The following is a 69,835-nucleotide window of genomic DNA, read 5'->3' on the forward strand; positions in this document are numbered from 1 at the left end:
AAAAAAGAAACCATTTCTAAAGATGACTTAATTATTAATAACTTCTTAAAATTTCACTAGGATAACACCAAGGTAAAGGATTCAGATCCCCTTACTGGCCAGCTGTCCCCCCCATTTTTTTTAAATCATTTATTTTCATTTGAACTTTTTCTGTTTTGAACATAGTTTGTTTATTTTACTTATGTAAATCCTCTGCTACTCCACTACTTAGGGCAGTCTTTCTTGACATTTTTTCCCCAATAAAGAAAGCGTGAGGTGAGGGGCTGGCCATCTTGCTCGATTGGTTAGAGTGTGGTGCTGCTAACATCAAAATCCAGGTTTTGGTCCCTGTACCAGCCAGCTGCTAAAAAAAAAGCATGAAGTTTCCTAGTTATATCTAAAGGAGCCAAGCAGTTGTTCCTCACCATCAAATTGTGTTGCTCAGGCTGCTATCCATCCTCCTATGGTGCTGTTTAGTCATATCCCAGGAAAGCCAGTTCCTATTGATAATGAGGTAACTGTGGGGAAAGAGTAGAGCAAAAGGAGCAGTAAATTAGCGGTTGTGTTTTGTTCTGATCCTTTAGTTGTGTTAAATAATTCAGTAAAGAGCTCGTTTAAAACTAAAATTTAGTTGATAGTGGTTATAAGGATTTTCAGAAACTATTTACACATTCTATTCTTAAGAAAAAGGCTGATGGGTTAGCTCAGTTGGTTAGATCATGGTGTTATAACACCAAGGACAAGGGTTCGGATCCCCGTACTGGCCAACTGCCAAAAAAAGAAGAAATGTTAACTCCATTGCTTCTGCAATCAGTTTAACAACTTTTATTTTTTATTCAAAGAAACCTTCTTATGCAGGTCCTGTTGCTGAAAAAAGAGCAATGCTTCTCTGCGATGGCAAACTAAAGCTCAGTACAGTTCAGCAGACTTTTGGCCTCTCTCTCATTGAAATGCTGCATGGTAGGTTAAATTCAGAAATTGACTCTACACAACACTCCCTCCTTCCACCATCTATTTTGTAACTTCCACTAGTAATGAAAATGAGGTGTAACAACAATTCAGTGGTTCACTAGATGGTTAACAAGTATTATTAATTGCCTACTGTATACCCAGGCCTATTATAGGTACCAAAACACATGAAAGATGGGTTCTGCCCTTAGGGAACTTGCAGCCTAGCTGGAAAAATTAAATGTACACATTAAAAAACTAAAAAAGAGTTATAAAGCAGTATATAACAACTGCAGGGAAATAACATAACCTCATATGTGCCTATAGCACTAAAACATAAAGATAGCACCATTGCAGAATGTTTTTTCGGTTTTTATTTTTAAGTTTAAAGATCTCAATTGCTCAATTGGCTTTATTGCAATTCTAGAATCAGGCAACTCTTCATTCTGTGTAATGGAGTAAGTGTTCCCTGCAGAATATTTCTTAAAGGAGTTGTCGTTCTAATGAGCAAACATGGGGATGTGAAGGATGGTAAGGGACTGAGTTGTCAGATGTAGAGCATGGTCGTTTTCTTAGACCTTAGTCTTATAACTGTAGCCACCACATTGAACATAATATATTGTTTCATTGTTTTTCCCCTTAATATTGCATCATTAGTATTTTTCTATTTTGACACATGCATTTATGGCTTCATACTTGCTCATTTTTAATGGGTGGGGCTAATATTCCATTCTGAGGTGTACCGTATTTCACTTTGTTATATTTTCTTTGACATTTAGCTTGTTTCCAATTTTTCTTCATTATAAATAACACTAAAAAAAAACCTCTGCATATTTTATGTGTTATTTTTGGGAGTGTAGATTTTCAGAAGGGAAATCACAGGATCAAAAGGTGAGACACATTAGACTTGAAAGAAACAGAGAAGGTCCAAGCATGTGTTGTGCTAGTGGCCCCTAGGTTACCTTGGAACAAATCATTCAGGATTATCTGGGCCATTCTAGTCTAGCTGTGGTCAGCTCAGCGTCCTTAGGTGTGTAGAGGTTGGTATAGATGTATACAATAAAGAATGTTTCTCCATAGACTGTTCTCAACTTCACATGGTTTCTGGAGAAACTGGTGAACAGCATGTAGATAAGGTAGCGTCCTTTCACACACAACCCCTAACACGTGCACATGTGTGCTCACAAAAGCTCAGATGCATAGCACTGAATGATAAGTGCCTAGCCTGGGTGAAGATGTATGTCTCTAGCTGTGCCTAAGTGACCAACTTTGGGTGGGTATGAGTCATCAACATCCTCTTCCTGCCATATAACCTGACCGTAAATAATGCTCAGTTCTTCCATATCCCTATTCTCTGTAAAATCTTATGAGGATCACATTAAATATCATCAACTACTTATTTCTGTACTTAAAAAAAACATTTATAGCATATTTTTCTTTACAGAACAAGATAAGAAATCATAAATTGCCCATGTGTTTATTTTACTTTGCAGACTCCCACTGGATTCTTCTGTCTGCTGACAGCGAGGGCTTCATCCCATTAATTTTCACAGCCACACAGGAAATAATCATAAGAGATGGCATCTTGTCCAGGTCAGATGTCTTCAGAGACTCCCCTTTTTGCAGTCTGGATCCTGTTCCTTGAAATCTTTAGAGACCGTACTGCCCAAAGTTTAGATACCACTGGCTATTCTAACTATTTAAGCAGTATTGTTTGGTATCTGCAGGGTATTTGCTGTGTAGCTTTTCAGATAAGACCATTACAAATAGTCTCTTTCCTCCACTGTGGACTCTCACCGGTGAGATCCGCCTTGTCACTCAGGGGAAGCACTTGCCATGGTTGGCCTTGCCTCTTTTCCCACTTTCCCCCTGGGCTGTGGCTCAGTGCTCTGTAGCAGAGCTCAGTCTTTGTTAGATGGCTCAGAAAGTGGTTGTTTATATATTCATGACTGTGTGGTTTTGTCTAAGGGCAGAATTCCCAGAACAAAACAGTATTTGGTGCCATATGGCTTGTGTTTTATGGCCTTTCTGAGGCCATGCCCAAAGCTGCATTATAGCAGCCTTAGGAGCACTTAAAAGATACCTCAGCATTGTTATGGGTCTTTTTCTTGACTTAAAGATGAGGGTGAGGAGTGCTGCTGGAAAGCATATGCTCCAGCATATCCTTTTAAACCTCAAACCGGCAGGAATCAGCCAAGCTTAAAGGAAGACCAAAAACCCACTGACTTCTGCTCCCAGGGCTACCTGGAACAGAAAGTACTTCTGATGTTGGCTGACGCTCCCAGGATTTAAACCCAATTCTCGCTTTCTTAAAAAATTCTGGCTGACAAAGGTTCAGATGCTCCTAAAAAGTGGCTCTGTGCATATTTTGAATGAAATTTCAAGTGATGTGACCCCTCTGGATTCCACTTGAGCTTGTGCTGATGCTACTAGTACAGTGGCAAGTACAGACAAGGCCTAAGGCATGATTTTGTGCTATTGCCACTCATAATTTTCTCTGTGAGATGGTTTTATTTTCTTTTTAGTTTGGGGATCAGAAAAATTTCCTGTTTTTCTCCCAGTCATCAGCTCTCGTAGTTAACTTGTCACTTTAATTTTGTTATTTTTCTTTTCCATCCTTTCAAATTTTAGAGACCAGCATAAAATCTGTGAAAATAAGTATTTCAGGAAGTTGGAAATTTCACTGAATCTGAGGAATTTAAAAGTACAGATTATTATACTTATGGGCTAAAGTGCCAGTGCCAATTTAGTATAGTGGAAAGAACCCTGATTCCCTTCAGATGGACACACCATTTCTCACTGCCTTTAGACAGAATCACCAATTTCAGTTATTGCAGCATAACAAATTGATCAGTGTGTGGCTAGACAGAGCATATCTGCAGATAAATTGTTTCAGCCATAGAAGGTCCATTAGCACATACACTTTTTTTCCCTCTTTCCTTTAAAATTATCTGGAAAAAAAATATTTTGTGCCCTTGGAGACTCCTGTCTGTCTATTGCAGTTTATGGAGAAAGAGCTGGACTAGGAAAGAAGTAAGGGTCCATTTTGTGGTTCAAATGCATTAGACAGCTGCTGGGATAATGGAAGTTGCGGCTGCTTGTCTGTAATCAGCTGCCTGAGAGTGGTGGCTCAGGACAGGTGGAGGCCTGGCTCCATTTGCCAAGGAAATATCTGGGGTACAATGAAGTCACAACTGTTGTGAAACCTAAAGGGGGGACTAGGAGACCCTCAAGTAAGATTAGTGTGGGTGCCTCAATGTGTATGTTATAAACACCATTTCTCAGGTCAAAATTCTGTGAGTGAGTCTTCAGTAAAATTACTAATGGCTATTGTTGCTGTTTTAATGTTTTGGTGGTATTTTCTTTGTGATTATTGCTGGTATAGAGAAATGTCCTTGATTATATATATGTATCTGTTGTCTTTGTATTTCTTCTTTTGGTGGACAGTCCAGAATATAAATTGTTGCTTCACAACAAATCTGATTCCATGACAATTCTCATATAAAAGATGTTTCCTTGGCCTCTGCTATTATTATAGTCATTGGAACAATAGAAAATAATTCAGTACTTGCTAGGTTTGGAGACAGGGAAAGGAGAACTAAATTCTTTAAATTTTTGTTTAATGTTATATTGAAAATATTTTGCATAAACAAAGATAATTATAAAGTCCATTTTGCACTCATGTTTTTCTGAAATTTGAATGGGTATTATTTGATACATGCAATATATATATAAAGTAGAGGAAGGCTTAAAAATGAACCACCCGCCACCTAAGAACCAGAACATCAGTAGACATCATTCAAACTCCCTGTATGTTCTTCCTTGACCCTGTCTCCATAGCTCCATCTCAGAGATAACTTAATGTCTTAATTGTTGTTTTTATCATTTATTCATTCCTTTCTTTGTTTATAAAAAGGAGTTTCACCACCACATATGTGGGCTCCAAATGGTTCCCTGCACTGTGGTCTGGAAACTCAAGGCAGTAAGCTAAGGCAGGCATAAAGCCTCATCTCATTTTTTTTTTTTTTTGTCTTTTGTCTTTTTCCGTGTCCGGCAACGGATCGCAACCCTCAGTGTCGCCCCCGTACCGGACCGGGGACCGGCAACGGGATTGCAACCCTCGGTGTTGCTCCCGTGTTGTTTTTATCATTTATTCATTCCTTTCTTTGTTTATAAAAAGGAGTTTCACCACCACATATGTGGGCTCCAAATGGTTCCCTGCACTGTGGTCTGGAAACTCAAGGCAGTAAGCTAAGGCAGGCATAAAGCCTCATCTCATTTTTTTTTTTTTTTGTCTTTTGTCTTTTTCCGTGTCCGGCAACGGATCGCAACCCTCAGTGTCGCCCCCGTACCGGACCGGGGACCGGCAACGGGATTGCAACCCTCGGTGTTGCCCCCACGCCTCGCTCAGCCAGTGAGCGGGAACCGGTCTGTATGTGGGATCCGAACCCTCAGGCGGGAGCGCCGCTGCGCTTCCCAAGCGGCGCACTTATCCAGTGCGCCACCGGGCCGGCCCCCTCATCTCATTTTTTATGACTCCTTTGTCACCTGATGCCTGTTGTCTTGAAAACTGGTTTCTTATATTTTGTCCATTTTTTTGTTGTTTCAGGCAGGAGGCTAGATCTGGTCTCTGTTAATCTATCCTGGCCAGAAGCAGGAGTCTTTCAATACCTTTTTTGATTTATTCCTAGGCACTTTATATTTTTGGTTGCTACAGTTAATAATATATTTTTTAAATTGTGTTTTATAACTTGCTGCTGTAAAAAAATCCAATTTTTGTTAATCTTATATCCAACTACCTTGCTTAAATATACTCTTATTAGTTCTAATAATTTATCTGTAGATTCTTTTTAGTTTTCTGTGTAGGCAATCATGTCATTTTATAAATAATGACAATTTTGTTTCTTTCTAATTCTTATACCATTATCTTATTGCACTGGCTAGATCCCCTGATGAAGTGTTGAATAGAAGCAGTGACAGAGGGCATCCTTGCCTTATTCCTGATTTTAGAGGGACTGTTTCGCCATTAAGAATGATGTTTGGTGGCTGGTTGGTGAGCTCACTTGGGAAAGCATAGTGCTGATAACACCAAGGTCAAGGGTTTGGATCCTCATATTGTCCAGCTGCCAGAAAAAAAAAAAATGAACAACCAGATGAAGAGGTATATAGGTCCAATTTGTCTGGAGTTTTAATGGAGGCTCCATTACATAGTCATGATTGATCAAATCATTGGCCACTGTTGATTAACTCAATCTCCAGTTCTTCTTTGCTCACCAGAGGTAGGGGAGTGGGCTGAAAGTTCTAACCTCTTAATCACCTGGATGGTTCCTCTGGCAGCCAGCCCACATCCTCCGAGAGTCACCTCATTAGCATGAACTCATATGTTGGAAAGGGGCTTATGAATAATAAAAGATGCTCCTCTCTCTTATCATTCAGGAAGTTACAAGGGTCTTAGAAGCTCTGTACCAGGAACTGGGGCAGAGACCAAATACATATTTCTTATTACATCACAGGGACCATTTAGGATTTTTATATATTTATACAGTCACACATATATACTCAGTTCTGTTATAATGCATGTTTTGAAAATCCATATTTGTTCCAGCGTTAATTGCTATATTAGGGAATGATTAGAGCTGTTAAATAAAAGTGATTGGAGGACATTGTTTTGGACTACCTTCCTGCACTAGGGCCCAGCAGACCAGACTAAAAATCAAAATGGAGTCACTCCTGCTAAGTTCCATGTCTCTTAGGTTATGGTGTGACCTTCTGAGAAGTCAAGAGAAAGAAATAACAGCCAATTTCCCAAACGGGCCAATTTTAATCTGCAATAAGTATGATAATGAAGTTTCCTCTGCTTTAATTCTTACACAAAAGAGATAGCCTGAAAAAATCTGATGTTAACTAGTCAGTTACATTATTTCTATGGTTTTGTCTTCCTGTCCCACATTACAAGGAGAGTAGCTTTGTAATCACCAATCTGCTTTTTGTTTTTTGTTTCTGCTTTCTTCAGACTTTTTCTGTCTATAAAATCAACTTCCTCTGCTAGACTTATTGGAACACTTTTTTATTCTATTCTGTATCTAGAATTGGGCAGGTTAATAAATCAGTTGGTTAAAGCATGGAGCTGATAACGCCAAGGTCCAGGGTTTGATCCCTGTACTGGCCAGCCACCAAAAACAAAAATTGGAATCACAATAAAGCCAATTGAGATCTTTAACTATATTTGTTGTAATTTTGTTCTTTGACAGAGCATAATGTGAATTTTCTATTGTTTATATACCAGTTTTGTCCTTACGAAACAGTAGGTTTCCTGTCAGATGAGGTTGACTGAAAAAAAAAAAAAACATGAAGACACCAGGTGAACACAGGAAACTACCCAGTTGAAGTGCGTCCTATAGGAATACACAAATGCACACACATACACGTCTCACACATCTAGCAGGCAGCTGTGACAGTACACCATGCGTTATGAGCCATGTCCATCCATACCTGGTGTTAGCAACTTTCCAGATTCAAATAACTTCCACCAGTTGATAATCACAAGCTACAACTCTTGCTTTCCGTTGTGCAAGCCACACTTTTCCATTGCACAATCCACTCAGTGTATTGGAGAGGGGGCAATGGAGTGAATGTGGGAGAAAAGAATCTTAAAAGACACCAAGTTTTTGGTTTTGGGAGACTGGATAGATGCTGATGTAATTTACCAGACATGCAGGAAGCAAAACAAGTGTGGAGAGGTGATGAGTCACATTTTAGATGTGTGCTGTTTTAACTGCCTGAATCACACTTAGGCAGTTGGATCTGGGGATCTGAAGCTCAGCAGAGCTCAGTGTTAGAGGCAGAGTCAATAGCAGTGTATAGGTGGAGATGTGAATGAAATCACACCGCCCTGGGAAGCCTCAGGTGATTAAGGAGCATCAAAGGAGAAAGAAGCAAATGAAAAGACAGAAAATGAATGGTCAGAGCTGGCTGGTTAGCTCAGTTGGTTAGGGCATGGTGTTATGACACCAAGGTCAAGAGTTAGGATCCCCTTACCAGCCAGCTGCCAAAAGAAAAAGAATGAAAAGGAGTGGTCTGCGTTAATTGACCAGTCATCGAGGGTTTTTTTGGTCTGGTACTTGGTCAGGTATTATCTCATTTAATCTTCATAGCCATCCTGAAGTGTATGTAATAGTGTGCACATTTGTTCAGAAAAGAAACGGAGGTTCAGACTTGTTAAATAAGACAACCAATCACATGTGGTAAAAGATAGAAGCGACCTACAAACTCCTATTTCCCTTTTTCTGATGCTGGAGTCCATCCTTTCAGGCTGCACTGTCTTCTCAGAGGTGGAGGCCAAGGCCAGGTTTAATGGGTTAAGGAGTGAACTGCAGGTGAGGAAGAGAAGACAAGAATGGCGGGGGTGGAGGGAGGACAGTGAAGCAGATGACTCGGAGAGGAGAAACCTAGGGGAACAAGAAAAGACTGTTTGGGGATGAGGGTGATGTGAACATTCACTCATTCATTCAGCAAATACTCATATTGAACACAACATCTGGGCACTGAGCATGTAGCAATAAATTAGTTAAAGCCCCTGCCCTTATAAAGATTATATTTTAGTGGGGGTGTTGAGCAATAAACAAGTAAACCACTGGTAAATACATAATTGTACGTGGAGGTAGATACTACTAAGTACAAGCAAAGCAGGGGGGAGCTCCGAGAGCACTGGGGTGGAGGAAGGGCTGTGGTGGGTGAGCTGGGAACAGGAAAGGGCTCTCTGAGGAAGTGACATTTGAACTGAGACCTGATCTTGTGACACCTTGAGGCCATTGTAGTGACTAAGTTGATGGGATGCCAGCTGGGACTGAGGGTATTGAGCCAAGTGAGTGACACAATTTGGATTTAAGTGGAGATTAAGGTAGTGTATGGAGAAGGGGCAAAGGGGGATGTCTTCTCTGCCAGCAATAGGCCCAGGGGTTGTCCTTGGTGGCAAGGAGAGATTCCTCTTCCTGTGAAACAGGCAGACCGGCTGTGAGGGTGAACGCCAGAAGAGGGATGTGATGGTGGGAGGCTCAGTGGGCATGTGTGAGCCGGAGGTGGGAGAGCGGGAAAATAAAGTGGAATCACCATACAGTCGGGGGTAGTCGTGGTGATACCAATGTCTGGAGGACGGCCATTCCACCAACACATTTTTTAAGCACTGGCTATCTCTACAAGCTTTGGAGTCAGCCTGTCTTGGGTTCAAGATCTGTTTCCACTACCAGCTGACCTTGGGCGAGTTGCCTAATCTCTGTCAGCCTGCTTCCTCATCTGGCCATGAGAATAATAATACCCACTTCATAGGGCTGCTTTGAGGAAGTAACACCTTTTGGGGTATCTGTTCAGCTCATCACAGCCCCTTTTCTCTGAGATCAAACCCTTGACCCCTGGAGGTGGACCTCCTGCAGCTGTCTCTGTACTGTATAGCTCTTCTTGCTGCATCTACACTCCCAGGAAATATAGATAACATAAAATTTGGCACAAGCTTCTGACCTACCCGCATTGCCCAGGTTTCCAAAGCATGACATAACTGGAACATGATAGAAATGTTACCTTGCCTCCTGTCTCACCAGGTACTGTTTCCACATGGCCAGTGACATCCCAGCGTTAAGAAACTATACTCTCCTGGGGCCGGCCCGCACAATACAGAGAAACCGAGCCCAGCTCTTTCTCTGTTGCTCCTTGACCTCAAGGACCCAAGCTACTCATGTCAGTGTCACAAGGGCCAGAGTTAAGGCATTGGACAGACCAGGTCAGACTCCACACACACACTGTGAGGTCAGATTCCTCCTTCTGCTGCAGTGTTTGTGGAGGAAACAAGATGCCGTAAGCTCTGAGGAGCACTTCATGTCTGTGTGTCTGAGCTCTGGGCCTCAAGGGTCTCAGAACTAAGAGGCAGCTGAAGATCTAAAGAGGAAATGGGCCGTGGGCTCAGGACAGCTGACCCATGGAGGGGACAAAGCTTGGGGGCTGGGGCTAACTGTGGATGGCAAGTCTGCACTTCTGGTCCCCCATTTAGGTGCCTGGACTTCTCCAGGCAGGAGTAGCTGGGGCATCGGGGCCCCCATGGGTTCCTCAACCCCCCCACCCCCCACAAGCCCCAACCCACATGAGCCATGGTGGCCTGCTGCCTTAGGTCACTCTAGAATCTCAACTTTGTGTTTCTTCTGAAGGAAAGGACCCCACCTCCCACGTGGTGTCCTTGGTCTGAGGAAATGCAAATCAGGGATGTATGGCTGGGGGACATGGCTAGGTTCAGTGACACTGGGCACCCTTCCCCTTCCCTTGTGGGAGGGATTCCAGGACGTGGATGAGAGGGCTGTCCACAGTCATATTTTATAGACTCAATAGAAGATAAACCTTCTCCTTTGTTTTTTTTTTTTTTTTTTGTCTTTTTTTCCGTGTCCGGCAACGGATCGCAACCCTTAGTGTTGCCCCCGTACCGGACCGGGACCGGCAACGGGATTGCAACCCTTGGTGTTTCTCCCGCGCCTCGCTCAGCCAGTGAGCGGGAACCGGTCTGTATGTGGGATCCGAACCCTCGGGCAGGAGCGCCGCCGCGCTTCCCAAGCGGCGCACTAGCGCAGTGCGCCACCGGGCCGGCCCTCAGAACTATTTTTTTTTTTTTTTTTGTCTTTTTTTCCGTGCCCGGCAACGGATCGCAACCCTTAGTGTTGCCCCCGTACTGGACCGGGACCGGCAACGGGATTGCAACCCTTGGTGTTTCTCCCGCGCCTCGCTCAGCCAGTGAGCGGGAACCGGTCTGTATGTGGGATCCGAACCCTCGGGCGGGAGCGCCGCTGCGCTTCCCAAGCGGCGCACTATCCAGTGCGCCACCGGGCTGGCCCCTTCTCCTTTGTTTTTGAAAAAATAAACCTCAGTGGATCTTTCTTCCCCCAAAGACATGGCCTCTAGAAATTGTAGTTCTTGTGCCGGCCCAGTGGCGCACTGCTACAATGCACCGCTTGGGAGCACGGCGGCGCTCCCGCCGAGGGTTCGGATCCCACATACAGACCGGTTCCCGCTCACTGGCTGAGCGAGGTGCAGGCGCAACACCGAGGGTTGCGATCCTGTTGCTGGTCCTGGTCCGGTACGGGCGCGACACTGAGGGTTGCGATCCGTTGCCAGACACGAAAAAAGACATAAAGGAAAAAAAAAAAAGAAATTGTAGTTCTTGTGCTTTTATAAGATAAAATTTCAGAGAAGTATTTCCACACAAATAGCTTTTGTTTATAAAATGATTGACCTTTGGTGGCTCGATAGCAGTCTCTGTCCACAGATGGAAACGTGTCACCAATTCCTACGAACAGAGAGAAGGGCTTGAGAAGCGCCTCCAGCGCCCGGCCCTACTCAGTCTCCTCATCTGCACGGCTGTCCCCATTCTCTCCAGGGTATGTCATTCTCACTGGATCTTGTCTGTGTCTCTCTGATTGTTATCTGCAGCATGTCCATCTGTCCCCATGCTGCGCATTCAGGTGGTGTCTCTCAGCCAACTCTGTCTTCAGCAGTTGTCCACTGGAGCGTCAGCACAAACAAGAGGTCTGCATTTGTCAGGGGAGCATTCCCGTCTAAGCAGGTGGCTGGGCCTGGTGCTCTCACAGGAAGTCTACTGGCCAGGCTGCATAAGGGCTTCCTTCTCCCTGAAATAGTTGCTAGTGGGATGCTTTCCAGGTCAAAGGAGGCCTAGAGCTGGGGTAGTCAGGGGCACAGGCCTGTCTGAGATGGTCTGCGGTCAATAGGCCAGAAATGTCAGCTAGGAGTCCTGGAGCCCAGGCCAGGCCCTTAAGGAGATGTCACTGAAGACTTTACATCCCAGGGGAAAAGGTCGTGTGCTAAACTGCATGGTAGGGGTGCTGAAGGGCTGAGGAGAAAGAGACTTCAGGCCCAGAAGACACTGGCTCCTGCCATTCCGGCTCACAGAAGTCATCTCAGACTTTAAGCAAGGCTGTAGCTGGTCCTCCTGTAGGGAAACGAAGCAGCCAAGGAGAAGGATGGGGGGGGGGGGTCTCTGTTCTGCGCAGTGTGCCATGGAAGTTTCAGTGGCTCTTGTCTAACCAGCAACCCCTCCCCTTCACAGCCCCGTTTACTAAAGCTACAACCCTGCTTCTCCAAGTCCCATCCAGCAGTTCCCCATCCGCTTGTCACTCCCTGAAGTGTAAAGCATGACCTCAGTATTACTCTGCTGCAGTGTGTGGAGCCACCACCACTGAGAAGTGAGGGGCTGATGATGATGCCACCTACTGTCTGTCCTGGGTGGTCCTATGTGTGTGCATGTCACCATGTCTTTGTAAGTGCATGAACATCTGCATGGTTGTGAATGTCTGCTGGGCCAGGCTTGTCAATACTGCCACATGTACTCTCTGCCTACTTGGTCTCAGGCTCTGTGCCGGGCTCTTGGGATGCAAAAATGAATAAAACACAGCCCCAGCCTTCATGGTCCCCACAGACTACTAGGAAAGCCAGGCAGCAAGCTGATCCTCCCCATGCAGTGGGACCGGTGCTCTTGTAGGGGGAAGGACAGAGAGCTACTCAGCACAGCCTGTGGGAGGGAAGAGTGGAAGACTCTCAGGTTTCGGCTTCAGGGTGGACGATGGTGCCATTCGCTGTGACAGGGACACAGAAGGAGGGTCGATTGCGGGAAGAAGATGAGTTCAGTTTGGGGCTTGATGAGACTGACTGACATGCTTGTGGGAGCTCAGGTAGAGATGCCTAAATGAAAGCGAGACCTGTGCATCTGGAACTTGAAGGAAGTCCAGCATGGAGGGGCAGCTTTAGGAGTCACCAGGCATAAGAGGTACCTGAGGGCAAGCAAGTAGATAAGGTACCCGAGGGGCTATGAAGAGCAAAATGAACAGGGGTCACTGTGGGAGCCCTCATATGTCACCATCCACGAGGTAATCAAAGGAAGAAGAATGAGAAGGGTGGCCAGAGTAGTAGAAGAAAATCCAGGAGAATATAGTGTCAGTGAAGCTGAGGCAGGACTGTTGAGCTGAGTGACACAGCAGGGAGACCTGCAGGCTGGTGCCAGTCATTCACGTGCCAGTGTACGTCCCTGTGCCTCCCGGGTGTCGGTAGCCCTGCCTGCTTGTCCCCTGTACAGGGGGTGCCCACCTCTGAAGGCTCAGCTGGCAGGAGGTGTCCTGGCTTGGCACCTTTGGGCCAACCATGAGGATGCACAGACCAGTAAGGATCATGCAGGTGGGCACAGCACCGATGAGCACCTTGAGGGTAACCACCACCTCCTCTACCTGCTGGCAGCCTCCAGCCTTGTACCCTGCAAACCTGCAAAAACACCACCGTCTGTCCAGGTCAGGGCCTGCCAGACACCCTGCCCCCACACTCTCCTGAAACTTGGACTTCATTTTCTGGCCAGATCAGCCTATTTATGGAGGAAGGGAGCATCAGGAGGATGGGCTGATCAGGGCGGAGTTCAGAGAGAACTGAGAATGTGGGGAGCTGGGGCTTCAGAAGGGGTGCAGTGCCCAAGAATGGCTCCTCTCAGTCATGTGCACAGAGAAACTTGGGATAAGTGGTTCCCCACACACTCCACAGAGCACAGCTTGGGCCCCAGGCTCATGGGTGGCTCCTGGCTGGGTACAGTGGGAGGCTATGCCCTCCTCTTCCCACCCCACTGGTCTTTTGTGCTCTGGTACACCCCCCTGGGGCTTACTCCAGACTGAGGGTGGAGATGCCCAGGGCGCCTGCGCCTGCAAGCTTGGTGAAGAAGACGTAGGATGAGTAGAAGATGGTCTCCAGGCCTGGGCCGAGCTGGTGCTGCCGCTGGAAGTCATCCACCAAGTCTGGCAGCATGGACCTGGGGTGGGGGGGCATGGAGTTATCCTTTTATCCACTTAACAGCCAGCAGCCTGTGAGCTCTCTGAGGACAGAGAGCAAGTCAGATTATCCCTGGGTTCCTACTGCCAAGGACCAGGACTGGCCCACAGAGAGCCAGGCAATGTATGTGCTGGCATTCCCCCCGACCCCCACCATTCCTGCTGTCCGGTGCCCTTGTAGGAGGCCTTCATCTCCTGCACAGGCTAGGCACGGGGGGGGGCCTGGGACAGCAAGTTGCTGTGAAGTAGGAGATAGCCAATTGGAAGCACAGGAGGCCCCCCACCATTCCTGCTGTCCGGTGCCCTTGTAGGAGGCCTTCATCTCCTGCACAGGCTAGGCACGGGGGGGCCTGGGACAGCAAGTTGCTGTGAAGTAGGAGATAGCCAATTGGAAGCACAGGAGGCTCCCATACCCCTTTCCCCTCACCCTGCCTACCAGGGCAGCAGCAAGGACACAGCAGTGCTCACACCAGAAACAAAGGCCACGACATAAGCCACAGGGGCCGTGGGCACAGCAGCCAGCAAGATCGCAAAAGGCACCATCACCTGGGGAGACAAACACACTCGCTGGCCCCTCCACCTGCTCCCCTGGGCTTGCTTTTTCATTCAGTTGTCCCCCACACTTTTGATAGGCCCCAAAGATACAGGGAACACAGATCTCTCCCTGCTGACCCCAGGAGGCTCAGACTCCATGGTCATATCCCTTGCCCTTTCCATACTCCCAGATCTTGCTTCCTGCCTCACTCACACAGATCCCAAAGGCTGACGTCCTCTTCCCAAATCTCTGGAGAATGCACTCCCACAGCGGGGTGCTTAGCACAGCTGAGACCTGTGGGCAGACAACATCATCACACCAGGGGTGTGCAGCCAGCAGCTCTACCCAGGATCTCAAAGTCCAGGCTTTTAGATGGGATGCCCAACCTCAACCTTGCCCCTGGTTTGAACCAGTGGCTACTGCCTTTATGGCTCTGGCCCCAAATCCACCCTCTGCTGGAATGCAGGTGACTAAGACCAAAGCAGGGTCCAGAATGTTGACCACCAGACTCTGGCCACAAATGTTTCACATCAAGAACCACACACGTCCCCATCTCAGGCCCCCAGGTGACCTGGTCTCTACCACCCCAGGTCCCCTCACCAGGATGGTCAGCACCAGGCCCTGGACGTGGTCATGTAGCCGGGAGGCATGCGTACAGAACAGGACCAGGTAGCTCTGCTCCACCTGAGGAGGTGGACAGGAAGTGGGCATGTGCAGGGAATGGCAGAAGCTCAGAAGTCAAGAGCAAGGACAGGGTCTCAAGTCTGTCCTCCCCTTTGGGACCCTGAAGTTGGGTTGCTGTTGCCATCATGCAGTCCTCTCCCCTACAAAGAACACTTATCCCCAACACAGATCTAAATACCATTCCTAGTCCACCCTTACCACTTGCACAGCTAAGATCAATTTACTAAATTGCCGGTAACAGGAGAGGAAAGCACCCCAGACAGTCAGCTTCCTAGTGCCTAGGCCCTGACTCACTCACCCCACGAGCCCTACCCAAGTCACTCTCCTCCCAGCACCAGCTTCTCTGGGCCCTGTGCCAGCTGCAGGTCTCTCCCTATAAAAGCCTAACTCTGGTGCAGTGGGGCCAAGAGACTGAACCCTGAACCTACACAGGGTCAGCATGGCCAGAGCCAAGCAAGTGGGGATCAGTGGCCAGAGGTACCTGAACAGCCGCTGAGATGAACAGGAAGGAGACCACCAGCTTCAAGTAGGGCGGGTGCCGGGCAGTGAGGCCCAGCCCAGCCAGGAAGCTCAAGCCTTGGCCTGAGTCTGGGTCAGAGGGGTCTGCAACACAGGAAGGTGACGCCTTGGCTGGGCACAGTTCAAAACCAAAACCCACCCCCGAGAGGAGCCCTGCCCCCAGCTACTGCTTCCCATGCCCTCACTTATACCCCCGTACCTGGCCGCTCCTTCACCCCTAGGCAGAGCAAAGTACTGCACACAGGATAAGTCACAGCAACCACGGCAGCTGCAATGGAGTAGAGACGAATCTGTGGGACAGGACAGAACTGGGATGGGATGTTGGCTCCAACCTGTGGAGGTAGCAACTCCCAGGGTCAGGCAAGAATACCTCCCAATGGGAGCAGAGGGACCTTCAGCTCAAACCCAAGGGTGCTGGGTCCCCCTCCTCCTGACCACCCCAGCAGGAGATCTCAGGGCCAAGAGTGGTCCTTCCATACACATCCCCTTCTGCTGACCCTGCGCCTCCTGCATGGGAAGGAAGACATCAATGCCACCAGGGCTCAGAGCGCATGCGCGCGTTCTCATTTCATCGTTTTTTTAAGCAAACGTTTATTGCTGCTGACTTCTCCATGCTAAACCCTGAGGTTACAATGATGAGTAAGTGATCCCTGTCCATCACAACAGGGCCTTAGAGTGTGGGAGGAAGACAGATCCATGAGCAGACAGTTCCAGCACAGCGTGATGCAAATGGCCCAGATGAATACGGAAAACAGACAGCACTACCCATCATTCAGGGGAAGATGTTTATGTAATAAAAATGCGTGTAAAGACATGCATGCGAGTGACAGCCAACTCAGGGTCGAGGTTGCCTCTGGGGAGGGCAGGAAAGAGAGGGAGATGGGTGGGTTTCACAGGTGCCCTCAGTGCTGTTGCCCCGGGCCTCAGCTTGGCAGGGCGCTGAGCTTGGGGTTTAATGTTCTGCTGTTGCTGTCTTAACATTCTTGATAATTTTATCTATGAATTTATATTTTGTAAGCGAAGTTTGATGGGACAACTAGGCATGAGCCTCCGAGGGCTTTCAGGCTCAGCTCAGATGAGGCTTCGCCCCCAGGGGGTGGGTTTTCAGCCTCCTGCTCCCCAAACCAAGGCCACTGCCACCCTCCGCTCCACCCCGACCTGTCAGTGACTGGGTAGCTGCTGGGGAGGGGACGGGGACAGGCCTAAGTGGGGGCCTAGACATGGGTGCAGGGAGGATTGGTCCAGGAGGGGCAAGGCCCGTGGCCTTCTGGCCCTAGGCTGGCAGTGCTATGGTGGTTTTAGAGGGCACTAGGCAGGGCCTCTTCCCATCCCGATCCAGGTACCTAGTGGTCCCATTGCTGGAGGTTGCATCCCTGGGTTGGGGTGGTGGGTCCAGTGGGAAGGGGAGATTGGCTTCCTCACTCTCATCGAGGCCCCGCATTTTCATGTTGCACTTTACATAGGCAAGTTATATAGCTGGCCCTGCAAGCAGTTAGGGGATGGGTTACATAACAAGGACAACATTGTAATGTTTTCTTAAGTGGGTGGTGGGCCATGGGTGTTTGCGGTGTCATTCATGTCCCATTGATTCTGAAACATTGGCAGGGCTCAGAATCCCCTGGAGGGCTTAGTAAAATATAGGTTGCTAGGCCCCGTCCCCAGAATTTGTGAATCAGTAGGTCTGGGGTGGCGCCCCAGAATTTGCCTGTCTAACAAGTTCCCAGGCGATGCTGATGCTACTTGTCTGGGAACCACACTGAGAATCACAGCTTTATACCTTTTTGTAAGTCTGAAATATTTATCAATTTAAAAGCAGGGAAACAAACAAACACGCCTGTTGGCACATAGAAGGGTGCAGAACACAGAGCAGGGGAAGGGTGGCCTGGGCCAAGTCCTGAAGGCCAGGGCCACCCATGCTCAAACTCCTTCCAAACGTCACCTGCCTGTACTGGAGAAATGGCTGGAGTCAGGGATACCAGGGAGGAGGCTGATGAAGTAATTGGGGGGTGTGTGGGGGAGAGGATGATGGTGGCATGCAGAGTAATTGAACACATGCCAGGAGATTTTGATCTAAAAAATGGACACGATTTGGTCATAGGTTGGAGGATTGAGAGAGAGAGGGAGGGGTAAAGGAGGACTCCCAGGTTCTGAAGGATAAAGATGTCATTTGCTTAAGGAAAAAGGAGAAAACTGGAGACAGACTTGGTGGCTAAAGCAGATGTGTATCTGCTAATTGCTGAAGAGGGACCTGCTCTGAGGGGAGAGAAACGGGGCTGCTCCCAGGTTTCCTCTCCGCATCCCACTGGCTCACACTGGGGTGTGGGCCCCCTGTTCAGCTCATGGGAGGGGCCTTGCCCAGAGCTCCCAAGGACGCCAAATCCTTCTGCTGCCCTCTCCCTGCCCCTGGCAGTCTCCTTCCTGCCCCTACCAGGGGCCCCTCCCCACCTCTGTCCCTCCTCTGGGGACAGCCTCCTCCCCTCCAAATGAACTGCAATCTGTTTTATTTTATATCTAGAAGGAACCCAGAAGGAGAGGCAGGTTTGGCGGAGGAGGATGGTCAGGGATTTGAGGGTCATGTGCTCAGCTAGAGGAACAGGGAAGGAATGAGAGGGCGCAGTGGCCCCCCCAAAAGATGACGAAGAGACGGGAGAAGCTGCCCTAGAGGAGAGAGGTGGCCCCGGGTGGGGGACAGCGCGGCCGCCTCGGGCACTCACCGCGTCGGCGGAGACGGCCTCCAGCCGGGGGAACGTGGCCTCCTCGCATCTGTGGGGCCGGTGGGCGCCGGACACAATGAGCCCGTGGACTGTGGCTCCCATCAGCGTCCCCGCCATCTCCATGGTCATCCCTGGAGACAGAAAGATGCGCAAGGTGACCAAGCCAAGCCGGGTGCAGGGTCCCCGAGGCAGTGCCCTCCACCTGTGTCCCCAAGCCCGCACTCACGGTAGGCCGTGGCCGAGTCGCGCTCCCTCGCGCTGGGGGTCAGGAGCATGGTGAGCGCCGTGTAGGGCACCTGGAGGAACTGGGAGGCCCGGCAGGGCTTAGGACGGCCCCCACCTCCCAGACCGCCAGACGACAGCCACGGCTGTCCTGTCCCATCCTGGCACCCTGGCCAGACCGACACATCCCGACTGGTCACCTGAAGCCCTGAGCTAGGGGCTAAAGGCAGTGGGGGCATCCAGCCCAGAGCAGGGCCAGCTGAGCTACTGTAGATTTCCAGGCACTGGTGGGCAGGTGAGAGCAGTGGGTCCCCCGACACACACCTATCCCCGCCACACACACACACGCACGCACGCACGCAGGTAAGAGCAGTGGGTCCCCCCCACACACTTCAGAGCGGCCACCAGCCAGCAACAGAGTTCTCCAGAGTCCAGGCCCAGGAAGGGGCCACCTGCTTACCGTGGCCAGGGCCTGGAACAGGCAGTAGAAGGCGGTGTACCAGAGGCCCCGCAGGCTGCTGAATGGGGGCAGGAACCAGAGGAAGAAGTAGGCCAAGGCGATGAAGGGCACGCAGCCCAGCACCCTGCAGAAGCAGAGCAGAGGTGGAGCGCCCCCCAGCATGAGGACAGGGGGATGCAAAGGCCCAGTTGGGAACAACCTCACCCCTTCTCTGCCCCCAGAAACCCTGGGAAAGTGGGGAGAAGTGGTTAACTGCCTGTAGGGGGAGAGGGGAGCTGGCGCCACTCATTGCCAGGACTGGCTGGGGCACTTGGGTGCTCGATGGTGCCATTCCCTGTAAAAAGGACACTGGAGCACAGGCAAGTTGAACTTCCTCTGAGACCTTCCATAGCCTCCAGCCCAACCTGATCATACTTAGAGCCGCAGGCCAGGCCTAGGAGGCTTTGTCTGGCCCTGTGCCATCTGGTGAGGGAGAGACCCCCAGAATGTCTCTGAACTACTGCATGACTCACACAGTCTATCCCAGTCCAGTCCCCAGTGTACCTATTACACTGTCCATCTTGTCCTCTAACCATCCACAGGATTTCAACTAAGAAAATGGGCCTGTGACAAACACAGTGACCTCAGGGCTAGGGGTGGGTACTTGGATGTTAAAGACCACTGGGCTGCTCACCAGGGCATGAGCCGTCCAGACCCTGTCCTCCTGCTTCTGTTGATGAAGAATCCAGCCACAGGGTCAGCAGCTGCCCCAGACACCTTCCCTCCAACCAGGACAAGTGACACCTGAGCAGCAGGGATCTGAAATAGGGAAGGGGATAGGTAGGCAAGGCCTGGCAGAGTCAGAGAGGGCCTGCCTGCCTGCCCACCCGGAGGGAGACCTGGGAACCCTGCTAGGGCTAGAGCCACGGTGTAAAGGGCTACTCAGCTCCCTCCCCAGGATCTAATCCAGACAATTCTCAGGGCTCATCTGCATTAGTGAAGAAGGGGGTGTCAGCTGCACATTGGCACTTTCCCATTATTATTCATGCACAGTCACTTTCAGAGAAGACTTGAGGGACCCTCATCTGGGGGCGGCTCAGAACAAGAAGGGTGCACCGAGGCTGACAGTCAGAGGTAGATGTTTTGTTTCACAATGAAAATGTTTTACTGGTTTTTCTGATTACATAAATGATACAGTCATTAGAAAAACATTCAAATAATACAGAAAAGTATTACGTGAAACTCCTCTGAAATCCCACCATCCTGAGACAATTGCCAAAACTATGTGATGATCATCCTTTTATGCATTTTTTTTGTGTGTGTGTGGCTGGCTGGTACAGGGATCCAAACCCTTTCATGTGTTTCTTTATGTGCATTTGAAATTTATAATCTTATATAAATGGGATCATATCAGAGTGTCATTTTTTAAAAATCATGGATACCTCCTTTAAAAAATTTGGTTTTGCTTACCCTCTATCCTCCACCATTCCCCCCTGTAGCCAACATTAACAGCTTGGTGTATATATATCCTTCTATACTTTTCTCCACGCTCATATTTTAATCTCATACAAACACATACATACATGTACCCATGCGTACACACGATATGGAGCGTGTCTTTTGCTAAAATGGGGTCATTTTATATACTCATCTCTAAAACTAGCTTTTCTTTCCTCCCTCCCTCCCTCCCTCCCTCCCTCCCTCCCTCCTTCCTTCCATCCCTTTTTCCTCCCTCCCTCCCTTCCTTGCTTCTGGATTCTGGAGTCGGACGAATTGCAAACTCCACCGCCAGCCTAGTGTCTCTGGCAGGGTGTTAACGTGTCTGCGTCGCCCTTTCGGCAAAGGAGACCAGGCCCAGCCTCACAGGGCTGCTGCGGGTGAGTGCATCATGGAAATCCCTCCAAGTCAACTTGCATAGATCATTCTTTTGAACGGCTGCACGATAGTCCATTTTGTGGATATCGTACAACTTACTTAGCTAACTGCTTCTGTAGTGTCAGGCATTCACAGTGTTTCTCCCACTGCAAACAGGTTGCGGTAAACATCCTTGAGGAGGTTGCCGTAAATAGCATTTGGCTATTGGGTAGGCTTGGGTCAGAAGGATGGTGAGAGTAGAAATCCAGGTGGGAGGAACGACCAGACACCAGGGAAGATGTAAGCAAGGGGCCCTGGGCTGCTGCCCACACTCACCTGTGCCACATCAAGCAGGAAGAGTTGCAGGTAAAAGGCTGTGGCGCTGGAGGCCACCTGGTTGGGGACCCCACCAATACCATAGCACACTTTTGTACAGAATGAGAGGCGATCAGCTCTGCTGTCCTGGAGAAGACACAGGAACTAAGCCTTTACCCCACAGACACAGAACAGCTCCCCGTACCCCCATGACTTCCATAAGCATCCTGAGGTCCCTATGATGTCTTCAGGGCTTTTCCAGTAACCTCTCACCTCTCAGCCACATTTTGCCCCCAAATCATCCTAAGGGGAAGTGAGACTACAAAAAAAAAAAAAAAAAAAAAAGATCCTAAACCATGACCTGTAAACGTTTCCAGGGGAAGAAGGTCTTCCTCACATTTCCCCGCATGCTCCCTGCTGCTGCCTGAATTTACTGAGTCAGCAAGCCAAAGTGAACTGCAAGTCAGGAGACCTGGGCTCGAGCCCTTTCCTTGCCATCTACTCCCTGTGTGACCTTGAATAAATCACTTTATTTCTCTAAGCCTTATTTTCCTCATCCACCAAATGCAGTATCTTGGCCAACTTCACAAGATTGTTTTGATGAGTAAAGGAGGCAGAGGGGATTGTTAGATGTTCAGGACTTTTGTAAGCCATTTGAACCACCCGCAGCCTGAAATCGGTGATGGTAACAGTATTTACAACACAAAACTCAGCAAACATACCAAATCAGAGCTTTTTTTTTTTTTTTTAACCCCCTGTAAAGACTGTTTACCAGCCCACCATTAAAACAAAGTAACATTTATGAGCCCGACTTTACATAATACCACAAGCCCTAAGCCATCCAGGGAACTCCAGACTCGGATTCCATTGCCTACTCACAGCTGCACATGGATTACTGACAGGCCTCTCGACTCAGCACCGTCAAAACAGAGCTCCTGATTTCCATCGCATTGTCTAAACCAGCTCCTAACCCTGTTATCCCCATTGCACTAAATGGCACCACTGTCTGCTCAGTGACTCGGGCCACAAACCTAGGAGTCACCCTTGATTCCTTTTTCTCATCTATCAGTGAGAGCCTCCTAAGTGGCTTCTCTGCTTCTGCTCTTGTTCTCTACAATCCACTGTCCACCCAGCAGCCAGTGATCTTTTAATAATATAAATCAGATCATGTCTCTTCTCTGCTTAAAATCTTCCAACAGCTTGCCACTACAGTCTGAATAAAACTTCAGGTCCTTACCACAGCTTACAGGAGCCCACCCAATGAACCCCCAGTCCTTACCCACCTCACTGCAAAGAGCTCTCTGTCAGCCATGGTGACCTCCTATTCTTCAAAATGGCTAAGCCTGTTGCTGTCCCAGGGCCTTTGCATTTCCTGTTTCTTCTGCTTGGAAGGCTCTTCTATGTCTTTGAAGAACTGACCTTAAATGTCACCTCCTCAGAAAGGCATTCCCTGACCACCCCCAGTCTCTCTCAATTGTACTTACTGCCTGGTATATTCTCATTCATGTCCTGCTTCTCCCCCGGGAATGTAAGCTCTCTGAGAGCATGAACTATAACTTTTATTCACCATAGTGTCTCCAGTACCTAGAACAACGCTTGGGATACAGTAGGTGCTCAATATATATTAGCTGAAGCAATAAATGGCCATGAAGACACTGTGTAAAGTGCTCTTTCTTCAAGAGATGCTGGGAATCTTTCTTTCTCGTCCTTTGCTTGGGGTTGGGAGGGGTGGTGGGAAGGACTATGGCTTTACTACTTTGTTATCTTGCCAGACACCACGAGCAGGCTCCTCTGAAGGGAAGGTCTTCCCAGATAAGGGTTTATCATATCCTCTGCACGACCTTCCTACCCACAGGAGCAAACCACACTCAAGGCAGTATGTGTTCTCTTTCTCTGACATTTGTGTGAATATTATTTCAACTTCCAGAAAACTTTAAGAAACAGGCAGAATCCAACATGACAGCCCTCCCCCAAATGGGACTCTTGTTTCCCTCAAAATGGGGAAAAAATGCAAGCTTCTAGAACACAGAAGGCACTCGAAAGAAAGTCCAGCTGAAACTAGGGATACAATACAATCTTGGAGTCTTGAGGATGACAGTTTTACTTAAGTCAAAAGCCTTTCATAGTCAACTGAGTACAAGTTTCACAGTTAAACAAATTAGACTCAAATTCTGCATTTGTCATTTCTAGCTGTGTGACCTAGGGCAAGTTACTCACCCTTGCTGAGCCTGAGTTTCCTCACATGTAAAATGGGGATAACACATCTCATAGGGTTGTCATAGAATTAAATGCTGGCATTTCACTGGCAATGTTAGTTTTCCCTTTTGCCCTTAATCCCACTCCAAATTTTTGAATTTCGCTAGGAAATGAGAGTCCCCAGAGGGCCTCCTTATCTCACTTTCTTTCTTGGGTGACACAATCCTTCTTTGCTCTGAGGTGCCTGACAAGAAGCACTGAGTCAAGGTAGGGGGTTGGGATGGTGATCAAGTGGTCAAGTGACACCCCAGCATGCCTTGACTATGGAGCAGGAGCGGGTGTTGCATTCAGTATTGCTCAGAAAGCCCAAGGGAACCCCTAACTCCTCTCCAGCACAGCCACCTCTCCAGCCTGTGCCCCAGCCCCTCTCCACGCAGGGGATGCAGAAGGAGTGAGAACATCTCTGGATTTCCACCTGCCCTCTACCCTCACCCTGGAGCCCGACTGCCAGCAAGGTCATCCCTGGAGGCAGTCTCCCCCAGGAGAGCCTCATGCTTGGGCGATGCCAGGGTTTGAGAGGAGGCTAAGCCTACACCGCAGCCTGGAGATTGGGAAGGGTGGCAGCCTCCTCACGCACAACCCAGAGCGCTACCTGCCCAGGGCTCAGGAGGCCTCTGCAAGGACCTGCAGTAGCCTGGACAAGAGCCCTAGTCTGGAAATCAGGAGACCAGAGACCCGCCTGGTCCTGCCTATGAATGAATCCAGAAAGTTACTTCACTTGTCTAGGACTCTGTTTTCCATCCTATTCTCCTTGGGGCGTCCCAGTATCCTCAGCCTCCCCGCTCTCATAGACTAAACTGTCGAACCTGGTGATGCAGAGGCCAAGCCCCCTGCAGGGCTGTTGGCAGCTCCGGGGGGCGGCCTTCCCCGGCCTGGCTCAGCCCCCGCTCCCCTCTCGCCCTCGCTTTGCGCTCACCGAGCTGGGCTCCACGGTGTGCGCTTCCGGCTGCGGTGCAGGCGCCTCTGCGGCCGGGGCCGGTCCAGGGGGCCCCCCCATCGCGCGCAGCGGCTCCGACCTCCGCTGCGACTGTCGCCCTCGGCGTGTGGCCCCGCGGGAGGGCGGCTCCAGGCCCAGAGGGCGTGGCGCGGCGCGGCGGGGGAAACCCAGGAACCGCGAGGCGCACGGATTCCCTTCCACACGGGGAAACACGCCAAGACCCAAAATTCGCTGGGGGAAAGGCCAAGTCCCTCTGGACTGTCCCTGATAAACTGGATATCGGAAGCCTGAAATGCACATCTTCCAGCCTCTCATACACACGATGGGTACGGCCATGGAACCAAGCTCTGGCCGGTGAATGAAAGCAGTGGTGCATGCAATGTCCCGGAAAGGTCCCTAAAAAGGAAGGCGCCACGCCACATACGAATACAAAAATTAACTGAAAATGCATCAAAGAACTGAATGTGAACGCTATAACTCTTCTAAGAAAACAGGAGCAAATCTTCCTAATATTGGGTTAGACGAAAGTTTCTTAGGACACCGCAAGCCTGAGCTGGATTGTATCGAAATGAAAAATTTGTGCTGCAAACGATTCCAACAAGTAAGCGAAAAGACAACCCACAGAATGGGAGGAAACAGTTGCAAATCATACGGGGTTGTATTAGAATACGTAAAGAACTCTCACAACTCAGTAAAAGCAATCCAATTTAAAAGAGGCAGTGGATTTGAACAGATATTTCTCTAAAGATATACAAATGGAAAATAAGCATATATAAAGGTGCTCACATCATTTGAAATACAAATCAAAATAGAAGATACCACTTCAGATCCACTAGGGTGGCTATAATTAGAGAGACAGACATAAGTGTTGGGGAGAACGTGGAGAAATCAGAGCCCTCAGATATTGCTAGTGGGAATGTAAACTAATGCAGGCCCTTTGGAAGTCTGGCAGTTTGTCAAAATGTTAAATGTGGAATTACCATACGATCCAGCAATTTCATTCCTAGATATATAGCCTAAAAAAATGAAAACATGTTCACATAAAAACTTGAACACAAATGTTAGCAGCATCATTTAATATATGTAATAGCCAAAAAATAGAAACAACCCAAATATCCACCAGGTTATGAATGAATAAATAAAATGGACCATTATTGGACAATAACAAGGATTTGAGGGAGGCCGGCCCATTAGCTCAGTTGGTTACAGGGTGGTGCTGGTAACACCAAGGTCAAGAGGACTGTGCCCTTGTGAATGGGTTAATCCATTCATGGTGTAATGAGTTGTCATGGGTGTGGACTGGTCACTTCGTAAGTAGCACATAAGAGTGCTCTTGCCACTCTCACCACGAAAAGCCCTGTGTTGCCACAGGACTTTATATAGCGCTCCCCCACCAAGAAGGCAGTGCTCGCCAGATGTGCCCCATGGACTGTGGACTTCCCAACCTCCAAAACTGTAAAATAAATTTAATTTCTTTATAAATTACCCAGTTTTAGGCATTATGTTATAAGCAACAGAAAACGAACTAATATGACATGCTACAACACAGATAAACCTTGAAGACATTATGCTAAGTGAAAGAAGCCAGCCACAAAAGATCACATATTGTATGATTCCATTTATATGCAATGTCTAGAAAAGGCAATATATAGAGGCAGAATGTAGATTTGTGGTTGCCTAGGACTGGGTAGGAAGTTACTGCTAAAGAGTATGGGGTTTCTTTTAGAGGAGATAAAATTTTTCTAAAATTAGACTGTGGTGATGGTTGCGAAACAGTTGAATTGTATACTTTAAATAGGTGAATTGCATGATCTGTGAATTACATCTCATTCATTAAAGCTATGCTATTGCAGCTATCTTGAGACCTGAGTACCATGTGCTGAGATTGGCAGATCAAAAATACAGGAGTCTGATGATTTCATGAAGTTGATCTACTGGCCTTGAACTGCTTCCCTTTGGACTTTTGTATGGGAAATAAATAAAATTTTATTTTGTAAGCAACTATAATTTTGTATTTCCTGTCATAGCTAAAGCTAATCCTAGAAAATATAATAGCAGGTCTAGAGCAAGTCATTCCATTTTCTATGCCTCAATTTCTTAAATCTACAAAATGGGTAACTTTTGTTTCCTTGATTCAGTGGAACAATTGATAGATAATACATGTGCTAAATATTTAATTCCTTGGAAATTAAACATAAACTAAAGCCAAAATTTATTTAGATTACTTTTAAATACATAACTTTTATATGCATTTTTAGCAGGTTTGATAACGTTTCATTCCCAATACTTGTACTTTGTTGTGTACACTACCACAGTTTTAATTTTGTAAGGAAGCAGGTTAAAAAAAAAAATTTTTTTTTGGGGGGGGGGCAAAGAAATGTAACTAAAATTAAAGGCATTCCCCCCCCTCCCCACAGGTTTTATTTTACTTTAAAGTCATGGCATGTTCCTAATGCAATTTTTAATGAAAAAGGCAAATAAAATAGATTTCAATAGATGAAACAGCAGGATTAAAATAATCAAGGCAGTTGCCCTTTACTTAAAATAAAAGACTGATACCTAGAAAATATCTGAAAGAATGCACATCAAAATGTTAGCGGTTAGAGCTGGCTGGTTTAGCTCAGTTGGTTAGAGCACAGCCTTGTGACACCAAGGTCACGGGTTCGAGTCCCCACACCAGCCAGCTGCCAGAAAATGTTAGTGGTTATTTTTGAATGGTGGAATATAGGTGATTTAAAGATCATTTTAGCATATCTTCATTTTATAATTTTCTATAATGAATATGAATTAACTGCAAAAAAATATTTTTTTGAAAAATAGAATCATGATTGTACATATTTTTGGGATTTAGTGTCGACATGTTATCAAATCAATATTACTAGTATGTATATTGTAACAAATTGTACTTATTCTTTATGCCCTTTGTCCAATCTCTCCCTATCCCCCTCTCCTTCCCCGCTCCCACTACTGATAATCCTAGATTTCTTCTCTCCTTCTGAAAGAGTAATGGTTACTCTGTTGATTTGTTGCCTAGATGATCTGTCCAATGCTGAAAGGTGTGTTCAGTTGCCCCAATATTATCATAGAGCAGATGCTTCTTCTGTCACTCTGGAAGGGCTTTATTGGAGAGAGACATCCTATTCTTTGGTCTCTGCTGGTGACTCCCCTTGTGTCATTTTATAATTTTCTATAATGAATGTGAATTACCTGTGCAAAAAAAAAAATACATTTAAAACAAGTGACAGTCAAAGGTTCAGATCCCCACACTGGCCAGCCACAGAAAAAGTTAAAAATAAAAAGATAAATAAAACAAATGACAAAGAGCCAAATATTAGTGTACTGAATAAGCCACTTCTATTTGAGCATTTAGTGTGATGAGCAATATTTTAATTACATGATTTTGTATTAAGGAAGAAAAAGAACAAAGGAGTAAACCCTATTAAAGAGTCGTCATGCTAGTTCAACTCAGGACACAAAAGATGGTTTAAAAAATAAACACAACTATTGAGTTGGTATTAAAAATATCTCATTTCCACATTTCTGAGTATTAAAGTAACATCGGTTAAAGTGAAGGCACCTAATAAATGTTTGTTGATTATTAAAACTGAATGACTTTGCCAAATGAAAATGACAAATGTATCTATATGTAACTATTTTATAACAAGTGTAAATTATTTCACAGATCCTTTTAACAAACAGTATTTCATCCTTAAGAGAACAGTTCTTTAGCCATTAGCAAAAGATTGCTTTCAAAATACTTTAAGGCACTGAAATAAATGCATACATACCATGTTATCAACACACTGAAACATCATGAAAAGTATACTGAATGAGAGAAGTATATAAAATAAATAAGATTACTTTTTAACTTGGATAATGCATAGTAATTTAACCATTAAACAGAATCTGTAAAATTACAAATGTATTTCTATACATCAGTCCTAGCAATTATTTTCCAGAAACCAATTGATAACAGTTTTGAAACTTAGGTCAAATTGTATTCCATACCTAAGATGCTTATTTTCAACTTTTCCTTCCCTTGGCAAATTCAGTTTATGTTTTCCAAAGTCAACTGTTTTGAGTATTCTACACATTTAATTAACAACTTCACAACTTTTAAACTTTCAGGTAAAAAAGCTCTGTCAGATGATTCTCATTTTAGAAAACTTTGAGAATATTATTCACAGTAATGAAAATTTTCAGTTACAAAAATGAAGGTTTTATTGCTGATGACAGGTCTTTCTCTACAATGAACTTTCACTGGGGTGTATTCTATATTTACACACAAGAAAACTCCTCTGTCTTCTGGCTAAATAACTATTAACTGGAAAATCCACAAAGGAGGCTTTTCTATAGGTACACAAGAAAGATTCTCAATGACAGGCCCTTTATAGAAATAGAGAATGATATATTGATTAGGTATATTCGTAATCATCCTAAGTTATTTTCTATATCTGAAAGATAAGTTCTTTGATTCTACCATCCCCTCATTTTATAAGAATGACAAACAGACAAGACTCTCCTTTGTCCTCCTCCTCTTCTTAATATAAAGACAGACTTCGCCTTTTGAAAGGATGGGAACTGGGAAAGGAAGCATTCTTAAAATAGAGCACAAACAGAAGATATATCTTATAAGCTATAAATCTAGTTACACATATACTTCCCTTCTGTTATTATTGAATCTTTAGTAAAAATGGTTAAAAATGGTTAAATATCCCAACCTTGACTCAGCTGTGCTATAGGATAAAGCACAGATTTATATCATGATTAGTCTGGGGTTAAAGGACTAACAGACTTTCTAAGAGCAAACTCAGGGGAGGAAGATAAAACTTAGAGGTCTAGCAGCCCTATTTCAGTGGAGTCTTCCACTGTTCGTGGTGAAGCATGTAGGTTTTATTTTCTTAGGGTGAAAGCTTAGCGCAGGATTTCCTGAAGAGTGATACTTGTACCATATGCCTAAGAATCACTCGAGATTAAAAATGCAGAGATCTGGCACCCATCCCAGATAAAGTGAATCATAATATTTGTGGTAGGTGACTGGAACAGCCATTTTTGAAGAGCGCCCCAGGTGGTTTTTGGTTTTTGGTGGCTGGCCAGTATGAAAATCTGAACCCTTGACCCTGGTGTTATAACACCGTGGTCTAACCAACTGAGCTAACAACTGGTCAGCCCACAGTTTATTATTACACTGAAAACTGAGAGTCATTGAGAACCATTTCTTTATAGGATTGGTTCTCAAAGTGTGGTTGAGGGACACCTTGGGATTCCTGAGATCCATTCAGGGGGTCTGTGATGTCAAAACTTTTTTCATATCATACAAAGGCGTTATTTGCTTTTTCATTCTCTCATGAGTGCACTGTGGTGTTTTCCAGTGGCTACATAATGTGTGATATCACAACAGATTGAATGTAGAATTAGATATGAGAAACCACCTGTTTTCTTTAATCATATAAAGATATTTGCAAAAAACAGAATGCAGTGCCACTTTTCTCACTAAATCTTTTTATGCTTTGTAATTATTTTTATTTTTTTATTTTTTATTTTTTTTGTCTTTTTCGTGACCGGTAAGGGGATCGCCCCGCACCGGCCATTCCTATATAGGATCCAAACCCGCGGCGGGAGCGGCACTGCGCTCCCAGCGCTCCACTCTCCCGAGTGCGCCACGGAGTCAGCCCGGAAGTTATTATTTTTAAATGAATAAAACTTTTGAGTAAATATATATATGCATATCCTACATAAACAAAAGGTATTGAGACCAAAAGGTTTGAGAACTGCTGCTTTACAGTATACATCCAGCACCCTATGAACATTACTACTGATATGGGCCACTTAGTTCCCTGGTGCACTCAATATATACTTCACTTTAAATCTGTTTCAATAGGACATTTGTGAAAAAGCTTCTTAAACTTATTTTCAAGCAATTGAATTTTTTTTTTTTTTTTTTTTTTTTTTTTTTTTCCGTGTCCGGCAACGGATCGCAACCCTCAGTGTCGCCCCCACACCGGACCGGGACCAGCAATGGGACCGCAACCCTCGGCGTTGCTCCCGTGCCTCGCTCAGCCAGTGAGCGGGAACCGGTCTGTACGTGGGATCCGAACCCTCGGGCGGGAGCGCCGCCGCGCTTCCCAAGTGGCGCACCATCCAGTGCGCCACCAGGCCGGCCCTCAAGCAATTGAATTTAATCTGACAGTGAAATATCGAGGTCTGATTTTAGTTGAACATCTAAGATACAAAACATGATTTCTTGGTGACATCAGAATGTAATAAATATGTTATAACAACAAAGTCAAGAGTTCAGATCGCCTTACTGGCCAGCTGACAAAAAAAAAAAAAAAAAAGTAATAAATAATCTTTTAATGTATACACAGGTTGACTCTGACGTATGAAATGGAAAACCATACTTTAACGAGGAGCATTTAAAAAATATTCATTAATTAGTAAAGTGACAACACAGGCATTAGATTCTAAGTGAGTGGTGGCAAATGAATGGCTAATCCCAAATGTTAGCTAAAAAAAAAAATCCCTAATATTTGAAAGAAATTATAGAAAGGAGATAAACTGGGGTTCCTGGACAGAAAATTTTTCTTTAAAATTACATTTTTTGAAAGTATAGAAATGTCATTAATACTGACATTACACTAAGCTACACAATTTTATTCTTAAAAGAAAATACATCTTAGATACTGTTTCCCAAATGATATTTGAATATATCTTGCCATTACAGAATGAAAACTGAGAACACTTTGAGGTTCAGGCATAGCCGTGGTGAAAACAGGTCCTTCCAGCCTTTTGATTATATCTGAATTATAAAATTATTACACTGATGCTTTTAACCTGCCATGTATGGTTTTTTTTAACATATTGCCATTTAAAAACTCTGAGACAAATAACATTTAAATAAATCCCTACTGTTTAGGAATAATGTTTGAATGACTGATGCTGTAAACATATTTGCTAATTTATACCATATTAAGATTCAAAATGATACAGCTATTTAAAATATCTTTTTGGGGGGCTGGCCATTTAGCTCAGTTGGTTACAGCATGGTGTTAAAACACTGTTGAAGTTTCCGATCCCTGTGTAGGCCAGCTCCCACTGCCCCCCCCAAAATGCATAAAATATGTTGATTAATCAGTATTTGACAATAAGTATATTCAAAAGTGCATCAAATATAGTTTCCAGTCATATGTTACTTTCCTACTGTGTACTTATTTAAAAATCATTGGGAGAGTTAAATAATACTCGAACTACAAGTCCAGCGAATATGACTTCTCTCCATTTTGGTTTGCATGTCCACTTTCAAACATCACTTCTCTGCAAATTTTCCACTTAGTCTATCAAAAACTAATGCTATGAAAGTTCTCTAAATGGTTCAGCAGTTTTTTGGAGTCTCTGAATGATTACAGCATTCTGTAAATCTGCTTCTTCCAGTGTGAGTGTTTCATCTAGTAATTTGAGAAAAGGAAGAGCTGTTGCCAGGAAAAAGGGAGGACTTCGTTGAGATCCTTGGTATTTTTCGATGAAGTCTTTGATGTGGCTTACCCTGTAAAACAGCACAAGCTATTAATATAATTTTATGGAAGCTTGAATTAACTAATTTAAGGTAATAACTTGTGAAGGTATCTGGATATATTTTAATATACATTATGTCATATATGTTCTAATATATATTGTTCTACATATTCTTATATATATATGTTCTATATACTCTAATACATAGAATAATCAAATTATATGATATAACTAATCATTGGAGCTACCTTTTAAAGGATGGCCCCTAGATATTTGATGATAATAAGAAATTACTATTAATTGTCTTAGAAGTGACAAGGGTATTATGGCTACATTTTTAATAAGTCATCTTTCAGAAACACACTGAAATATTTATATATGAAACTATATGAATTCTGGAATTTGCTTAAAGATAGTTCAGTGGGAGCTGAATGATGGATCATTATATCTTCTCTTTGCTTTTGTATGTATCTGAAATTTTTTATAATAGAAAGTTTATTATATCTATAACTAGCTCTGAATGGAACAGAAGTGGCCCAACCAATGATCCTACACAGACACAGGTTGTTTCTGTTAAATATCAGGTCATGTTGTGCTTTAAATACAATTAGGAAAAATTTTAACTCAATGCAGGTGGAATTTCAGTTAGTACAATAAACATAGTGTTATTCACTGTAAAATAATAAAGTCATTGCAATCTTGAATGTAGCTCAAAGTTCTGCTCATGTGTGTGTGTATTTAGAGAAAGGGAGAGAGGACATATTCAGTTGATTGAAACTAAAATACCACTGATTTTAAGACACATCCTTTTTCTATGCATGTAAAAAAAACTTTTAGAAAATCCAGATTATAAAATTTTTCCATGACATAAAATACTTTAACAAAAGTTTTATTTTATATTTATTGAAAGAGCACTTTTAGACTTGATTTCACACATTTATCAAATCACTCATGTACTTCCATAAAATGGAAAATATAAGTAAATAAATCAAGTATCACTTGAACATTATTCAGACTCAGATCCTCTTAATCATTTTTTATTTGGTCATCAATGTACATTTTTCCACATGGTACCCACCCTCTGTATCATAAGGTGTGTTGATGATATAGAATTTATTTTAAAAGTGCTCCTCTACTGTCCCTGGGATGGTCTTTCATTCCACTAACATTTGGTCTGCATGCTTTGAGGCAGATGCTAAGGCAAAGACAGTTGTGTCATGACTGCCAAATGGCCAACAACAGATTACAGGATGCATTCCCATTTCAGAGATGCTAAAATGTGAAAAAAAACCCTGCAACACAGAATTAATGAAATATGGCATATCACTTAAGACAGAATTCTTCCATTCAATTGTTTCACTAAAATTCACTATGGGCCAGTCTATTAAACTGTAAGGGTTACCAAAAGTCTAGGATAAGACATGGTCCCGTGTATTTACATGGGTACCAAAAACTGGATAACTAAAGGCTAAAGCTTATGTCAGTGAATATAAAAAACAAGAAAACGATAAAGATTAAAGGAACTGGGGAAATATTTCTGGAGGTGGAAGGATTTGAGTTTGGTCTTTTTTTTTTTTTTTGGTGGCTGCTTGGTATAGGGATCTAAACCTGTCACCTTGGTGGTATAAGGCTGTGCTCTCACCAACTGAACTAACAGGCCAGCCTGTTAGTTCACATGAGTGTAGTCTCAAAAGGTAAGATTTGGAAAGGTTAGACAAATGAGGGATGAAGAATGACAGGGGAATGAATAAACTATGCACAGGGAGATAGGGAGGCAATGGGCTTAGCAAATTTGTGTTTCAAAAATAAAGAAAATTTCTACTTACCCAGCCCTTCTTCCCAAATAATAAGGAAAAAAAAATCAAGCTAATCTTAAGAATAGTCTGCAACATTCAACACAATAAGAAAATGAAGAAACATCTGAAGAACTGTCAGCAAAAATTAGTTATCAAACATTCCTATACCCAGTCAAGCTGTATATGGGCAAAGTGAACAATCCTGTACCTCTGTGTGTATTTTCCAGTTGATTAAAAAATAAATCAAAATAAAGAACTTTAATATTAGGAAGTAGCTGAATGAAGAACTTGGCAGTAAGCACTAATAAAGCTCATTAAAGAGTTTAGGAAAAATAATTGTTTTAACAGGGTTAACAAGATAATGCAATTTAAAAAACTTCATTTTCTTATTGGAATTCATCATGTTGAAGGAATACCTGTACTCCCATGTTTATCACAGCTCTATTTACAATAGCCAAAAGTTGGAACCAGCCTTAATGTCCATCAATGGATGACTGGATAAGGAAAATGTGGTATATATACACAATGGAATACTATTCTGTCATGAAAAAAGAATGAAATTCTGCCATTTGCAGCAACATGGATGAACTCAGAGAAAATTACGTTAAGTGAAGTAAGCCAGGAACAGAAAGAGAAATAATGCATGTCCTCACTCATAAGTGGGAGCTCAAGAAAAAAAGGAAAAAAAGAAAGAAAGATACAACAATCACAATAATACATTGAACTTTCAAAAGGAGAGAATAGAACCAAGGCAACCAGAGGTGGGAAAGGGGGAGATGATGGAGGGTTAGTGAGAAATTGGTAAAGGGCCATAAAACAAGATTACACTGTGTAATGTTGAATGTACTAATTATCCTGATTTGAGCATCACATATTGCACACAGGTATTGATATTCAGTGCTGTACCCCACAGATAGGTTCAATCAATTATGTTTCAATTTTTAAAAACTAGATCGTGTAAAAAAAAAAAAAAAAGAGGTGGAGATTAAATATTTTATTTCCCTTGGGGGAAAAAAAAAAAAAAAAAAAGCTTGGCCCAGAATAAAAAATTCCTGCTTCCGTTTTCCACGTCTGTAGTTTGTCCTCCTTTCACCTGAAAGGAATTTGGGTCACAGAAGAACATTCCACGACAGCATTTCAAACATATGCTTCTTCTGTTGTTAGATAATCAGTTCTCTGATCTAGCAGTCTAGAGTGGTTTTGACATTTAGAAAGAATCTAAGTAAAATGCCTTCAAGAGAGCCAAACACATAAAAAGCACTCAGTAGATGGTAGCTAAAAACAAAACAATAACACAAAATGGAAACCAATAAAGACTGTTAGTCTAGATATAAAAATGAAACAAATAACTATGAGACACTTTTAAATATACAGATGAATATATAGATAAATTGAAATTAAAAGGAAGGAGAAAGATATACCATGCAAACACTAGTCATAAAGAAACTGATATGACTATGTTAATATCAGGCAAAGTAGATTTCAAAACAAAAAGCATTATCAAAGATTAAGAAAAACAAACCAACAAAAAAAGAAAAAATAAAAAGATTAAGAGGACCTTTGACTTTGGTGTTATAACACCATGTTCTAACCAACTGAGCCAACTGGCCACCCAAAGAAGGACATGTCACAGTGCTTTTTAAAAGGCTGAAGAGATTCAGAAATAGCTACCCCAAAATATGGCCAATTGGCATTTGAGAAACCAGCAGAAGCAGAAAAGTCACTCTCACCTTTTTCTTGCCCTTTTCCCCTTAAAGCAAGCCATAGAAGAATTCTCTGCCCTTCCTCTAAAGTAGGTAGGTCATAAAAATTTTCATTTCAGAGGTACCCTCTCGATACCTGGAGGAAAGGAACATCTTTACCCTTAAAGACACAGAGACTCCAAGAAGAATCTGAACAAATAGGCCTTGCTAAGTTCTCCCCACTTTATTATCATCCCCCTTTGTCCTCCAATCATATTTCTCTACGACTAGACACTTATCAAACTAAGCATAAAATACACAGATTTCCCTATTTCTTTAGGTCTTAATTTCTGAAGACTCCCATCTCATGCAAAAATTATGCTAAATACATTTGTGTGCTTTTCTCTTGTTAATCTGCCTTTTGTTATGGGGGTCTTGGCCATAAGCCTAGTGATAAGTGAGCAAAGAAATCTTTCTCCCTACGAGGTTAATTAACCAGAAAAACACAACAATTTTATCTCTGCTAGACCTAATTATATAGCTTTAAAATATATAATGCAAATGTTGACATAAGTAAAAGGAGAAGTCGATAAATCCATAATCATACTTGGAGATTTTAGCAGAACTCTCTTGGTAACTGATAAAATAAGCAGAAAAAAAAGTAATAACTGATTTAAAGCAACAATGATTAAGACAGTAGGGAGTCGGCAAAAGGAAGGATAAACGGACCACTCTAACAGAGAGTCCAAAACAGATCCAGATATATCTGATTTACAAAAAGGTGCCACAGGGTGAGGATAGTCTTTTCCATACACAGGACATAGCCATGTAACTTTTTCTGGCCAATGGGATGTTAAAAGAGTGATGCAAGTAGACACTTGCTCAGTGGGACCTGCCTCTTGTGCCCCTGTCCTTACTATGAGAACAACATGGTCAGGTAGTTTGATGATTCAAGGAGACACAAGGAGCAGACTTAGACTCACTGACCTACAACTAAAATCAGAGCTCCCTCAGAGGACCTGCAGAAGTGTGAACGAGCCCAGCTGAGATCAGCAAAGCCGTCCCAGCACATGCATGATAAAGAAATACTGATTATTCTCTGCCTTGAAATTTTTCTGAGAAACAGCTGATTGATAAATTTATATAAACAAACAGAAACCTGGACTGTTACCAACAAAAATAGAGTAGATAAATAATTTGTTCCACATAATGAATTATAGTACAATAATGAAAAAGAATTAGCTACAGCTATACACATGAACATGGATGAATACCAAAAACATAATAATGAGCAAAAAAAAGTTACAGCTGAACACATACACTATGGTTCCATTCACATGAAGTTTAAAAAAAAAGCAAAACTGCTCTTCCATTTCCTTGTTGAACAATTCAGTTCAAAAGCCATTAATTCAGGGCCGGCCCGGTGGCGCACTGCTACAATGCGCTGCTTGGGAGCGCAGCAGCGCTCCCGCCGAGGGTTCGGATCCCGCATACAGACCGGCCACTCACTGGCTGAGCGAGGTACGGGCGCAACACTGAGGGTTGCGATCCCGTTGCCGGTCCCGGTCCGGTACGGGCGCGACACTGAGGGTTGCGATCCGTTGCCGGTCACGAAAAAAGACAAAAAGGAAAAAAAAAAAAAAAAAAGCCATTAATTCATCAGTAGGACAGAATGTGGGAGGCATCCAGACCAGAAATGTTGGTGGCTCAGAAGAGGGAATCAGAAAGCTGGCCCTGCCCCGCATGCCTAACTGGGATGATGAGGGTATCCATGCAGGGGGAGGGAAAGTGGGGGTGGCTGGAGCTAAGCAGGGCTAGGAGCACATGCACATAGAGGAGTGTGTCTAGTGTAGAACGTCAGAGGACAAAAGTGGGGTGAGGAGTTATATCCGCACTGGAAGGTATGGGGAGAGGTGGCACAAAGCAGAATAAAAAAGAGCATTCATATGGAAAGTGGTCTACTGCAGTATGTCAGCACTATAAAGGCATGAAGAGAGCATCCAAGCATGGGGCAGGAAAGGCAGCACACAGTGTCAGAGCCTGAGACAGTGAGGAGGTCATTGGCATGGGGTACTTACTGAACTCCAAGCATGAGAAAAGACACCCCTACGGAGGGGTGGTGTAGGGTTATGAGTCAGAGACCCAGTAGGAAGAGAAAGGAATCCACATGGGAACTCAACAAGGAGAGTCAAAGCGCAAGGAGGGTGAGAAGGCTTCATGCGGGGAAGGAGATAGCAGTGGAAAAAGGAGATTGGTTACATATAGGAGAATTGATCAAACGAATAATATATTAAGAGTAACTGCAGTCAGGCCTCTCATTGTGGGAGAAGTTAGTTACAAATATGGAAAGGAGAAAACTAGAACAGACCCTATGGATTGAAATGCATTATGTGAACTCATGGTTTTTGATATATAAAGATGTAGAAATAAATACAGATGTAAATGTATGTGCATATGTATAAATGCATATATGTATGTGTGTCTCTGTGTGCACGCACACGTGTGTATACAAATCTACCTCTGTCCACGCAGAGAGCCTGGGAGTAGTGGTAACCCAATGAGCAGTAAGTACATCTAGTACCCAGAATCCTGGCTTCTTAATACCATCATCTTCTAAAAAGGGCTTCTTGGAAAAGCATATAAAGAACCTGAAAATTTTTTTGTGCCAGAAAACAAGGAAAAGCTCAAAGAATAAAGGGAACATGTCAAAAGGACACAGGAACCAGTTTAAAGGAGGTCCCACTAACTGTACCTGGGACAATTTAGGCATTAAAATAAATAATGGTTGTAAATTATAACCTATTGCTGTAGACGGGATGTCCCCTGCCCCCAAATGAAGATTAATCCTACCTGTAAATGTTGAGGGTGAGAAATTCTATTATGATAATTGAAAGGTGGGACCTTGAAGAGGTGATTAGATTGTAGGACCAAGATGTAGTGAATGGATTAATAATGGTGGTCATAGGTGTGGTTCTGAGGGCTTTAAAAGGAGGGCACGAGAGTCTCTCTCTGCTCTCTCTGCTTCCACCATCTTGCAATGTGAGACCCCTGGGTCCCTGTCGCCACCACCAGAGATAGACCTTGGACTTCCCAGACTCAGAAACTGTAACCAAGTAACTTTTGTTTTCTTTATAAAATATCCAGTTCCATGTATTTTGCTATAAGCAACAGAAACAGACCAATACACATATTGAATAAAATAGGAAACCATGACTAGATACAGATATAAATAAATAAGTAAATCTGATGTCTCGTGAGGAACATGATAATTATGCAGTTTCAAAGTTCTCCCTCCACAAAATACATATTAATTACAAAAGGAAAAAGAATAACTTTACAGTGAAGAGCCTGGTGAATACCACTTTAATCAAGTAATCAAGCTTAACATTATCAAAATAAGAAATATGTAAATGATGCCACCTGTTAGAATGCAATGAGAGGTACATAGAATCAGTTCAGTGACATTCCTGACAAAATTAGTGACCTAAATAGAATTACAAATAAAAAAAAAATTGGCTTGTAATCTTTAAAAATGTCTAGGCTGTGAAAATCAAAGAATGACTAAGGAACTACTTCAGAGACATGACAACTAAATGCAACACGTGATTATGAACAGCCTTTTGCTATAAAGAATATTACAGCTGGCCACGGGGGTGGGGGAAAGGAATATTAGATTAAATGGCAAATAGTTTAAAAAACTTAAAAAAAATTTTTTTTGTTTTTTATTTTATTTTTATTTTAAATGGCAAACCTTGAATAGGGTCTGAATATTATTAGTCAGTAGAACTGTATCAGTGTTAAGTTTCCTGATTTAGATGGCTGCATTGTGGTTATGTGTGAGAAAGTCCTTGTTTGTATGTAATATACACTAAAGTATTTCCGATGATGGGACATCAGACTGACAAACTGCTCTTGAATGGTTAGGGAAAAGAAGTTCTATACACTGTACTTGAAACTTTTTTGTTAAGTTTGTGATTGTTCTAAATTTAGACTAATTATTTGAAAACAAGCAAAACAATATTTTGGGGGGATACACATATGCTTGGTGTTTAGAAAATATAGGAAAATGGTCAGGGCCCCTCAGATGTTCAGAATCTCGCCGAGCATTTGATGTAAATAGGCACATGCGCTCAGGTGTTCCTTGGTTATCGTCCACTGTAATTGCGCATGTGCACCCAGGTGTCCTGGGTTATGGACTTAAGTATAAGGATGAGTGGCTCTGATCCATGGTGCCTCCCAGCCCCAGGATGCCCCCCCGTGGGGGGGGGTGGCATGGGGAGGCCACTAAAGTTGCTGGAGGCTGCTGCTGCTAGTGCCCCCGGGACCCTCTGCAAGGCTACTGTAAGCTACTGGACCTGTAAGCTGCTGCCACAGAGGAAGCTGAGGACTGAGCTCATGTCATCTGCCAACAGCTCCTGGAATCTTTCCCAATTATCTAGCATGGACCAGTCTGTGTGTGAGGGGTCTGGGGACCCAGTATGAACAGTGGGTTTGGAGGGTCTGAGCCCTAGCTCTGACAATATAAATGGAAACTTAGTATAACTAAAATAATAACTAAAATAATGAAACATTTTGGTTTTAGTTGTGATTTGCCTTACTTTACACTTGGTAAAAGTATGAATAAAAGCAGAAATGATTAATACAAATTTTGGACAGTGTTTCTTACACAGAAGAGACATGATCAGGGAAAGGCACATAAGGTATATTGGTAAGAATCTATGTTTTGAGCTAGGTGGTACATAGGTATTTTATTATTGTTCTTTTAACTCTATATATGAGGGGTCTTCAAAAAGTTCATGGAAAGATTCGTATTATCTTTTAATTCTGTATTTCCAAGAACTTTTTGAAATACCCTCATATTTATTGTTGTTTATCCATATATTTCCTGAAAAAATTTTTAAATGCTTAAAAAAACCCCAAAAACTATATACAGTATTTTTCTACTTTTAATTAAATGAAAAAAACTTTTAAGAAGACATGAAAGACTGGAAAAATGCACCAAATTGATAATATTATTTCTGAGTAGTGAAATTCACATTGACTTCAATTTCATTCAATATTTTTCTGTATTTTCATCCTACAATGTACAAAAAAATGCATATTTTTATACATAATGCTAATGACTGATTTTAAACATGTTAGAAATTATTTTAAAGTTACATATCAAGTTAAATAGGAAAACTAATCAAATGACCAGAATGAAAATCCATAAAACAGATTGAAAATACTTCACTGATGCCCCGAATTTTCAATTGTGACTTATTAAAATCCTTGTTTAGTTCTTAAAGACAACTGTTGACTGAATTGAAAGAAAAAATAAAATTTCAACTTGGGGGGCGAAAAAAATCATTCAAATATTAAAATGTAAGACTCACCTTTGAGAAATGTTAAATTTCTGGACAATCCTTTTCCCATTGGCTAACCAGATCTGTATATTAGTGATGGGTTCCAAGTTATTTAGTGGAACAGCAGACAAATTACTTTTATTTTCAACTTCAATACTCTTTGCTTTAGAAACGATTTTTGGTGTGGCACTAGGAAAATCAAGAAAACAAAGTTAGACACGTTTTTCCACTGAGCAGAACTTTATCATTAAATAATTATTATAAAAATTTTACATTAAGTACAGCTTTCAGGAAGATTTTTGTAAGTCATAACTATTTCCTCAATAATAACATAAAGATATTGTATTAGTTATGTCTGCAATATATGATGCTTCTAAGAATCTAATGAAACTATGCATATCATAGTCATTTGTAAGCTTGTAGAGTGCTATGTAAATATATCGTTACCAGTTTTATTTGAACAGTGCTTTAAAGAATAATTTTACAGGACTGATAGATCTATGGGCTTTATCTCTCCCTACTGTCCAGATTAAATTTCTAAAAGAAATGACAAGTTCTCTATATAGATTTGTCCTTGAGTTATAAAGGAAAAAGAAACAAAATATTTCCTGATCATTCTGAAAGACAAATCCAGACATTTTGGTATATGTGGATAAATATATACAAGGGTACTTCAAAAAGTTTGTGGAAAAATAGGATGTAAAGATAATACAGGGCTGGCTGGCTGGTTAGCTCAGTTGGTTAGAGCATGGAGTTATAACACCAAGATCAAAGGTTCAGATCCCGGTACCGGCCAGCTGCAAAAAAAAAGATAATGCAAATCTTTCTATGAATTTTTTGAAGATCCCTCGTATGTGTCTTGCCAATTTTGATAATTAAAATATGAGAATTTATAAAAATCAAAGTGATTCCCTTATCTAACCTCTTGCATATTCTATCATAAGGCATAGTTAGATAGGACGAAGACTGCAAAACTTGAAAATAATTAAAGGCTTTGATAGTGATACTAACTTTATCAGGTTTATTTTCATTTTTATTACCTCAAAATTCAGATTTTGGGTGGAAGGGGGGAAGGGAGGGGGGAGGGAGGAATTGGTAAAGGAACACGAAAATCAACTACATGTGTATATTGATAAAAAAAGATTTAAAAATTTTATTTAAAAGATTTAAAAAAATAAATAAACTAAATAAAATTAAAATTCAGATATTGATCACAGAACACAATGTTTGAGGCACTGGTAACTATAAAATAGAACCTTAACGTTCAAAAGCTAGCATATGTACTCTGTAGCATTAATAGCAAAGTTGAAGTGGTAGATGCAAGAGAGAAAAAACAATTTATCCATCTAATTTGTCCTCCATAAGCAAGGTCCTTTTGATTTCATAAAACCAAAAAAGTCTCCATGATTTTCTAGTGTAGAGCCAGCACATGTTAATATACACTAAGGTAAATACAACTTAGGAGTACTGAATATTAGCCAAGCTTCTGCTTATGGAAAACACAGATGATCAGCATGCTCACCTTCCCAGTCTGTAACCCTGTCCTGAGAAGGGCTGGAACACAGGCTTTGCAGACATACATACTTCATTTTTCTTATCTTCAACTTTAACATCCACCTCCTCTTTATCAAAAATACCCTGTAATTCTGAAGGTAACTCCCTTGGAAGGCAAGAAACAAAATAATAAATCTTCTAATGTTTTTCTTTCTATGAAAAACATTCCGTATGCAAAAAGAACTAGCAAATATATAGAAATATAACATATAGAAATAAGCAGCATATAATGTTCCTGGAAATGAAATACTGTACCTAAATGTATTTTAAAATTTTAAATAATATGAACAATACCAAAAACTCAAAAAAACAATATAAAGTAATTTTTAAGAGCATAAACTCATTAATAGCATGAGTTTTACAGCAGTACCTAGAATAGTACTAAAGTCATGAAATATGTGATGACTATATCCTGCTAAATTCAAACAATTTGATCATTCCCATAGGTGCCTGAAGAGGACTAAAAATATGTGAGGAAAATCAAACTCTCATTTCAATTTTTAAATGAAAATATAGATTTACTCTGGAAATGACAAAAGTAAAATATCAAACATTAGATTTTTTAAAAATGTTTTCACATTTCATTCTCTTAACAGAGAGATTTAAGTAACACAGGACTTGAACTCAGTCTAGGGCTTCGTCTAGCATAACACAGACCCTTCTCTTTAAGCTTCAGTTGAGAAGGGACCACATCCATTTCATTCACAAACACACTGTAATTCCAGGAATAGTGCCTAGTACACAGCAGGACTTGGACAAATATTTGCTGAATGTTATGATCTTTTGAAGGTAAGGTCTTTTCTAATGAGCACTTGAAAGTTTACAATGTTACAGAATATACTTTATATATATATATATAAATATATATATATACAGAATATACTTTATATATATATATATATATATATATATATAAGCAATGAACTTATATGGGGAAGTTTTGACAAAGGACAAATTTTCACAAATTCTTCTAAAATAAATGATGTTTTTCTAATAACAGAAATAATAAAAATTCATTTAATATATACTTATGACTTGTGTACTTTTCTGCATATGTCATACCTTCAATTTATAGCTCAGTTGGTTAGAGCATGGTGTAATAACACCATGGTCAAGGGTTTGGATCCCCATACCAACCAGCTATCAAAAAGAAAAATCAAAATTTTTTTATTGAATAAAATAGTAGATGCTTTTTCTAAAATAATACTTTAAACATGTAAACACATGTTAAATTAAAAAGTGACAGTCTCTGTAATCTCTTTCTCACTGTACAAACTCTGGTATAACCTCTCCTATATTTTCTCTATAGTTATAGTAACTCTATATAATTACTTTATTATTTTCCATTTGGGTTGAAAAGCAACTCAAAGAAGGGAGAAAATATCGGCAAATCATTTATTTGATAAGGGACTAGTATTCAGAATATATAAAGAACTCTTACAACTCAACAAAAAGGCAAATAAACCAAGTTGTGGGCTTTTTTTTTTTTTTGGTGGCTGGCCGAAATGGGGATCCAGACCCCTTGGCCTTGCTGTTATAACACTGTGCTCTAACCAACTGAGCTAATCGGCCAAAATAATCCAATTTTAAAAACAGGCAAAGAAAAAAAATGGACAAAGGATCTGAACAGACATTTCTGCAAGAAAAAATATATAAATGGCCAATAGGCACATGAAAAGATGCTAAAAATCACTGGTCATTACGGAAATGCAAGTCAAAACCACAATGACATACCATTTTACATCCTCTACAGGATGGCTCTAATTAAAAAAAAACAGACACTAACGAATGTTAGTGAGGGTATGGGAAAACTGGAATCCTTATACACTGCTGGTGGGAATGTTAAATAGTAATGCCACCTTGGAGTGTAATTTTGCAGTTCTTTATAAAGTTAAATACAGAATTAACAACAATTCCACTCCTAGATATATACTTGAGAGAAATGAAAACATGTATGTTAGCACAAAACTTATACACAATGTTCATAGCCCCAAATGTGGGAATGATCTGAACGTCTAATCACTGTAAATGGATAAACAAAATGTGGTATAACATACAAAGGAACACTAGTTGGCAATAAAAAGGAATGAAGGACTGATACAAGCTATAGCACGGATGAAACTTGAAAACATTATGCTAAATGAAAGAAGTCAGACACAAAAGACCATACACTTTATGATTCCATTTATATGCAACGTCCAGAATAGGTAAATCCATAGAGAGATAAAGTAGATTAGTGGTTAGATAGGGCTGTAGGGCTGTAGGAAGGGGAAAATGGAGAGTAACTTCTAGTGTAGGGTTTCATTTTGGGGTGATGAGGATGTTATGAAATTAGATGGTACTGATGGTTGCACAACTCTGTGAATATACTAAAAAATAATGAATTTCATACTTCAAAAGGATAAATTTAGGACCAGCTCGTGGCTCACTTGGGAGAATGTGGTGCTGATAACACCAAGGTCATGGGTTCGGATCCCTATATAGGCATGTCTGGTTAGCTCACTTAGGAGAGCATGGTGCTGACAACACCAAGTCAAGGGTTAAGATCCCCTTACTGGCCATCTTTAAAAACAGTAATAATAATAATAAAATAGATAAATAAATAAATAAAGGGATAAATTTTGTGGTAGGTTAAGCTGTTATTTAAAAAAAATTTAAGTACAAGGATAATCAAATATATTTTTATAGTGGTAAAATTAAAAATAACCTCAACTGCCAAGAACTAGGTACATATGTAAATTATGTCATCATCATGATAAAGCAATATACAGATATATTCAGATTTTTCATAATAAATTCAGAATTGGTTTAAAAATAAATATATGCATATTATGTATGAATCTATGTACAAAAAAATGCCAGGATAAAATTCAACAAAAATGCTAATAGCAGTTACTTCTGGGTAGTTACATTATAAGTGATTTTCTAGCTCTTAATATTTAAAAATTTTTTCTAAACCAAGCATATATAACACCTAGAATCATAAATATATAATAAACATTACAATTTTAAAGACCCTAAAGATACTTAAAGATAAATATTAAATAGCAAAGAAGATATGGTATTAAGGAATACTTGGAAAAGTGAATTAGTTTAAGTAAGACTTTGGTTGATCAGAATTCAGGTTACTAAATTTTCTTTTTTCTTTTTTATAAAAAGATGACCAGTAAGGGGACCTTAACCCTTGGCTTGGAGTTATCAGCACCACACTCTCCTGACTGAGCCACGGGTCGGCCCTTCAGGTTACTACATTTTCAATTTCTTATTTATTTATTTATTTTGGCAGCTTGCAGGTACAGGGATAGAACCCTTGCCCTTGGTGTTATTAGTACCATGCTCTAACTGACTTAGTGAACTGAGCAGCCCCAAAACTTTCTTCAAAATTATATCAGTGGCAAATGTAAATTTACAAAAGAAAAAGTATATGTGAATATGTAGGGGTGTTTAAACAACACTAAAAAGGATTCTTCCTGTAAGAGGGTGAACAAACCCATTACATTTTGTGCCCTGCCTGCTTGTTTACTTCTGCTTAACCTCATTCCTCACTAGTTACATCTTAACCTTAGGGAAAGCTGTAAAAGAAACACAGGTTTCAGGGAGCAAATGATTTATTACAACAGGTGGTGTCAGTGGTCTAAGCACTAAAACTCACAAAACCCCCACACTTAGGAATAACAAAGACACCTGATGAGTAATATTATCAACTTACCTGCTAATGTCTGATTCTTCACTGCACCCAGCTCTCCTGTATGGAAGTCACCCCAATTAATAAAATATGTTGGTATATTTCTGCATGGAATTGCCAGCCTCCTTCTTCAGTCTCAAAGTACCTTCTCAATTTGGAGGGCATTATACTTTAACCCCTCCTTGCACATTTCCATATGAACCATGTCTAAAATATCCTCCTATTTACAAAGATTGCTTACCCCTTTTTGATGGAGTTCAGAAACTGCTGACTTGCACCATCAGAGTAACTTCTGAAATCATCATTAACCGTGAATCCATTTTTCCATAATTTTATACTTACATCTACCTACAAAGCAATAAGAAACAAAATACATAATTTAATAAGATGTAATAGTAGGTTAAGTCCTTGGAAAATTTCTTCCATCACTATATATTGTATGAATCCTTCTTAAGAGCAAACTTCAAATGTAAAATATAAAAAAGAATGTATATATATAATATGGTTTATAAATAGGTAATATTTTAAGAGAAGCATAAAAACAAAATCCCCAAAATAATCATTAATATACTCAGATAACAGAGGATGATACTTGAAAAGGTAATGGGGAGAAAATATTCAGGGAACAAAGAGCTCTTGAAAGCTGAATAAAACAGAATTTAAATACAACAGATTTAAATACAACAGAAATTAAGTAAAAGGACTGAATATAAGATTGAGGAAATATCCAAATTAAAATACAACAACAAAGAGTTCAAAAATTGGAGGAAAAAATAAGAAAACTAAGAGACTCAGTCCAAGAGGTCCAATATCTAAGTAAAAGCATTTCCAGACAGAACAGCAACAAGAAGGAACAAAATATCAAAGCAACAAAAGATGTCCTAGAATGATAAGGTACAAGTTTCTGGGTTGAATGAATAAAAGAGGACCCACATCAAGGCCCATCAGAACAAGAGATTAAAGAGAAGATTTTAAAAGTTTGCAGGCAACGTCAAGGGTTTGGATCCCCATACTGGCCAGCTGCCAAAAAAACAAAACCAAAAAAATAAAGGCTTGCAGGAAGCAAAACATGCCACATACAAAGCTCAGGTATCAGAATGGCATTCCATCAATCAAGCGTGAAGGTAGAATAAAGGAAAGTTCAGGTTGCAAGGTTTTAAACCATCTATTCCCAATGCACTCTTTTTTCACACACATTTTTTCATAAAGCTACCTCGAGAATGGCTTCATGTATACATGTATTGAAATATAACTCTGTACTCCTCAAATATGTTTAATCAATACATTTCAACTTTAAAAAAAAAAGGAATGGCTTCATAAAAATGAAAACATAAAGGGGTTGGTGGTGGTTAGGAGAGGCATGGAACTGAATAATCAGTACAGAGGAGAATACTCAGGGTCATAGATTCCAGGCAAGAGCAGTATAGCTCCCCTAGAGGGGAACCAGTCCATTGGCAAAAGAAGGAGGGTTTCAACAGAGTTGTCCCTCAGAGAAAATTAAGCTGGGGGAGATACAGCCTTCTATCAGAGTTTGGGGATAAATTAATGACTGGTACAAAGAAAATTAAGCCAATGTGGGCAGAAAAATGCAATTATTTATCAATTCCAATGAAAATTTAAAAAGCATTAAGAAAAAGAAATCACACTACATGACTCACTTATGTTGTACAGTATTTATGAAGTTATAAAGATATAAAGAATAATAATTGATTTAATACCAAATTGTGACATACCTATGTTAGAAAATGAGAGGAGGTAATTTGGGGAAGGGGGAAAGTAGAAAAAAGAGAGCTAAATTCTCATTTTCTATAATAAAATAAAAAGCCAATCCATAATTTGAAAATCTGAAAAATCAAGAACTATAACTATTAGCACATTATTAGAAACACAATGGTAAGAGTTACGTGATTGCCTCTCAGACATAGATAGCAGCGCCAAGGAGTAATGGGGCTGTTGTTTTTTAATATAAGCCTTTCAGAAATATTAGATTTAAAATTTTTATAACTTAAACTTTGATAACATTTTAAATTAACTTGAAAGGTAAAGTGGAGTAAAGGGGTTTTTCATATATCCTTTTAATGTTTGATTTCAAAGAATCAGCTGGAATCTGCATACCGGGCAGCTGACCAAAAAATTCCCCCAAAGACAGCAAAAACCCCCACCGAAAAACAGCAAACAAACAAACAAAAAAACAGAGTCAGGTGGATTCTCATAATTGCTATTGCTTTCAGTCTACTGTGATATGTTATTTTGATTCAGATACATTTTTTTAAAAAATCAAACTTCATACAGATAGGTAATAACAAAAAGAAGTATTTTAATAGCCTTTCCAGTATGTTCTTCTTTGACACTTCATCAAAATTTAATAAGTGGTAGTATCTCAAAAGTTAGTTGAGAATTTGAATGTGGAATCTCAAACTTACCCATATACTTGTTACATTAAAATCCTTTAGTGTATGTGACACTTTGGCTCTTATTCATGCATCATTCTATAACATCATGGTCTGGCCATTTGGGAGAGACTAGTTCTCTGAATTATGTGAATCTTCCAAATGTTGTTATATTTTGTTGTACAATGAAAAATTATATTCATTAAAATGACACTAATCTCATCGGGGCACTCTTTTAAGTTTTGAGAAGATGTCAAGTGCATGGTGGCAATTTTCCAAAATTCTTATTTTCACTAAAAAAGGTGCTTAAACAAAATTATATCATTCGCAACAAACACTGTAAGTTTTCCTTGAAGTGGCAGGCTCATTTCATTCATTATGAGAAAATGTCTGCCAAATAATCCAAGTCTGAATAACCACAGTCTGTGTGTAAATCAGTCTTTTGTGCAAAAACAACATGCTATGAAATAGCAGATAGTTCAGCTTGCCTCTCAAACTGCACTTTTCCTTAAGACAGTTCTGTATTACATAAATGCCTTATGTGTACTTCACATTTTGTCACACAAACTATCAATAAGATAGATGTATATTCAGGGTTTGGGATTTAATAAAATTGATACATTTTATTGCTACATCAAGGACACTCTTAATTGAAACTAGCTTTTTTTTTCGCCTTGCAAGTGCCAGCAAAGAATACAATACTAGTACAGTTTGTTGCCACTGCCTTGATTTCTGCTAAGGTGCCAGCAGTTTTATCCACTGTTGCTTTTGCAACATCAGTGCAAAGTCAACACAGTAAAAAAGGTAAATAATATCTTATTATTATGAAAACAGTTTTGACCTCAGGACTCTCTAAAAAGTCTGTATTTTGAGAAACGCTGGAAGAGAAAAAAAGTAATGGATACCTGTTTCTTCTGTTCAGTGGGGGATACACATTTTGCACCAACCTTCTGAGCTTCCTCAAAAAGGCTATCAACAAAATATTCACAATTTGTTTGTCGATTATCATTAAGAGGTTGATTGTCAGATCCTGTTTCACAAACCCTAAATAGAACAAAACAAACAAACAAAAAAAGCTCTACTGACTACCAGTTCTCTTAAAATTTATATGTTATTCTAGTTAAGAGATGCTGAACTAAGGCTGGCTGGTTAGCTCAGTTGGTTACAGCGTGGTGCTAATAACACCAAGGTCCAGGATTTGATCTCTGTGGTCAGCCACACACACACACACACACACACACACACACACACACACACACACACACACACGCTGAACTGAGATGCTACCTCCATGTCTATAGTTCAGGCCTTCTTCTATGTTCATATAATAGATACATGGCCTTGGGGAAGTTACTAACGCCTTTTTAGTCCAGAGCAGGTTTTTTTCAACCTCAGAGCTCTATTGACATTTTGGGAGGGATAATGCTTTGTTGTGTGGGCTGTCCTGTGCATTGCAGGACGTTTAGCAGTATCCTTGGCCTTTGCCCATAAGATGCCAGTAGCATGCACATTCTCTCCCCAATCCCACTCCCAATGTCATAACTAAAAATGTCTGTACACACCGCCATTACACACAACCTGGGGGCAAAAGCTGGCCAGGCTGGCTGTGGTCTAGAGTAAAAAATGTGTTATTTTAAAAAGGTTCAAAAGGGGTTACTCTGTACTTTTTGGTAAGAGAAAACATTCTTGAAACTCAAAGTGAGAATGCATCAGAAACAATTATGTTTTTGCTCCTTTGCACACTTCAGAATAAAATTTCCCATTGAACACTTTATTTATGGAATTTTAATATTCTACTGCTTTTTATTTTGTATTTCATCACATAAGAAGTATTACATAAGATTTTGTTTGCTAGAAAAGATTGTTTCTGGCTGATCCTTTTTGAAACCATGCAGAAAACTTGTAAAAGTACTGAAATATAATTTCTCAGATTCTATAAATAATAACAGTAATCAATACTTCAAGTACTGTCAAACTGTGCCAGGAATTATAAGACAGACACTCTTACTAACTGTGTTGCTAATCTCTCAAGTCTCCCAAGTCTATGTTCCTAACCATGATATCCCATAAAGAACTATATGTCTCAACTCATTCAATTCTCACAATGACCCTAAAAGGCAGGTGTTATTTTTATCCTTACTTAATAGATAAAGAAAAAGCTTAAGTAATTTGTCCAAGATCACAAAGCTATTAGGAGGCAGAGCTGTGAACTGAACTCAGGCTGTGCTCTTAATCACTATGCTTAATCTCTCAAAATAGACATCACTATATCATTATTAAAATGCTGATGCTCAGGGCAAAGCTTCCGTAGGTAGTTTTCTCTATATATACCCTTAAAACACTTCATATTATCACAAAGTATTACTGATGACTTTTCCAAAGCAATGACATGACACTTTTTACACAAAAACAGTCACACCTTAAGAAAATTTCTTATAATACTAATAATTTTTCCTTCCCTTTAATCAGTATAGTTGAGTAGCAATATAGTCTAAAAGTCCAGGCTTTGGTGTTTGTGTTTAGATATCCTCACTTAAGTCACACCAACCCTGGGCAAGAAACTTAACTTCCATATGATTTGGTTTCCTCATATGGAAAATGCAGATACCCCCACCTATCTCACTCACATGGTTGTTATGAAAATTAAATGAAAATACATATAGGGCTGCCAGTTAGCTTAGCTGGTTACAGCACAGCTTCATAACACCAAAGTCACAGGTTCAGATCCTTGAACTGACCAGCCACCACCAAAAAAAAAAAAAAAAAAAAAAAAAAAAAAAAAAAAAAAAAAAAATATATACAAAAGCCTGTACGTGGAATATAGTAAGTACCAGTACAGATACTGGCACACAGTAAACTCTCAAATATTAGATAATAATATCATTATGACCACTTTATGCTTTCTAGTATTCAATTGTTTCTTCTGTTCAGAAAGCAGTTAGTGCTTAATTACTAATTACAAGTACCAAGCCAATAAAGCTGGGCATCCAGAGTAGCTGAAGTTTTATTTCTTTATGTTACCTATTTGATGTGTAAATTCTATTAAATGTCATCATGTTAGTTCAAATCATTCAAACATTTGCTGAGTACCTACTATATGCTAGGTGGTAGGAAAATATAAAGACAGGTAAGAAATAGCCTAGGTTTATAAGAGGTTCAGAGTTGAACATGTGGAGCTATACAAGGGGTCTTCAAAAAGTTCATGGAAGGACTTGTATTACCTTTTAACTCAATTTTTCCATGAAATTTTGGACGTACCCTCATATAATAAGAAATAGTTACAACAGAGACATTTATAAAGTACAATTCAGAAAATTGGGGCTCTAGCTTCAATAGATAGTTGATAGCAGATTTTACTTTTCACATGTATAGGAGTCTCTAGAGGGACAGAAAAAGGGGTAGAATTTGCATTATAAACAGTTCTATGCCAATAATTTGATAACTCAGATGAACCAATTCCTTGAAAGGCACAATCTACCAAAAATCACACAGGAAGGAACGGAGATAATCTGAATAGGCCTCCTTCTATTAAGAAAACCGAGTCAATGATAAACAACCTTCCAAAACAGAAGCATCAGGCCTAAATGACTTTACTGGTAAATTCCACCAAGTACTTAAGGAAGAAATGATATCAATTCTCTACAATCTCTTCCAGAAAACAGAAGCAGAGGAAACACTTCCAACTCATTCCATGAGGAGAGCATTACCCTAACACTAAAACGAGACAAAGACACTACAAGAAAGAAAAACTGCAGAAAATATCTCTTATGAACATAGACACAAAAATCCTCAACAAAATATTAGCAAATTGGATCCAACAACATGTAAAAGAATTATAAACCACAACCAAATTGGATTTATTATAGGTATAAAAGGCTGACTCAGTATCAAAAGTCAATTAATGTAATCCATCACATAAACAGGCTAAAGAAGAAAATATGATACCAACATATGCAAAAAAGTACATGACAATACCCAACACCCATTCATGATGAAATCTCCTCAAGCTAGGAATAGAGGGGAACTTCCTCAACTTGATGAAGAAGAAGGTCCACAAAAAAATCTACAGCTAACATCATATTGGTGAGAAACTAGATGTCCCCTCTCATCACTCCTCAACAATGTTGTACTGGAAGTCCGAGCTAATACAGTAAGATAAGAAAAGGAAATAAAAAGTATACAGATTGGGAAGGAAAAAATAAAACTTCACAGATGATGTGACTGTGTATGCAGACAATCCAAATGAATCAACAACAAAAAAAACCTCCTGGGACCAATAAGCAATTATAGCAAGGTTGCAGGATACAAGGTTAATGTGTGAAAGTCAAGGGTTGTTACTGGCCACCCACTAATAAAAAAACAACAATAAAACAACCAAAACAAAATAAAAAAACATACAAGTCAAGGGCTTTCCTATATACTAGCAATAAACAATTGGAATTTGAAATTAAAAACACAACACCATTTATTTACATTAACACCATTTGTCAAACCCCATAGAACTTTATGACACAAAAAATGAACACTAATGTAAACTACAATTAATAACAATATATTAATATTGGTTCCCAATTGTAACAAATGTACCAACACTAATGCAAGATGTTAATAATGGGGTAGACTATCTCTATGTGTGGCAAGGGAGATAGGGATAGGGGAACTCTGTACTTCCTGCTCAATTTTTCTGTAGTCCTAAAACTGCTCTTAAAAATAAGGTTTACTAAGAAAGAAATTCTTACGCAGACAGGAAAAAGTGGGAAAGTACACCATATATAACTTTTATTTCTTGACAATGCAGGTAATCCCTTTATATTTTACTATATTAAGCTATAACATAGCCAAATCCCTGGGACATACTGAGGTTACGAGGACTTATTTTAATACTAAATATATCCACACAACTTTAATATTTCCTTTTCATGTTCTATTCTGTCATCTTTTTCCTTGTCACTGTCACTTTATGACACATATATCAATATTTCCGAACATAATTTAGAAACCAGATTACCTAAATTATAATGGTTAAATAGTAATGGCTTAGATGTTATGGCTAAGTAAATAGTCTTAAAGTCTCAGGGGTTCCTGTAAGTACATATGCTTCAGGTAAGGGACTTACTTTATGCCCATTGATTAGCAACTCCCCATTTTGCATTGCGCCCAGCCCCTGGCAACCACCACTCTTTGAATGTATGAATTTGCCTATTTTAGATACCTCATATTAGTGGAATCATTCAGTATCTGTCCTTCTGTGGCAGGCTTATTTCTTTTTTTTTTTGTCTTTTTTCGTGTCCGGCAACGGATCGCAACCCTCAGTGTCGCGCCCGTACCGGACTGGGACCGGCAACGGGATCGCAACCCTCGGTGTTGCTCCCGCACCTCGCTCAGCCAGTGAGCGGGAACCGGTCTGTATGTGGGATCCAAACCCTCGGCGGGAGTGCCGCCGCGCTCCCAAGCGGCGCACTGTAGCAGTGCGCCACTGGGCCGGCCCTGTGGCAGGCTTATTTCACTTAGCATTGTATCTTCAAGGTTCATCCATGTTCTTTAAGGCTGAATAATATTCCTCTGTATGTATATATCATAAATTCTTTATCCATTCATCTGACAATAGACATTTGGGTTGTTTCCACATCTTGGCTACTGTGACTAGTGCTGCAGTAGACATGGGAGTGCTAATAGCCCTTTGATATCCTTACTTCAATTCCTTTGGATACATATCCAGAAATGTGACTGTTGGATCTATTCAGTGGTAATTCCATTTTTAATTTTTTGAGGAACCTTCATATTGTTTTCCATAGTGGCTGCACCATTTTGCATTCCCACCAACAGTGTACAAGGGTTCCCTTTTCCCCATATCCTCACCAACACTCACTCTTGTTTTTTTGATAATAGGCATCCTGACAGGTGTATGGTGATCACTGTAGTTTTGATTTGCATTTGCCTGATAATTAGTGGCACTGAGTATCTTTTCATATACCAGTTGGCCATTTTTATGTCTTCTTTGGAGAAATGTCTATCCAAGACTTTAGCCCATTTTTCAATTGGGTTATTAGGTTTTTGGTTTTTTTCTTCTGCTACTGAGTTGCAGGAGTACCTTATGTATTTTGGAAATTAACTCTTATCATATACGTGATTTGCAAATATTTTTTCCCTTTTCCACAGGTTACCTTTTCATTCCATTGACTATTTTCTTTGCTTCAGATAAGGGACTTCAAAACAACTATTCTGGTTGTAGGACAGCCTCTTTTGCTCACTTATTCTCTACTCTGTTCTGCATAAATAAGGTAATCAGTTAGCTGCTATCCAAATAGGTGAAGGATTTATGTCTGTGTATGCTTTGGTAGCACGTATGGTAAACACAACTTCACCATTTGAATTCTTTGAACCACTTATATACTTACAAAATCAGACTTTTCACTTTTTACTGGACCACTGTTTTTAACATAACATTTTTACAATATGGATGGATGGATAACTCTTTAGAGTGTGGTGCTGGTAACACCAAGGTCAAAGGTTCAGATCCCTATACAGGTCAGCCCCCAAAAATCCCCAAACAAACAAATTAAAAAAAACAAAAAACCCTAGGTTCACCATCAGTGAGCTTCCCTATTAGATAACAGTTCACATGTGTTTTCACACTTGTTACTGGGGGAATTAAGTACATTCTGGGTGACTCCACTGAGTGAGGTCTCTTGGAATCTTGTGCCTAGTTTTCCTTAGGCTATGTCCCATGCACTTTTCCCCTTTGCTGATTTTATTTCGTAACCCTTCACTGTAATAAATTATACCCATGAGTATGACTATATGCTAAATCCTTTAAGTACTCCTAGCAAATCATCAAACCTAGGAGCTGTCTTGATTATATAATTATATAAGTAATATCTAATTATTATAAAATTAATATCAGATATTTATATAAAACAATAAATTCCCAAGTGCAAAAACAACAAATAATATTTGTTTGATATAGAAGTGCTTACAAAGCATTTATAGGTGTGAAGTATATACTTCTCTGTTTCCTTAAATGGACTGTGAATGAAAGAAATTTATCTTCTCAAGTATTTAAAACAAGGAGTACAATACAAAAATAAATATTTCACATCTCAGATCAGTGAGAATAAAATATCCTATATTGATAAGAATCATAAACTTTGCATCTGTCATTTACTGAGTGCCCAATATATGCTTCTACAATGTTGAGTGCTTTATATCTGCTATGTAATTCTCACAAAAACCTTTCAAGTAGATAGGTATTTACAGTCACGCAACACATAACAACAACAGACTGCACATACCATGATGGTCCCATAAGATTATAATGGCTATACCATAGAGCCTAGGCGTGTAGTAGATTGTACCATCTAGGTTTGTATAAGTACACTCTATAATGTTCTTACAATGACAAAATCGTCCAATGATGATGCATTTCTCAGAATGTATCCCTGTGGCTATACAATGCGTGATCCTGTATCCCTATGTTATACGTGAGATATTGAGCTCAAAGAATCTACCTAAGTTGCCAAAGGCTAGAGAGGTAATACAGTATAAGGCAGAGATGGGATTCAAACCTAGGTTTATCTGACTTCAAAGCCATTATATTTCCACTATGACTCCAAGAGAGTTCAACATGAGACTAAGACTAAAAAGGTAAAGAGTTACTTAAATTTCTCACTTTAATAAGTAATGTGTGAACAGAGAGAAATTTAACACTTTTTAATTTACAACAAAAAAGATTTAGTAACTTCACTAAAAACTGTTCAATACAGCTATGATAAAAATTATTTCTAGCTGTTTACTGAGGTAGTCATACATAAATAAAATTTACTATCTCTGCCGGCGAAATGCAATAAAAATAAAGATACTAAAAAGACATTAACAAAGAAACTTACTTACAGTTTGAATTAACTTACCATTCTTCTTTTATACTTTCAAGGTTATCTACTTCTTTCATTCTCTTTTGCCTTACTGTAAAAGTAAAAAGAAACAAAAGCTAAACTTCTCAACTTAGAATTTTAAATAAACTAATTGCTATGTATATATCAATATTCTTTAACATATAAGTTATTATGTAGCTCTAAGGTAGCACTGCTGGGGTCCTAGGAACAAAGGACCAAATTCAAAGCTGTCACGTTCATCTACAAAATAAAGCAATAATAAAAAATAAGTTTTTAGTCTGATAATCTCCTGACAAAAGAAATATTTCTTAAAACTTAAGATGAAAAATTATCGTGTGCCCTTTTATTTAAAAGCAAACAAAATTGAATGAAATATTTCATTCAATCTCCAGTAAGTGGGCTGGCCAGTTAGCTCAATCTGTTAGAGTGCGGTGCTGATAACAGCAAGGTCAAGGGTTCAGATCCCTGTAACTGTCCAGCCCCCAAAAAATTTAAAAGAAGGAAAAATTCCAGGAGCACATATTTAAAGTCTGTCTTATATTAAAATGGATAAGAATTTAAAAAATAAGGGCCGGCCCGTGGCTGACTCGGGAGAGTGTGGTGCTGATAACACCAAGGCCACAGGTTTGGATCCCATATAGGGATGGCCGGTTAGTTCACTGGGTGAGCATGGTGCTGACAACACCAAGTCAAGGGTTAAGATCCCCTTACCAGTCATCTTTAAAAAAAAAAAAAAGAATTTAAAAAATAAAAATTTAAAAACTTATACAATGTAAAAAGACAAATGACAAACTAATAAAAGTATTTGAACTGACATTACAAATAAAGGTTAATATATAAAAAACTAAATACAGAGAAGAAAAAGGCCACAATCAATATTCAACAAATATGAACAGAGACTTCTCAGAGAAAGAAAATCAAATGACCCTTAAATATGAGAAAAGATGTCCAGTTTCACTCATGAGAGACATGCGACTGAAACTACTACCACCCCCCTCCCCTGAATAACACATCAATCTGCTAACAATTGGGGGGAAGAGTAGGAAGAAAAACTCTGAAAACAGAATCATGTTCTATGCAAAAAAAAAAAAAAAGGAACTACTACCATTTCACACTAACCAGATTGGCAAAATTCTACAAATCCTGCAACACACTTTGTTGCTGAGGCTATGGGGAAACAGTCTCATACATTATTGGTGGGAATCCAAATGGCACAACTCCTAGGAAGGGGAATTTGGCAATACCCAGCAAAATTACACGTGCATATGACAAATACTCTCCCCTTCATCTAACTTTAGTCAATTTCCTCTGAACCAACTTTTCAACTAGGCCCAACCTTGGGCTTATGACACCATTCTTGTGAGACAGGAGGTGCTCAGTCCTCGTAGGATTGGGTTTTGGGCCATTCCCCTGGGTTTCAAAACACTCCCTTAGAACTCAAGCCTTGCCTCTGAGTCCTAAGCTATGGTGCCTGTAGCACCTATTTTTGGCACCAGCAGGCGGAGATTGGTGGGGAGGGAGGGACTTAGGTAATATGTAATATCAGTGGCTGAGCATGCTCAGTGAAAAAGGAGTTTATCCCTTAAATGACCTTCCACTGAAGGTGCTAGAGGGCACCTAGAATATTCTAGGTGTATTTGGTGCATATGATGGAATAAGCATGCTCCAAAGAGACCAAATGAACATGTGTGAGACTAGGTTGTGTAAGTGGGAACCACCCGCTTAGTTGAATATTCATTAGATAGCATGAATATGTACAGATAGCCAACTATAAAAGTTGAATTCAGTCAGGAAGGCGGGGCTGTTGCTCACTTTCCTGGAGCCAGCCCGTACTTTGCCTATGAGGTGTGTATTTCTTAACTTTTTGTGTTAAATTTTAGCAGGCTGTTGCTAACTCTGGAACCAGCCTCCACTTTGTCTGCAAAGCATGTATTTCTTACTTTTGTATTAAACTTAGTGTGACTGCTGCTCACTCTCTGAAGCTAGCCTGTACTTTCTCTGTGAAGTCTGTATTTCTTATTCTTTACATTAAACCTGCTTTCACTTTCTACTGTGACTCTGCTCTTAAATTCTTTCCTGTGGTGGAAGAACCTGGTAGAGGATGTGGTGGGTTGAGGCTGGCTATCAGGCCTCCCGAGACCCTCTCCTCCAGTATCACTTGTAGAGCCCAATTTTAGCAAGAATCCTGTTAAGAAATCAGTTTAGACAGAATACCACCCTCACCTATCCCCCATATCTAATCACTCTCCATATCTGATTGGATTTCTTGTCCTCTGCAATTTCCAGGTGACATATGATCACTCTGGCCTGACTCCAATAAGAATCTTGTTAGGCCAGTTTAGCCAGAATCCCCCTTAACCCTGATATTTCCTCTTAGTAATTTTTTCATCCACTGACCCCCAACTGACTCACTAGCTAAATTCCCATTGGCTCATGTTGTATTCGAAGTTGAGCCCAATTTCTCTCCTTCACTGCAAAATTCTATTGCAGTGGTCTCTATACCTATTGATTTTTTTTTTTTTAATTTGTTTTTTGGTGGCTGGCCAACGTTGAGATCCGAACCCTTTGACTGTAGTGTTATAACACCATGCTCTGATCAACTGCGCCGACTGGCCAGCCATGTACACCTATTGAGATAGCCCCCCCAAACCTTGAATAAAGTCTTCCTTACTGTGCTTTAATAAGTGTCATTTGAGTATTTTTTTTCTCTACCAGTAGATCAACTTTGGAACCATGTAAATATTTTATACACTTATAAAATAAAACAAAATCCCTAAAAATTGAAAATAAAAATGAAACACATGGAACTGAATTGACCATCAAGTCGGTGGCAAAACCACACAGAGGAATTATTACAAGTAACTTTAAAACACAGTAATTGGGCTGTACGAGTATATTCTAGGGGAATTAACTCTAAGGGGATAAAGTTTCTGGTAATCATATTACTACAGGTTGAGTATCCCTTATCCGAAATGCTTAGGTTCAGCAGTGTTCTGAATTTTGGATTTTTTCAGATTTTATAATATTTGCAGAATACACACTAGTTGAGCATCCCTAATCTAAAAACTGAATTCTGAAATGCTCCAAAATCCAAAACTTTCTGAGCATCCTATTGGCACTCAAAAAATTTCAGATTTTGAATTTTCAGATTAGGGATGCTCAACCTGTAGTAATAATATATTAGTATTGTTTTTATGAAACTATGGTATAAGGATAAAACAGAGGGTCTCAACCAGGAGGCGACTGTCCTTCAGAGGACATATAGCAATACCTGGAGGCATTTTTGGTTGTCACAAGTCGGGGAAAGGGGTGATACTGGCATCTAGTAGGATGGGTCAGGGATCTGTTGAACATCCCACAAGAATTATTTTTCCCAAAATGTCAATGGTGCCAAAGCTGAGAAACCTTATAACTGTCATTAAAAACCAACATTTTTTTCAGAGTAAGAGTAAAGAGAAATATAAAAATCAAAGAAGCCAAGTAAAATTCCAATATTCTTAAATTTTAAATTGGAAATATCAGTATGAACTTATGTTCTATATTCTCTTAAAAAAAAAAATCATACTAGCTCTGTCCACTGAAAAGTTCCCAAAGCAAAAGCAATGAGCACCTCTAGTACCCAGATTTGTGGTCTCCAAATACCATTTCCCATTAAAAGGAATCAAAGTTTATTGGAGAAATGGTTGATTCCAGGTCTGGGACAGAAAACGTGTACTTTGTGCCTGGCACATCTTGGTATTTTGGATTAGCGACATAAGGATTCAGAAGTCAATTTGAAGAGACTACTAGTAGCCAAAAATGGGATCAAAAAACAACTATATAAATTGAAACACATCAAATAAGAGTTAATGTCCACACCAGCCAGTTGCCAAAAATAATAATAATAATAATGATAATAATAATAATAATAATAATAATAATAATAATACTCACTTAAAAAAAAAACTAACTCTCACTGGTCATCTTTTGAGACTACTACGGTATCACCTCATTTTGAAAACTGGTAAGAAAGATAAAGAATCAAACATGTGCCCTATCTTTCCTGCATGAACTATCTCTGAGTAACCAAGGAGTTAATGAAAGAAGTTTTCTTATAAATGAATCTAGCTAAATGAAGGATTACAGAATTAGAATATCTCCAGTTTGCAACTCCTAATGCAATAATGGATCTAGACAATATCAATGGCAGCTAATATCACAAAAAGAGAGACCAACCAGAGAAAAATACGTGCCTCAATGTGGAAGTGTGCATCACCACCTATGAAGAATTCTTGCTGAAAATGTGAATCTGATCCATTCAAGCCTGTAGATCTAACTACCAGACTATAGGAAATACAGGGCACAGAGGAACATGATCAGATGACATCATGAGGATGCAATCAGTGAAATCCAGAATGTGGAAAATTTCTTAGGAGAAATCCATTTTCTTCAATATACATATTATCAGGGAGAAAAAAGAGGTGACAATAGATTTTTTAAATATTTAAGAGGGCCGGCCTGTGGCTCACTCAGTAGAGTGTGGTGCTGATAACACCAAGGTCATGGGTTCAGATCCCATATAGGGATGGCCGGTGCGCTCACTGGCTCAGTGTGGTGTTGACCACACAGTGCGAAGGGTTGTGATCCCCTTATCGGACAAAAAAAAAAAAAAAAAAAAAAAAAATTAAGAGATATATCAGTGTATTACAATACAGAGACCATATTTTGATTTAAACAAATCTACTGTAAAAAAGTTATGAAAGAATCAGGAACATTTGAACACTGACTGGATATTTGATGTTATCATGCAGAAACTGCTAATTTTTAAGGTGTGACAATGGAACTGTAGTTATAATTTTTTTTAAAGTCCTTGCTTTAGATACATACTGAAATATGTACAGATGAAATACTATAACTGGAATCTACTTTAAATAATCAAGTGCAGTGAGGAGTGGAGGAAATATAATTAAAACCCAAATGGCCATGACTTGATAATTATTGAGCTGGGTAATGAATATACATGGCAGTTTATTCTTCTTCCCTTTTTTAAAAATGTGTTTAAAATTTTTCATAATAAAAACTGGGATAAAGAAACCTGCCTTAAAAATATATATATATCTATGGGCCGGCCCGGTGGCGCACTGGATAGTGCGCCGCTTGGGAAGCGTGGCAGCGCTCCCGCCCGAGGGTTCGGATCCCACATACGAAGTTTTAATAATATTCTTTATTATCTTTTAAAATCTCTGTAAAAATACATATTAGTTTACTTCTGATATTGCTTATTTATGTTTTATTTCTGTTTTTTAATCATTGTAACTTTGGCTTTGTCTATTTTATTAATCTTTCCAAAAAACATTAGGCTTTGTCAATTTTCTAGTTTTTCTTTCCTATTTCACTAATTCCTAACATTATCTTAATTTTTTCTTCTTTCTACTTACTTTAGGTTTACTTTTATTCTTGTATTTCTAGCTTTTTAAGGTATTATTGATTATCTAAGTAGTTGTACATTTTCCTCTAAAGTCTGCTTTAGCTATATATTAGTCAGGGTTCTCCAGAGAAACAGAATAAGTAGGATATATATATATACTTTATATATATATATATATATAAAGGCTGGCCAGTTACCTCAGATGGTTACAGCAAAGTGTCATAACACCAAGGTTAAGGGTTCAGATTCCTGTACGAACCAGCCACCAAATAAATAAATAAATAAAAAGACATACACACACATACACACACACACACACACCGCCATTTCATTAGGTCTTTAAAAGGCAGTACTTTTACTCTACTAGAAAATTACCTTTTTTTTTTTTTTTAAAGATGACTGATAAAGGGATCTTAACCTCTGACCTGGTGGTGTAAGCACCACGCTCACCCAGTGAGCTAAGCGGCCATCCCTATATGGGATCCGAACCCATGGTCTTGGTATTACCAGCACCACACTCCCCCAAGTAAGCCATGGGCTGGCCCAGAAAATTACTTTTAATAATCCAAGAATGGCAGTAATTCCAAAGATTTGGATCCTCAGTGAAAAATAATGTGCTTCTTACTGTCCAAATAATAAATCTGAAACTGTGAAAAGTACTGTGAATTCATATTTAAAGAGATAAATATGAGGAGATTTATTATATCTAGGATAAAGATGAATTTACAAATAAGACAACTAAAAGTTTCATAAAACATTTGGTTGATTCATAGCTTAACGGCGATGTGGGCATAGAGAAATTTTCGTACTATATAGCAGTGCTATGTGAAGTCAAACACAGATAATAGTTATGAACTGCCTATTATACAATTAAAGTTATCATTTGTCAAAATTCAAGTAAGGAAAAATCAGGGTCTTTTCTACCTAATCTGGGATGTCTGGGATTAATTTACATAAGGAAAACACAACCAAACTGATTATGGAGAGAAAGAAAAAAACATCAATGACTTTTTAACATTTTAAAATTAAATGAGCTTTTAAAAAAACTAAAACGTTTTTAAAAATGTTACTGCACAAGGTTTTATTTAATAAACCTATATAAATTAGATTTAATTCATGACTGGACTTTTAAAGGTTACCCTAAAAGACTAACACTTCTATTTATGTATGCTAAAAATGATATAGTTCTATAACATTTTTAGGAAAATACTATTAGACCATAACAGGTTCTTTATGATATCAAGGTCCCAGAGGGTCCTCTACAGATTTAAGATTAACTGAAACAGAACAAAAACAACAGTTTACCCAAAAGAAGACATAATCAAGCTAGATATTTCCACAAAGCATTAAAAATATTTCAACCCTCATATAATAATGTATTTCTTAGGGGCTGGCTGGTTAGCTCAGTTGGTTAGAGAGTAGTCCACAGGGTTCAATTTCCGTACCAACCCGCCACCAAAAAAAGTGTTTCTTGAATTCTCTCTAGAAATGATGTATATAAAAAGCAAATACTTCTATTAAAAAATGTTAAGTTTTAAGCATATTTAAATAGAAGGCAGATCTGCTCAGTAATAGCCATTGAAGATCCGCTAGAATCAATCCCAAAGGTATGAAAATCAGAAAATGGGCACTAGAAATAGTCTACTGCTTCCACTCCAAAGTATGTGAAGATGAATTTAATCTGGGCCACTGAGGATCAAGCCAGGCCTTTAACAGGGTATTATCAGTATGGAACTGTCTTAGGTCTTGACTTCCATTCCAGTTTCCTGTGGCAAATGGAGCTGGGCCTGTAACCATAGCCCATTTGGCTTGAGCACTAATTCACATTTAGTCCTGTTTTGCTAGTAGATGTTGTTCCTTATATGTTAGTTGTTACAGAGTGAAGTTTGTTAGTAACTATAACTTCTCAAAGGAATAAAATCTTCTTGACAAAATTTAGATCTGGGAAATATGATCCAGGAAAACTGGACTTAGACCTCGCAGAAATAATGGCCACAAAAGAAATTCATAATGGCAAACCAGAACCAGTTATGTGAGGGTACTCTGAACAGTTTGTGGAAAAATAGAATTAAAAGATAATATGAATCTTTCTATGAATTTTTTGAAGACACCTCCTATCTGACATGGACTAAAATAAAAAACGTTTGAAATCTATACTTTGTTACATAGAAGATTTCAAGAAATTAAAGTAGAATAGTGGAGTTTGCCCTGGAAAACATACATACCATAATTGAAAACTGTTTTAAATACCTCTATTATTTTCACTATGAATTAAACATAAGTTGATAGTGAATTTATTTCTTAGTCTTTTCATGAAAAAATTGTGAGCAATTCTGAAAGACAAAGGGAAAGTGAAAGGGAGGAAAAAGGAGGAATTGCAATGGGACAGGGGAGTTAGTATAGACCATAAAGTGAGGATAGCACCATCAACAAGATCCCCAACTATGGGGATAACTTTGGACTCTACCTTTTAGCTAAAAGGCAAGGTAGGAGTCACTAAAGCTACACCATCCAAGATGATGCATCCAACAATCAAGGCAAATTGGATGTCTCTACTGTCTCAAGTGGGTATTTTTTATTTCTAAAGACTTCTCTTTTCTTTTTCATTTATTCTTTTTATTATTTCTGAAGACTTCTTAATCCTCTTGAATTCCATGCCCACTAATGTTTTCTCCTAAGACTTTTTCCTTCAAACCTTATACACTTGTATTTCTAAAACTATTTAATTGTTTCCCTTTAAAAATGTCTATTTCAAACATACACAAAGAACAGAAAAAATAAAAATAAACACCCCTCTCAACCATGCTTTACATTTAAGAAATGTTTACATTTTCATGTATTTGCTTCTTTAAGAAATAAAGCATTACAGGGCCGGCCCGGTGGCGCACTGCTACAGTGCGCCGCTTGGGAAGCGTGGTGGCGCTCCCGCCGAGGGTTCGGATCCCACGTACAGACCGGTTCCCGCTCACTGGCTGAGCGAGGTGTGGGAGCAACACCGAGGGTTGCGAACCCGTGGCCGGTCCCGGTCCGGTACGGGCGCGACACTGAGGGTTGCGATCCGTTGCCGGACACGAAAAAAGACAAAAAGGAAAATAAATAAATAAATAAATAAATAAAGCATTATAGATATAGTTAAATACTATTTCATTTAAAAATATTAAATAGTATGTTTTAAATATGTGCATCTTACTGTATATAAATTACACTTAAATAAACTTGTTAAAAATATTATTATTTTTTTTGGCAACTGGCCAGGACAGAGAACCAAACCTTTGACCTTTGTGTTACAAGGCTGCACTCTAACCAACTGGCCAGCCGAAGTTGTTAAAAATATTACAAGTGTATATTTATTCAGCACCTACTATATACCAGGCATGATTCTAGGTGCTTGGGATGCATACTTAGCAAAATAGACAAAGATCCCAGCCCTGTGGACATTACATTCTGGTGGGGCTGTTTGCTTTTCACTTGCCAATTCTCCAACATTATTTTTAACTAACTCAAAATAATCCCCTACAGTTAATAATAATGTATTGTATATTTCAAAATAGCTTAAAGAATGGATTTTAAATGTTCTCACCACAAGGAAATTGCAAGTATTTGAGGTGATGGATATGTTAACCAGCTTGATTTGATCATTCCACAAATATACACATATATGGAAACATCATACCATACTCCGTAAATACATATAATTTTTTGTCAATTAAAAGTAAAAAAAATAAATAATTCCTAGTTTAGATACAATCTTTATTGTCTCATGAACATTAACATGTTCATTCCACTTCTTTGTTCACATTGTAACTATCCTTCTAGGCACTCAAATCCTAACTATCCTTCAAGTCTCAGTTCAAGATTCATTTCCACCATAAAGGTGAAATAATAAACCCTTATTAATACTATTCTCCTAAGCATTTAGATTTTTGTATTTAAATCATATTGTCTGATATTGTTTATTATTGTTTCTTTTAGCTCTCTATTAGATCCAAGATCCCTGAGACCAGGGCTTACATATTTCCTGTTTCTTCCATAGTGCAGAGCAAGTGCAAAGCAAAGAGTAGTCATTCTTAAAAGATTCCACTAAGTTTTCCATGAATTACTATAAGTTTGTTTCATCATTTTATAGTTATAAGCTACTGATAAATTGCTTTTACTTGTTTTATGACAGCAAAAGAGATTGAAGATAGAACAGACCTTGAATTCAAATTGACTTGTACTAGAGCCTTATAACACCAAGGTCACAGGTTCAGATCCCAGTATGGGCCAGAAACCAAAAAAACAAAAACAAAAAACAAAAAAACCCAAAACAAACAAATAAATCAACTTGTACTAGAATACTGGCTACATTAATTTTGAGCTGGGTGACATTGTACATATTATTTAACTTCTCTGAGTCCCAGTTGCCCAATTTGTAGCATGAAGATAATTATCCTCCTCCCAAGGTTGTTTTAAGTTTAAAAGGAAATACTGAGAATCTAATAGTGTTGTGCTCCTTTCTCTTATCTCAGCCCTCTATCATAATCTCTGTTATAGGGATAGATGAGAAAAACTTCAGCTTTAACCTTCAAAAAAATTTTTTTTGGTGGCTGGCTGGTACAGGGATAGAAGCCCAGACTTTGGTGTTTGTTATCAGCACAACCCTCTAACCAACTGAGCCAGCCCTGAGGCTTAATGTTAAAAGTCATAATTTTGACATGGCTATGAAATTTTACTTATTGTTGAGGCTCAGAAAAGTGATACCGCAAAGTGAAGTCTCAGAAGCCTCAACAGCAAAGTTTTCCTCTGACCTTCTCCTGCCCTCCTGTCTCTCAGCAGCACTCTCTCCTGAGGCAAGCCATAGAAACTAGAATCCCTCTTCCCCAAGGTACATCACAGAAACCAGAAGCCCTTCCCCAAATCCACCTATAAAGACTAAAATTATATTCTAATCTCCTCCCCCAACTATTCTAGAAAGGGTCCTGCCCCATACCCTGGAGGGATGAATGCTACACAGAGAGGCCAAGAAGAATATGAACAGGCAGGCCTTACTGAATTTCCCCACTCAGCTTATTAGCATTAGATCATACTTTTCATGTCCAATCACATTTCTGCATGGCTGTCCCTGCTTCCTAGAACCTAAGCATAAAAATGTATACTTTTCCCTATACCTTTGCGTCTTCAATCTGAAGGCTCCCATGTCACATAAAACTATGATCAAATAAATTTGTTATGCCTTTTTTCCCTATGAATCTGTGTTTGTGAGTTGATTTTTCAGAAAACCTTCAGGGGGTTTGGAGGGGAAGTCTTCCCTTGGCCCCTACATTATCAGAGTATTATTCAACTGGGCATGGTATCTTTATATAGAAACTAAAGTTTCTCTTTGAGGATAAGGCCTTGGGCTGGCCAGCTAGCTCAGGTGGTTGGAGAGTAGTGCTGATAACACAAAGGTCCAGGGATCAATTCCTGTATCAGCCACCTGCCAAAAAAAAAACAAAAAAACCCAAAACGGCTAAGCCCATTCCTGTTATTAAACATGAGGGAAAAGAAACCAGTGCATCTATGTGGAGTTCCTTTTACTTAGGTATTCTATGGAATGTGATTAGGCTTCCAAGCCTCCAAGAGCAACCTAACTATGACAGCATCAGAACCAAATTTTAAAAAAGTTTATTTGTATATTTTATGAATTCTGGTTTACTAAAACTAAGTGATAGAAAATGAAATCTTCTGAGAAGTTTCAGCTTATTTTAGCTGCAATCACAGTAATGAAGAAAATACATTTTTGTCCTTTACTAGGAAAAAAATCGTTAATGGGAGAGCTATACACTCCAAAGGACCAAAGTGATAATGACAACAGTAATTTAAAGGAGAAAATCCTAGGGGAATGGAGAAATTTAGGAGGAGACTGGCAAGGTCACTGAGTCAGCCATTTTTCTGACACCAAGACATTCTCACTCAGGGCTTCATACTGAAATGTTATCCTACGCCGCAAAGCCCATCTCAAATACAATCTCCTTTAGGAAACCTTCTATGATTCCTCCAATAGATGTCAATATAAAATTACTGACATGTTGAGGGGAGATCAGTTACCCTTAAATTTGCGCTATCTCCACTGCCACTACTGTAGTCCCAACTAATATCAGCTGTAAGTGGTCTCCTCACATCCATTCTTGTCCTCCTCCAATTCTGTTTCTACAAAGCAGTCAGGGGTGACCTTTTTGAAATACGAACCTGACTGTTGGATTTCTTTGCTTAAAACCCTTCAATGACTTCCTATTGCTCTTAGAATAAGGTCCAAGTCCCTTGAGTAATATTACAGAGTTCATTGTACTGCTCTCCCACTACATTTGAGTGGTTTGAAAATTTCCCTATAAAAATGAAAAGAAAAGAAAAACTGGTTCCAAATCCTTAACATTGCTTAAAAGGCCCGTATCATCTCTCCGGCCTAACCTACTCTACCATAGCCCCCTTTGGTTTTCACAGTCCAATTGCTGTGACCTTTAAGTTCCTGAAATGACCATCTTTTTTAGCTTCTGTGCAATCTAGTTCCTTTGCCTGAACCTTTCTTTCTTTTCTTTTTTTTCTTTCAATTTATCATTATACGATGAAGCTGATTTTCGTGGCCCTTTACCAATTCCTCCCCTTTCCCTCTCTGCCTGGACCTTTCTTCTCTCCTTTGGGAGTCACCTTCACCTAATTCCTACTTACCCATAATATCTCAGCTCAGAGATTACTTTCCCAGGAAAACCTTACCTGATTTCCCTGGGTGGGATAGTCCCACTGTTACATTCTCTCACAGACACCCTACATTTGTGCTTGTTAGCGTCTATCTTGTTTTATTGACATTTATTTGCATGATTACTTGTTTAGCATCTGTTTTGCCCAATAACACCATATAGTCTAAAGGCAGAGTCTGTAACTGTCAACATCATATCCTTAACACTCAGTACACAGGAGGCAGTAAAAATTTTGAATGACGAAATATTAAATAATTAAAGTGTGTATTAGGGCCGAGCCCGTGGCTTACTCGGGAGAGTGCGGCGCTGGGAGCGCAGTAGCGCTCCCGCCGCCGGTTCGGATCCTATATAGGGAGGACCGGTGCGCTCACAGCGCTCACTGGCTGAGCGTGGTGCGGCCGGTCTCAAAAAGGACAAAAAATAAAAAATGACTTCATTATTGGGCCGGCCCGTGGCTCACTCGGGAGAGTGTGGTGCTGATAACACCAAGGCCCCGGGTTCGGATCCCATATAGGGATGGCCGGTTGGCTCACTGGCTGAGCGTGGTGCTGACAACACCAAGTCAAGGGTTAAGATCCCCTTACCGGTCATCTTTAAAAAAAAAAAAAAAAGTGTGTATTAAATGATTAGTATGAAGTATTAATAAGTAATTAAAGTATGCATGTAAAGTACTTACCACAGTCTCCACCTAAGAATAAGTGCTCATAAGCTTCTGTTAATACAGTATTGGGCCTTGAATCTATTAGGGTGCTTAAGCATTCCCTCCTTCCTGCACACAATTCTTACTCATTTTTGGATCCCACCAGTACCTAGCATTCACTTTAGTAGTATACAAAGATGCTCACTATTCACTGAATTTAATTGACTTTTAAATAAATAGACTTTCAGCATATTTAGATAGAAGACACAATCCCAACTTTTAAAGACTTTTTTCCTACTAAAACCAAACTACAATCAGTCATATTTTTAGTACCACATTTTTCTTTTCTGCATTAACATCAATACAGAACGGCAGTTTCCTATCTTTATTTGTAATGACCTCAATTACCTACAAAGGCACCAACACTGGACGCCACACTAACGTTCATTGTTGCGGACAAGTAATGAACTCTTTTATTATTGGGAACGAAAAAAAAAAAGGACACATAGAAGAAATGAAAAATGAAACCAGCAGCATCAGATCTTCAAAATATCAACCAGAGTGAGCCTAAAACAGACATACTTTGTATTTCTGGGTTGTGCCTTTGCAGCGTTCGCCTTCAGAAATGGAAACATTCTGATAGCTCGTAAGTCGAAGTTTCTGAGCACCCTCAGAGAGAGTGAAGGGGTGGGGACCAAGTGTTGTCCCTTCACCGAGTTCACGAGTAAAGCAGCGAGCAGGAGCCCGAGACCCGCGGCTCACCGGGGCTGCCCAGGAGCCTCGCCCGGCCTCCGTCCGCGGGTGCCCTTTCCGGGGTCGCAGACGCGCGGCTCGAAGCCCCTGGGGACCGGGATTCGCCCACACACAGACTGACCGCGGCGGCTCGGCCCGAGCCGGTGATCCCCAGTCCCCACAGGGGAAACGCCCGCCCACGCCCCGCGACGAGCCGACGCTCAGCCCCGC

At 40.4% G+C, this 69,835-nt stretch overlaps 3 protein-coding genes across 5 annotated transcripts in view; 1 reads left to right on the top strand and 2 right to left on the bottom strand.

Annotated features, from left to right (window-relative positions):
- The window catches only part of LOC103604539 (chromosome unknown open reading frame, human C2orf44), a 7,306-nt gene extending 4,466 nt beyond the window's left edge, over positions 1-2,840 (top strand). Inside the window, exons 2-3 of one of the 2 annotated variants that reach the window (XM_008589115.1) lie at positions 822-939; positions 2,421-2,840. In XM_008589115.1, the coding sequence (XP_008587337.1) occupies positions 822-939; positions 2,421-2,572 (270 nt within the window). In that variant the 3' untranslated portion in view covers positions 2,573-2,840. The remainder of the gene's footprint in view (positions 1-821; positions 940-2,420) is intronic. The other variant, XM_008589116.1, reaches the window with a different exon arrangement.
- Positions 2,841-11,113: 8,273 nt separating this feature from the next.
- Positions 11,114-24,316, bottom strand: MFSD2B (major facilitator superfamily domain containing 2B). Its single transcript, XM_008589119.1, has 14 exons — positions 24,214-24,316; positions 21,085-21,212; positions 19,589-19,713; positions 18,916-19,039; positions 18,460-18,538; positions 18,234-18,364; positions 15,719-15,809; positions 15,482-15,603; positions 14,917-15,000; positions 14,530-14,610; positions 14,218-14,327; positions 13,619-13,762; positions 13,060-13,230; positions 11,114-11,908 (listed from the first exon to the last, which is right to left on the bottom strand). Exons 1-14 carry the CDS (start codon positions 24,314-24,316, stop codon positions 11,884-11,886), a joined length of 1,518 nt encoding a protein of 505 aa, XP_008587341.1. The 3' UTR covers positions 11,114-11,883.
- A 999-nt stretch (positions 24,317-25,315) lies between these two features.
- Positions 25,316-56,178, bottom strand: UBXN2A (UBX domain protein 2A). 2 transcript variants are annotated; one of them, XM_008589117.1, is made up of 6 exons: positions 56,128-56,178; positions 49,126-49,264; positions 46,072-46,178; positions 42,114-42,251; positions 40,622-40,780; positions 25,316-25,709 (listed from the first exon to the last, which is right to left on the bottom strand). In XM_008589117.1, the coding sequence occupies exons 1-6, from the start codon at positions 56,166-56,168 to the stop codon at positions 25,460-25,462; spliced, it is 834 nt and encodes a 277-aa protein (XP_008587339.1). In that variant the 5' UTR covers positions 56,169-56,178; the 3' UTR covers positions 25,316-25,459. The 2 variants fall into 2 exon arrangements, with proteins under 2 accessions (XP_008587339.1, XP_008587340.1); XM_008589118.1 differs by lacking the exon at positions 25,316-25,709 and adding an exon at positions 30,638-31,799.
- Positions 56,179-69,835: the final 13,657 nt, after the last annotated feature.

This window comes from Galeopterus variegatus, unplaced genomic scaffold (genome assembly GCF_000696425.1).
Source record: "Galeopterus variegatus unplaced genomic scaffold, G_variegatus-3.0.2 Scaffold5218, whole genome shotgun sequence".
In the NCBI taxonomy this organism is placed as follows: Eukaryota; Metazoa; Chordata; class Mammalia; order Dermoptera; family Cynocephalidae; genus Galeopterus; species Galeopterus variegatus.

Bases quoted from the DNA above. Each gene is read 5' to 3' on its own strand.
- MFSD2B (XM_008589119.1), bottom strand. From the start codon at position 24,316: ATGGGGGGGCCCCCTGGACCGGCCCCGGCCGCAGAGGCGCCTGCACCG. The intron at 14,611-14,916 runs GTGAGGGGACCT...GTCTGCCCACAG, and splicing joins GCCTGGTGCTGACCATCCTG to GTCTCAGCTGTGCTAAGCAC. The intron at 13,231-13,618 runs GTAAGCCCCAGG...GTGTTTTTGCAG, and splicing joins ATCTCCACCCTCAGTCTGGA to GTTTGCAGGGTACAAGGCTG.
- UBXN2A (XM_008589117.1), bottom strand. From the start codon at position 56,168: ATGAAAGAAGTAGATAACCTTGAAAGTATAAAAGAAGAATG. The intron at 42,252-46,071 runs GTAAGCAATCTT...TTGCCTTCCAAG, and splicing joins CTGAACTCCATCAAAAAGGG to GGAGTTACCTTCAGAATTAC. The intron at 40,781-42,113 runs GTGAGCATGCTG...TGATTTTCCTAG, and splicing joins CAGGGTTACAGACTGGGAAG to TGCCACACCAAAAATCGTTT.